General features: G+C 41.6%; 1 protein-coding gene across 1 annotated transcript; it reads right to left on the minus strand.

Moving 5' to 3' along the window:
* Positions 1–15,037: 15,037 nt before the first annotated feature.
* wdr75 (WD repeat domain 75) lies at positions 15,038–47,879 on the minus strand. The gene is made up of 21 exons (XM_080198838.1): positions 47,768–47,879; positions 42,808–42,937; positions 41,851–41,916; positions 41,668–41,767; positions 39,750–39,874; positions 38,890–38,960; positions 38,640–38,756; positions 37,406–37,494; positions 33,608–33,766; positions 33,074–33,133; positions 32,859–32,974; positions 25,965–26,140; positions 24,370–24,533; positions 20,708–20,888; positions 19,280–19,374; positions 19,081–19,176; positions 17,376–17,545; positions 17,221–17,280; positions 16,649–16,780; positions 16,476–16,567; positions 15,038–15,315 (listed from the first exon to the last, which is right to left on the minus strand). Exons 1-21 carry the CDS (start codon positions 47,860–47,862, stop codon positions 15,111–15,113), a joined length of 2,499 nt encoding a protein of 832 aa, XP_080054964.1. The 5' UTR covers positions 47,863–47,879; the 3' UTR covers positions 15,038–15,110.
* Positions 47,880–72,089: the final 24,210 nt, after the last annotated feature.

Below are 72,089 nucleotides of genomic sequence, written 5' to 3' on the forward strand. Positions count from 1 at the left end.
CGAACAGATGGAGCTAAAGAAATTAATCTGACTCACATTCACCTGGCACCTTCTGCTGTGGAAGGTGAGCTCCTCACACCAAACTACTGTCATCAGTGACTGAACATTTGATCATGCTCTTCTTTAGTTTTGCCCATCGCCACAACCTCATTGGCGATGTATTTGGATCCAGAGACACCTTCCGTGATTCAGCCCATGTGCTGCTGGAACAGATCCTGACTGACAGGTAAGCCAAAAAGTAATTTCAGGAAGCAATATCTTCCAAACAGTGATCTGAAGGTGGTGACTTCCTGAGATTCCTTAGCAAACTGGACCGACCAATATCCATGTATAGAACCCAGCTTGGAGAGCAATTTCACTTCTGTGAACCTGGGATTCAATTCCTCCAGTGTTGAAATCTTGTGTGGGCATCTCTTTATGGAGTTTTATAGACTCTCAGGTCTAGGCAGAAAATGCTCTTTCCATGTCATCCAGCTCACTTTTAGGCCTTTGTAAGAGAACGCTGCACTTTCTGGAGGTTCGATTGACGGAATTGTATCTTCTCTGAGGTGTAGTACAGCACCACCTGTAGTATTGAACCTGTCTGGGTGCAACTAGTGTAGTTCCTGAACCAACTCAGTGTGAATGTTCTTGGTCTCTCCTGCTGTCACTGGTATCTTGATGTTGAGAGCCCTACGTGCTGGTAGTCCTGTCATTGTTAGTCCGCTCATGTCAACCAGGTTAAATATTTGCGGTTTCCATGCTGAATTGCTGTAGCTGCATTGCATTATTCGTGTACCAGTGCAAGTGATTGGTGACCCATTGTAGGTGGTCAATTTAGCAAGTGTCAATTGTACCATTGATTCCTAACAGTCCAGATATGAGTTCTTCAGGATTTGGACTGGTGGGATATTTGAACTAACTCCTTTGTCAATCTTAATCTCAAAATTATGTTTGTCAAATTTTTGGGGCATATGATGTTGATAGTGGCAAAAACTTCCACTAGCCTGACTCACTCACAATGGGAAAGTCTGTTTGCCTTCTTGCTGTTCCGCTCCGATTCTGAACTCAAATCTACTGTGCTGTGAACTTCATGTATTGCCTTGTATTTGTACAGACATTTCCTTGTATTTGTACAGGTCTCTGGGGATCTGGTGTTTTCCAGTTGTGCTGTCTGCTTTTTTTCTTTTTCTCTTGCTTTATAATTTATTCCTTGCCTGCCTTCAGTACTGTATTTGGTGTGCATTATTTTTCTTTTCATATTTAAATCTGTATCTTTAGCTGTTCCAACTACCCTTTACTTTAAGTAATGTGATCCTGAGGCAGCTGGCTGCTTGCCTGGACATGCCCAGCCCAAAGGTACTCACAGTTTGTGAATTAATAAGCCCTGTTTCTTCCATTTTCAGTGCTGTTTTCCATACAATGGGAATCTCTTGAATGCCTGCTAACATTGGGTGCTGTTTCTCCTCCTGGTCTTCAAGGGGGTATTCTTTGTTGTGTCTTTTCATCTCAAAGAAAACAATCCTTGCTGTGTACCATGTAGTGATGTCCTTGTGCTATCTATATGTAACACAAATTAAGTACATGGCATCTGTTTGCACGAAGACCTCTGGTGGGGTTTATTTACAACTAAATCATTACAAAGCAACAGATCAATCTCTTGCCACATCCTGTAGTCTAGGGTACTACAGTACAGAGACTGTAGCTCCTGGTCACATGATGACATCCTGTATCTGGCTCATCTGCATGTTTAGCCTTTAGACGGACATCACTCTTAATATTACACCATCACCCACTCCCTTTGGCCTAAAGTGGACACATATATGCCTCCCAGTGTTTTAGCTGCACAATTAAATTGTCTCCCTCACTTCAGGTTCCTCTATAAACTCACTTGGTTGGCCAAGAGATTCTTATCCCTTTTAATCATAGTTTCTTCTCTTTAGCTCAGAGTACATTTCTGTTGATTGCCCCTTTTTGAAATACTTTACCAAGTTAAAAGCAACTGTGCAAGTTATAGTATTATGCACATTTCTTTTTATCTTGGTGCTCTCCCTGTTTTGTGCTAAAAGCAGAAATTAATATATTGTTAAAAATCTACTTTGAAACAACCCAGCTGGCTGGGTCCATCCTGCTCTCAACACTACCTTCTGCAACAGAATTACAAAATAGTTCTAATGCAGGGTTATCAACCTGAAAAGTCAGCTCTGTTTCTCTCTCCACAGGTACTGAGTATTTCCAGTATTTTCTGTTTTATTTCAGATTCCCAGAGTGCGCAGTATTTTCCTTTTACAAAATGACTGAGGGGATTTCATATCCATGCTCGGGCGAGGCTCATAAAATCCCACCCGAGTCCAATGGAGAATTCCGCAAAACTCGCCCGCTCGGGAATCATTTTGTTGACATTGAAGGAGAGATTATTGCGATCTCACCAGTTCACCAAATTGTCTATCTATCTCTTTCCCGTACTCAGTCTCATCATTGTTTGCATCACTGCTGCATAGAACTCAGATAGGCCTACAGTACTGCATTTCAAAAGCCAACAGGGAACAGCCCAAACCTGTCTTGCATATTGAACAAGGGTGTTCGACCTTAACAATGGAAGTGTCATAATGACCCAAAAGCCATCACGCTGTACTCAGCCAGAACAATTAAAAATACATATTGTTTGCGTATTCCACAGTTTCATTTACAGTCCTAATATTAATCATATCTTGAAAGGGGATAGTTGCACCCAAGATGACCTGACCTAACCTCATTGGGTGGTATGGCACCCACTCTGTGACCCCATTGGCTGAAAGCAAATTATTTGTGATGCAATTAGTATCTTGATTGCAAAAATACTTCTTCAAATTCCATCCCATGCTATTCCCCTCATGTAATAGGCATCCTATTCCTTTCATATCATCCCATCCCACTCCCACATCTTCTTCCTGTGTCATCCCCATCACCCATTCCTTATTACCCAGGCATTCCCACCGCCATCATCATGCTCACCTGCAATCCCGCCATCCCCATACTGTTTTCCCTTCTATGTCCTATCACCTGTGGAGCTCTTTAGTGTTGTAATGGTCATGACCAGAACTATAGCTACTAGGAACACTCCTATAGAAAATATTCAAAATCTTTTAGAGAAAATGCAACTTTTCAGATGACATCCTGCTAATGCAGGAATAAATATAGCCATGACATATTCATGGTGAATGGCCGATAACAATCACAGTTCAGGTCCTAACATAAAGAACTTCCCTTTGGGGATGATTACTGGAGTTGTTCTGCCAGCTGGAAGCCATACTCAGTCTGACTTACCTTCAAGAAAAGGAACGGGCAAAACATTGAGTGAAAATTTGATTAATTATCAGTAAATTAAAATGAACATAATAACGTATTCATCATTAATTGCCAAATCCAGCTGGATCTCAAAGCTCCCCCTCCAAAAGCACTTTTCATTCCAGGGTTATCTCGCAATGTAAGGATGACTACTAGCTTCCTTTCTCCACTACAAGCAGTCTTTTTAAAACCCTCTCCTTTGTCTCCTCCACAGTGAACTCCCACGAGTGAGAGGAGGTCATGGGAGTTCCTTCACACCAATGTTGAGACCAGGATGGGAATATGTGTGGGAATACAGGGATAGGGCTTGGGTGGGATGCTCTGTTGGAGAGGCGATGCAGACAAAATGGGCCTAATGACCTCCTTCTGCACTCTATGATTCTATAAATAGCAATCCTATTAATCTGGCATTACCTTTTACTGTACAATACATCATGAATATGTGCCCAGAGTAACCTGGTATTTTCAACTTTGCTACAGCTGCACGAATTCCAGAGTTCATCACCGGGACTTCCAACTCAGAAGGTAAAATATAATTAATGAAGGTCATCAGTTATTTACAGAAGCCACACCTGTAGATAATTATACAGGAGTTGCTGCAATTATGCAACCAGAAATAATGCTAACATTATAAAACAATAGAGAAGTAAACATATTGTGGCATGATAACATCCGTATCCCATAATGTTCCGTGGGAAATTAAAAAATACTTTCCAAGTAAAGCTGCCTTTATTATTTTTGCTATATTTAAATTAGAAATGAGATGATGTGTTAAATCACCCACTGTGTCACTTATCTAATGGGATCAAAAAATGTGGGCGAAGAAACAACCAATTTCAATATTTTCACTCATCATGGGAGATTTACTTCACATTTAATATGAGTAGAGAGAGTTATGGATAATGCTTATGGTGATGGAGATTAGTGGTTATAGTGGCAAACTAACAAGCTAATGATTTGATAGCTCACAATCAGAATATAACAAGTCCACTCATATTATGCATTGGCAATGATGGTGAAACTATCACAATTTGCCTTTCTTATTCTGTTGAAACTAACAGCAGCTTCAGGAATCCACACATGTTCAGGATAATGCAGAAATCTGGAAGTTGCCATTGGTTGCCAGCCTCCAGAGGGTGCTTCTTCTTTACTTGCTCATCGGTGTCAAAGGAGAAGCCAACATTTATTTCCCATCTCCAATTGCCCTCGAGAAGGTGGTACTAAGCTTCCTTTCTAGAATTGCTGTAGCCCATCTGGTGTAAGTAAACCCATAATTTTGTTTGGGAGGGAGTCTCAGGATTTTGACCCAGCAACAGTGCAGGAATGGCAATTTCTTTCCAAATCAGGATGGTGAGTGATTTGGAGAGGAACTCCAAATGATGTTGTTCCAGGTGTCTTCTCCCGTTGTCCTTCTAGGTAGTAGTGGTCGTGAGTTTGGAAGGTGCTTTCTCAGGAGCCCTAGCAAGTTCCTGCAATGCATATAGCAGATGGCACACACTGCTGTCACTGTGCATTGATGGTGGAAGGTGTGAATGTTTGTGGATGGGGTGTCAATCAAACAGGCTGCTTTGTCCTGGATGGTGTCTAGCTTCTTGAGTGTTGTTGGAGCTGCACCGATCCTGGCAAGTGGAGAGTATTCCAGCACACTCCTGACTTGTGCCTTGTTGATGGTGCACACACTATCAGGAAGTGAATTACTTGCTATGGGGTCCCTAGCCTCTGACCTGCTTTGGAAAAAACAGCATTTATATAGCTAATCCAGTTCAGTTTTTTTGGTCAATGGTAACCCCCAGGATGTAGAGAGTGGAGGATTTAGCAATGGTAATGCAAATAAATGCTATGAGGCAATGGTTATAGAATCATAGAGGTTTACAGCATGGAAACAGGCCCTTTGGCCCAACTTGCCCATCCCATCCTTTTTTTTTTAAAAAACCCCTAAGCTAATCCCAATTGCCCGCATTTGGCCCATATCCCTCTATACCCATCATACCCCTGTAACTGTCTAAATGCTTTTTAAAAGATAAAATTGTACCTGCCTCTACTACTACTTCTGGCAGCTTGTTCTAGATACTCACCACCCTCTGTATGAAAAAATTGCCCCTCTGGACACTTTTATACCTCTCCCCTCTCACCTTAAACCTATGCCCTCTAGTTTTAGACAGCCCTACCTTTGGGAAAGATATTGACTATCTACCTTGTCTATGCCCCCCATTATTTTATAGACCCCTATAAGGTCATCCCTCAGCCTCCTATGCTCCAGAGAAAAAAGTCCCAGTCTATTCAACCCTTCCTTATAACTCAATCCATCAAGTGTCGCTAGCATCCTAGTAAATCTTTTCTGAACTCTTTCTAGTTTAATAGTATCCTTTCTATAAAAGGGTGACCAGAATTATACACGGTATTCCAAGCATGGCCTTAACCAATGTCTTGTACAACTTCAACAAGACGTCCCAACATCTGTATTCAATGTTCTGACTGATGAAACCAAGCATGCCGAGTGCCTTCTTCACCACTCTATCCACCTGCGACTCCACTTTCAAGGAGCTGTGAACACGTACCCCTAGATCTCTTTGTTCTGTAACTCTCCCCAGCGCCCTACCATTAACTGAGTAAGTCCTGCCCTGGTTCAATCTACCAAAATGTATCACCTTGCATTTGTCTAAATTAAACACGATCTGCCATTCGTTAGTCCCCTAGCCCAACTGATCAAGTTCCCCACTGCAATTGGAGATAACTTTCTTCACTGTCCACTATGCCACCAATCTTGGTGTCATCTGCAAACTTATCAACCATGCCTCTTATATTCTCATCCAAATCATTAATATAAATGACAAATCACAGTGGGCCCAGCACTGATCCCCAAGGCACACTGCTGGTCACAGGCCTCCAGTTTGAAAAACAACTCTCTACAACCACCTTCTGGCTTCTGTCAAGAAGCCAATTTTGTATCCATTTAGATACCTCACCCTGGATCCCGTGAGTTTAACTTTATCTAACAACCTACCATGCGGTCCCTTATAAAGTCCTTGCTAAAGTCCATATAAACATCATCAGCTGCACTGCCTTCATCTATCTTCTTGGTTACTCTATCAAAAAACTCAATTAAACTTGTGAGACGTGATTTTCCACTCACAAAGTCATGCTGACTGTCCCTAATCAGTCCTTGCATCTCTAAACGCCTGGATCCTGTCTCTCAAAATACCTTCCAATAATTTACCCACCACAGATGTGAGGCTCACTGGCCTGCAGTTCCCAGGCTTTTCCCTGTAGCCCTTTTTAAACAAAGGCACAACATTTGCCACTCTCCAATCTTCAGGCACCTCACCTGTGACAATCGATGATTCAAATATATCGGCTAGGGGACCCGCAATATCCTCCCTAGCCTCCCACAACGTCCTGGGATACACTTCATTAGGTCCCAGGGATTTATCTACCTTGATGCGCTTTAAGACTTCTAGCACTTCCTTCTCTGTAATATGTACACTCCTCAAGACATCAGTATCTATTTTCCCCAAGTTCCCTAACATCCATGTTTTTCTCAACAGTAAATACTGATGAGAAATTTTCATTTAGGATCTCACCCATCTCTTGTGGATCTGCACATAGATGACCTTGTTAATCCTTAAGAGGCCCTACTCTTTCCCTTGTTAATCTTTTACCCTTTATGTATTTGTAGAAGCTTTTGGATTCCCCTTTGCCTTATCTGCCAAAACAATTTTGTATCCCCTTTTTGCCCTCCTGATTTCTCTCAACTCTACTCCTACACCCCCATACTCTTCATTAGATTCACTTGATCCCAGCTGCCTATGCATGTCGTGTGCCTCTTCTTCTTGACCAGGGCCTCAATATCCTGAGTCATTCAGGGTTCCCAACTTCTGCCAACCTTGCCCTTCACTCCAAGAGAAATCTGTTTACCCTGAACTCTGATTAACACACTTCTGAAAGCATGCCACTTAACAGTTACATGCTCTCTTGTCGAGAATGGCTATTCCCTGGCACTCGTACGGTACGAATGTTACTTGTCCAGGTCTTGCTACAATTGAACGTGGACTGAGGAATTACAAATGGAGCTGAATATTGTGTAATCGTCAGCAAACACCCCCACTTTTGACCTTATGATGGAAGGAAGGATATTGATGAAGTAGCTGATGAAGGCTGGGCCTAGAAATTCCTGCAGGATTGCCTTGGAACTGAGATGATTGGCTTCTAACAGTGACAACCATATTTCTTTGTGCTAGGTATGACTCTAACCAGCACAGAGTTTTCCCTGATTTCCATTTACTCCAGTTTTGCGAGACTGTTTTGATGCCACACTCGGTCAAATGCTGTCTTGATGTCAATGGCAGTCACTCTCACTTCGATTCAACTCTTTTGGTCCATGGCTGTAATTAGGTCAGGAGCTGAACAAGCCTGGCTGAAACTAAATTGAACATCACAGAGCAGGTTATTGCTAAGCAAGTGCCACTTGATAGCACTGTTGATGACCCCTGCCATCTTACTGATCAAAAATAAATCTACAAGGTGGTAATTGGCCATATTGGATTTGACCTGCCTTTTAAGTACAGGGCATATCTGGGCAATTTTCCACATTGCCAAGTAGATGCCAGCATTGTAGCTGTATGGAAGAGTTTGGTTGGGACATGGCAAGTTCTGTAGCACAAGTCTTCAGTGCTATTGCCAGAATGTTGTCTGGGGCCATTGCCTTGGCAGTATCCAGTGCCATCAACTGTTTCTTGATATCACATGGATCACATCGAATTGGCTATAGTCTGGCATCTATGATGCTGGGGATCTAAAGAGGTCCGTTAAGGTCCCCTGGAATGTGACCCCTGAGCAACTAATGAATTGATGAAAACTTCCACTTCAACGCCACTGCTCTTACTGTAAAAACTTTTGAAAAATAACTTGCTAAATTATGTATAATGGTGCCCTCATTGACCCCAATCTTATATTTGCAGAAAGCCAAATCTCATTATGTTTTGTATTTTGGCTTATTGCTTCACCCAATCATAATTTATTTCAATATCTCTAATCTTAAATTAGTAGTAAAGGATGCTCAGCACTCTTCACATCCAGGTTTGCTCTTTATGAGAATACTTGAATGTGATTGGTAATTTACCTTGTCTCCTGAAATCACTGGTGCTGACACCTGGACACCCCCTGCATTTGACACCAGATTTAAATCCACATCAAACAAATTGTTCAGAGCTACAGATGTCTCTTCAACAGGCCCAGCAAAAAGTTGGCTGGCCCTCATTTTTTTAAAACCCTCCAAGAGTGTAGATGCCCCCCTATTTAGTGTGTGCTACGCTGAGATTACTCTTTATTCTTTGCTAATAAATAAAGCTGAGCTCATTTAGTCCAATGTCTTTATTTCAGCAGTGCCAGCTTTGACTGAGTTGCTATGTAGTGCTTGTGCTGTAAGCTAGGATTTTCTTTTTCAAAATTGGAACTGTTCTTCAACTACACTGCATGGTTATGTATTTTTCATAACATAATGCGAGTTAACACGCATGATAGCAATAGACATATTGGTTTGTTGATGGAAGACCCCTCAAAGATGGGCTGACTAGTTCAAAGCAAACAATTTGTTACAAAATGGGTATGCAGACAGATGTGTGCGCACTTGACAGTACAAGGAATGTAAACTGAGGGCAGGGAAATAAGGAATGATCAAAGAGCTGGTTAGAATTTCTGAAGTGCGGAGACGTAACAAAGCAAAGATGTTAAGGGGAAGGGCTATAGCAGTTCCAAATAGATTTTTATTAATTGTAGTTAAGTTGAAGCAGCTGTCTTGATGGGATTTGAACCTGCATCTCCTGAGCATTAGTCAGGGCTTCTGGATTCCAACCTAGCAACACTATCATTAAACCACTGCCTAACCCCAACAAGAGAGTGGACGCATGCAGGAGTTTGACTTGGATGAGGGAAGACTTTAGAGTCAATGCAAGGTACATTGGGTGGATGAGGAAAACAGTGAAACTATAATGATATTAGGTGCACAAATGAGGACACATGCAATTGGATGGGTGCAGCTTAGGAAGGTGATTCTGATAAGAAGCACTGAAGAAATTGCTCAACGTAATAAAAAATGTGGATAAGTGGTCCGGCAAGGACTAGAAAGATTAGGTATGTGGTTCAGTCTGGAGGAGGAAACTAAATTCAGCTGAGTAACTGGAGCCTGTATAGCTACACAAATTACGTAATACCATAATAGATCATCTCAAGGTCAGAGGGTGTAACAGGGTTATGGAAAGCTGGTGTCATTTTAAATGGATCTCTTTAAACTCTTCCTCTTTTCCCCTTCCCTCAGACTTCATTCTTACCAGGACTACATTTTTGCATACACTTCTAACCACTCTTATTTGAGAGCTTTTGATATCCTGTGTACCCAACTGTCTTTTTGTCTATTTGTCATTGTAATAACTTTTAGTGTTTTAAAGCCCATTCTGACATTTGAAACAACGTATATGCCACGTTTAAGGATTTCGAAACCGAAATGCTTTGAGTAACTAAAGTCTAATTAAGGAACAGAAAATGGTCAGTTGCACTTGTGATGCTTTGTTACGCAATAAGATGAAACTATAGTGCCTTTAAAGCAGTATAGGACTAAGATGGAAGGCTTGCATTTTCTAAATAGGGTCAACTAAAGCATCAAAATCAACAGAACAGGAAAACAATAGGCAGTTTGCTTAAATCTTACTTAAGGTGTATTTCTCAAAGAGTGGCATAAAACATAGCAGCTCTGTTCACTTATGAATGAATTGCAGTGACTGGTAATCTTATTTAATCTTAATGCAGTTAAATTGACAATGGAACTCAGTAAAATGGGAGAAAACAGGCATTGATTTTCTGGCACCAGCAGTAAACTCAGCATTTAGTCTTCTTTATATTTTATATCCTCATGTAAAAGTGATGTGTATCCAACAATCATCTTTGTTAACAAGACCTAAATACCACAGATGCTAGAAAACTGACCTAAAAACAGAAAATGCTGGAAATACTCTGCAAACCTGACAGTATTTTGTGGAGGGAGAGTGCTGACTTGGGTCTGATTCAAGGCATTTTTTTAAACTTGAGACTTGACTTGAACGAAAGTGACTTGGTGACATTCCTCAGAATCCGGCATGGGTTTCTTCTCCTGCCTGATCCCATCCATTGCCAAGACCATGCGGTTGCTTTAAAAAATGAATTGCCAGATCCGCAGCAGTGATTGGCCAAACAGCTTATCAATTGACGATGGTCTAGGCATTAGATTTCCCATTGCTTTTTTCACAGGCTTCTCTGAGGTCTGTTTGCTGGCGTCAGTGGAAACAGCAGGATATGATGGACTCAACTGGAATTCTTGAGTTACAGGATTTCAGTTCAGTTCCCACCAGCATTGCTACTCTGAAGACCAAACACAAGTCTTTCATTGCCACCTACTCAAACTTTCATGGTCACTGCTGACCCAAGTTTTTCATGGTCGCATGTTTGAACAGAGGAGAGAGACGAGGGAATAGGACAAGGGCAGAGGTGAGGGGCAACACTGTCACTGGTCATCAGCAGTGAAACACTGACAATGTTACATGTGTCACAGATACTGAGTGCATTGAATGCTGAGGTCACTGGTAATTGCTTTATGTTACTTGCATTGCTTTCACAACTCTATAATAATCAAAAGTCTGATCATTTGGTTGGAAACATTCAATCACAAAGATAACTACAGTCTTAATCATTGGAATGAAGATGGTTCAAGGCCTGCAATAACGGAAATTTCGTTCACTACTTGCTAGAACTTACGAAGGCTTTTCATCATTTTTTTCATTAATTAAATACAATTTGAAGACACATCATTCTGTTCCAAATATATAGTTCTGAATGACCTCTGATATTGGGTTGGATTTTACGGTCACATATCAGCCCCACACTTATATAAAACACGAGATGACATCAGGTTGACAATCTGGCCTCATGCCACCAGTTTCCTGTAAGAGGAAGGCAAGTGAATGCCAAAATTGAAAGCCTGTCTGTCATTTTGAAGATGATCAATCAGCAGGCTATTGAGATCATTAAAGAGGCATATGACTGCAATCTTACCTTGCCCACTCAATCTTTTGGTAGCCATATGGAAAAAACATTGGCAGTGATTTACACCAGGTATGAGGAGGCAGGACCAGCATGACCTGCAAATGGAACCAGAGTTGCATGTAGCAGTAGAGTTTGCTGCTGGAAGTGCAGTGTTTGGCCATTAGTAGACTTTATTTCTTCAGCTTTTATAGGTTGACATTACAATTAAGCAGAGTGAGAGGAAAGGGGTCTGGAGGCAGGGCTATACTGGAGGGTGAGAACTCCAGCAGAATAACCAGAGACCACTGTCACCACGGAGATTGGAGGATTCTCCTCCAGAATGCACAATGAGGAAGAAAGGAGACAGAGGAGGGCAATTGTTCAGGAAAAGGTGAGTTCTGCAGTCCAGATTGGTGAGGGATTTGCAGTTGTGCAAGGGCCAGGACAAGACAGGCAATAACAGCAAGCAGTCATAGTCAAAAAACACAATCCTGCACAGAAAGTCTATGGGCAAAGGATGAATTACCTTCAGCTCTCAGAGTGCCAGTGTCTTTTAGACTGTCCCTCCACAGGGAGCAATAACCTCCTTTGCGCATTGCTGTTCTTCTCCAAGTTGCACACCAACCTGACTTGGAAATTCTTTTGCTGTCCCTTCATTGCTGCTGGAACTTACCCCATCACTTCTCGGCATTTTGGCTAAGTGCAAATGTTAGAACAAGCCCAAGATCAGGTGCAATGCATTTTGTCAACTTGGATCTTGTATGTCTCTCGTGAGGACCATGAATTGGATTCAATTTGAATTGGGCATTGGAATAAGCAAAGAAACAGATTAAGGGCTTGCCCTACTCATTCTCTGCATTGACTTTGTAACTTTAAGAAAGGAATAAAATTTTTAAAAATAGTCACTGTGTACCTACACTATATAGGCTGCAATGGTACAGCCCGACCACCAGGGTCTCAAGGGCAACAAATCCTTGCAAGTGATATCCGGATCCCATAAATTAGTTAAAATAAAGCTAAAGGAAACCTTAGATGAACGACAGCTGATTATCTGTCTGTTCCGGTGCATGCCTAGGAAAATGATGTTGATCATTCTGAGGTGCAGTAAAGGTTGATCAGTGCAATGCCAGGACTCCAAAGGTTAAATTACAAGAGATTACACTTTAGAGTTTGTATCCCTGACGTTAAAAACTAAAGAGCGATTTGATCGCAGACTTTAAGATATTCAGAGATATTAATGAAGTAGATCAAGAAAAATAATTTTTCCTGATTGTGGAATCTAGGATATGGAGAAAGGGTAAATGATTTAGAGCACAAATAGTGGCAGTTTGGATCTCAATTCCACAAAAGGCAGCTGACCCGAGGTTAATTGTTCATTTAAAATCTGAGATTGATAGACGTGAGCTAATGGGGTCCAAGGTATGTGTATGGAATTAGGTCACAGATCAGCCGAGATCTCATTGAATGATAGACGGGCTCCAGGTACAAAATGGCTCTCTCTTGTTCCTGGCTGAAGGAACTTTTTCAACAATCAGTTGACTAAACTTTCTGCAAATGCTTATCAATGATATTTCCAATTCTATGGTGACCTTATTACGTAAAATTGATTGCACTGCACTTACCTCCATTCATATGCATATTTTAATTCCGTGCATAAATAGTGGCGGTAATTTGCTCCCCATTCAATAAGATCATGACTGATCTTTCTACCTGCCACCATAACCTATAACTCTCTCACAGGCCAGAAATCTGTCCAACTCAATCTTAAATATATGTGATCATCCAGACTCCGCTTCTCCCCTAGTACAAAATTCCTTATATTAACTCCCCTTGAGGGAGCAGATTCCTCACCTTCTAAATGGGAGACCTCTTAATTTGAAACTGTGCCCCCTAGTTTTTGATCTCCCCCATGAGGGGAAACATCCAGATAAGATCTATTTTGCCAAGCCTGCTCAGGATCTTTTATACTTCAAAAGATCATCACTCATTCTTCTCACTTCTGAGAATGGACCAAACCTGCTCAACATTTTCTTATAAGACAACCGCCTTCACCTAGATCAATCTAGTGAACCTTTTCCCAACTGATTCCAAAGTATATTCCTCCACAAATAATGAGAACAAAACTGTGAACTATTCTTTTCAACAATGCCGGTAGTTGTAGCAAAAATGCCTTACTTTTAGACCCCATTCCTTTCCAAATAAAGGCCCATAATTCATAGTTGCTTGTTGTTTCTTCATGTTAACATTTGGGGAATACATAGAGAACACCCAGATTCCTCTGTACTGTAGCATTTCACATTCTCACCATTTAAATAATTTTCTGCTTTCCTATTCTGCACCAAACAGGGCAACCTCATTTCCCTGTATTACGTTAAACCCGACAAATATTTTTGTAGTTAATCAATATCCCTTTGCAGTCTGCTTCCTTCTTGCTTTCCTACCTTTGAGATGTCAGAAAGTTTTATTACAATAAACTGTTCCTTCCAAGTCACATGTTTTATGGTTTAGGTTCTGGAATGTATCAGAGTGTAATTAAAGCAGGTCCAATCGAGGCACTCAAGAGGAAAGTGGACTATTTGAAAAGGAAGAATGTGCAGGGTAAAGGGGAGGTGAGTGGCAGTAAGTGAAATAACTTTGGAGAGACAGCACAGACATCAGCTGAATGCCTTCCTTTTGTAACCAGTGAAGTCAATACAGGAGTTGTAAAGTTGAGACCCCAGCACAGATCCTTTTGGCCTCCAAATGCCAACCTGAAAATTACTCTTGGCACAATGGCTAGCAATGCTGCTTCACAAGTACCAGGGACCAGGGTTCAATTCCTGACTTGGTCACTATCTGTATGGAATTTCTACATTCTCCCATGCCTGCCTAGGTTTCCTCCCACAGTCTAAAGATTTGCGGGTTAGGTGGATTGGCCATGCTAAATTGCCCTTTAGTGTCAGGTGGACTAGTTAGGGTAAATGCATGGGTTTTATGGGGATAGAACCTGGGTGGGATTATAGTTAGTGCAGACTCGATGGGTTGAATAGCTGCCTTCTGCATTGTAGGATTCTATACATCCCAATTCTTTATGTTAGCTGATCCTCTATCCATGGTAATACATCATCAACACCATGACTGCTTTAATCTGTTATGTGACACCTTAACGAATACCTTTTGGAACTCCAAATATACAACATCTATTGGTTCCCCCTTTTCCATCTTCAGCCTCAAACTCTAATAAATTTGTCAAACAAGAGTTCCTTTTATAGAGCCATTGTATTATCATTATCCTACTACTACTTCCTTAACAATGAGTCTGATGGTTTTCCAATGACAAATGATAGGTTAAGTGGCTTATAGTTTCCTAATTCGTTTCCCTCCTTTCTTGACATTACATTTTTCAGTTTTCCCAACTGCTGGATCCTTTCCCAAATCTGGGGAATTTAGGAAGATTACAACCAATGCATTCTTCATCTCTGCAGTCACTTCTTTCAAAATCATTAATATAGGCCCAAGAACTTGAAAGCCTTTAGTCCCATTATTGTTCTTAGTACTTTTTCCTCAAGTAGTAATGATTGATTTCAGTGCTTTCCTTCTCCCTTTTGATTTTCTATTATTACTGGTTTGTCTTTTTACCATGAAGATAAGGAATAGAAACAACCTATTTATAAAAATTTTATATAGATACCATGAGTCACTGTTTGTTCAAAAAATATTTAACACTTTATCTTGTAATTTTCCAAAAGATTCCAGATGTAATTAATCTTTCCAGTCTATACTACAGTTAGCCAGCTGTAATCAATCTTCCGAAGTTTTTTCAGTTCTTTTTCTTCAGATTTGGTCAGTTTAGGTAACAGTTCCTCAGATGAATAAGCTTTCTTCGTTTCTTGATCATTTTCAGTGGGATCCATCTCCACGTCAGATTCATCTTCCTCTTTCTCACTCTCCATTTCCACTTCGTCATCATCTTCTTTTGAGCTAATGTTAAGATCGCAAAATGCATCGTAATATCAAAAATTCAGAGTCAGATAGTGGATCTTACTCCTTCAGTGAATTATGTGGGGGCAAGATTTGAGCACACTACTTCAATTTCATTTGGCTGAGTATTTCATTTTTTGCTCTGAGTAAAGATTTCATCATTGTATCTGTTTCAATTTACTTCCCACTATATCCTCTTACCTTACTTTCTTGGTGCACTTTGTGGCAATAATCTGGATTGACCTTTATTGCAAATAATACCACTGCCACTACACACACTCGTGATTTTTTTAAAAACATCAAATTCTAAGATTCTTTAACCTTTAAGATATAGGTCATAGATGAGATCAATGTCTGGAATTAGTTCAATCAGATAATTATAAGTGCTAATATAATTATTACAGTTGTTAAAACTGAGTGATCTAAAGAACTTAACTAGGCTTAAAACTGTACAAGTGGTAGTTAATTGAAATAGAGTTCTCACTTAGGAATAGTGACCTGAATTCAACATAATCCAATGCACTGTAAAATTTTACATTAATTTTTTTGGTTTGTATTCTAGGTTTCCAAAAGCTTCTATTTGTTTTATTATATTGTTATGACAACAAAAGCACCATGCCTTTTTTCATCTCATAATTATGCAAAGAATAAAAATTAATCAATTTCCCATTTTTTGACCTACTTAATCAATTATTCGTGTTATTTGTTCTTTGGCATACTTTGATTTTAGTTTTTACTTGGTATTGTCAATCAGCAGCCAAACTCAGCACATCTTATTTGCTTTATTTCCCCCTGTTCCATCTCATTTCCTTCCTTCCTTCCTGCTTTTGCTCAGACTCCAGTTCCTTTCCCTGACCCCAAAGGTTTTCAGTTAGTGCAACAGCTGGCATACAGGCTCCATTTTAGCTCACTAGGACTGCTTCGGATAAAATGTTTAATGCAGAATACAGGATTTAAAGGCCAAGAAGAAAAATCTAAATATAATGCTAGACAAGCTGGCTGAAGAACTATACATGGAGCCTGAAAAACTTAGAATTCTACGTAAATATAAAGAAAATGGATGTAATCTCAAAGGACGCATGCCTGCCCTGGTAAAATCTTAATTCCAATGCATTCAGGTGAAGTCATATATTTCAAAGCAACCAATAAATTTATCTTACCTTATGCCCACTTTGGGTATCAGCAATGAATTCATGAACATTAAACAGAGAAATGATGCATTTGGCAGAACATGAGCTGGTGTATGAAGCATCTAGAGAAAAGTAAACAGTTTTAAGAAAGCTATAATAGCGAGGACTTGGTATTCTCAATTGCTCATTATGCAGGTACTCACTTGGCTAATTGTAACAGATCCTTCAGGCAGTGCAGTTTGTTCTGTTTCTGATCCAAAATTTCTTTGTTGTTCCCTATGTTTCCCTAACAACACATGGAAAGGAGTCTTGGGAATGTTTTCATCTATGATCAGCTGGAGAAAAATTGAACGTTGTTATAAAATTGCCAGTGAACATGGATTTCCCAAAATTATCAACTGTACAAATGAGCAAATCACACATACAAGACAAAAAGCTTGCAAAACTCTTGTCACAAGATGCTGCTACATTTCTAATCAAATACAAGTTATCATCCTAAAACTCATAACCTCATGTTTGCAACTGGGTACACATTGCCCTTTTAATTAGGCCACAAAAACTCCCAGTAGTGAATAGTATATATTACCAAAAAGTGAATTCATGATTGTATTACAACTTACATAGAATTCCAGTGTAGGGCATAATCTGAATTCAAAATGCTTTCCACTTGCATAAGTTAAACAATAAACTTCTTTCATATAATGTAATATGAATACAAAGGAAAACATTATTTCCTTTGGTCACTTTATCTTTGTACTAGCCACATATACAGTACCTGCTTGCTGGATGGTGTCAATCTTTCTTCTACTGATTCTGTACCAAACGTCATTAAGTTCTGTGAGGGAAAAGAAATGCTCATCAACTTTAAATTAAACTCTTATTTAGCAGTAAACATCTAGTTTACAACTTCACTGATTACACTTGTTTTACCTGTGAAGCAGAAAGGAAGTAGAGCTGGGATCTGACTAGCCACTGGTTACTCTCAGAATTATAGTTCTCAGGAACCTCTCTGGGGACAAAGAGTGCCCATTGGACTTGATCATAACACACATTCGCCTGCATGTACAAGGGCCGTGGCTCATTTGGCTTAAAAACAAACACTGAGGCAAATGAAGAGAGAAACATGAATGAAAACACAAAGAAATTAAATTCTGCAAAGCTAAGGAACAGTTATGGAACATCAGAGGTGTTGGAAAAACTCAGCAGGTCCAGCAGCAACTGTGGAGAGAAAAACAGTTAATGTTTGAGTTGATTATGACTCTTTTTCAGAATACATATCTGACTTGAAATGTTAACTCTTTCTCCCACCTGCCCTGCTGAGTTTTTCCAACACTTGCAGTTTTTATTTCAGATTTTCAGCAGCTGCAGTATTTTGCTTTTATTCTGGAAAATGAAAAGTGACTATCTTATTGAGAAAGGGGATAAATTCCACTTTTGTGCTTGTATCTTCCATAGAATGAATGGTTGGAAAACCACTAGAAAATGGTCAGCATAGAAATAGAATTTTTACTAGGATGTATGTGATATGGTGTAGATTGCTTACAATTTCAAGTAATCCCAACAAAAGCTTTTAAATAGACAAGACATTTGAATATGAAAGCAATTTTAATTATGGATGTTATGAATAATTTTGATTTTACAAACAGTAAACTCAATCTCACAGAGTACTTTATAAGGATACTGGAATTATGAGGACTGAAGAAATTACTTCAAGTAACTCTCACCAGAATTTGCGCAGTACTATTCAAAGCAGCATTTGCTAATTCTAGTCTTACATAAAATTCAGAATAGCATGCATAGATAGCCCAGCAGTTAATAAGGTAGTGTTTAGTGATGAGACTTTTAAGATTTGTATTTGGTAGCAGAGTAACAAATGGTACTCTGAACAAATTGGAGAAAAGCGCATCATGCGCAAAACAGTGAATACGGTGAAAATGAGATTTTGTGCAAACATCTTCCAAAGTGGCATTCTAGAAAGAAAATCTTCAATTGAAAGGCAATAGCAATGCATTGTATAGAATCAGAAACTGACAGATTTATGCATTCTTCCCTCCTTTCCTCCAATCATCCCACCCACAGTATTTTGTGACCATGATTCATGTGTCAGTGACAGATCAATTCCAGAATTGAATGGCCCAGTTTCTGCCAAGGGGAATGACAATGACACAGGAGGGGAAAAATACATCAGTGTGGCCACATTTCTAGTCCATTCTCCCAGGTACGATATCGCAAATCTATGAGTTGTCTACTACTAAAGCCAGTGTGATAGTGCTTCTAATCTGACAGTTCATGAAGGAAGATGAATAATTAACCACAAGAGAAGTGACATTTGAGTAGAAAGTAAATGTAAAATTTTGTAGTACCATCCACATTTATTTCACAAAGGACAGCTCTGGGAATTGCAATATTTTTAAAGGGTTTGCACTTAAAACCACACATTGAGAGCTAGATTTTAGCTGTAAATGAAATAGAGAATGTAATTTCTGAACGTTTTTATGATAAGTAATCAATTGAAAACAATTAGATTTTAAAATTATAATCTGCCTGTATTAAAGACAATGTATGGTAATTGTTTAATTTACTTCAATGATAAAATGCAGAATATATCACAGACAAAAACAACTATCATACTTACAGTCAGTAATCCTAGAAAATTCAGTAAAAGCAGCTACGTTCTCAGACAGAGGGTCAACTTGCAATACCTTTACATTCAACTGTGTACTCCATTCCACTGCAAAAAAAAATTAATCAACTGAAGAAATGGGTAATGCCGGTAAACTGCAAGATTATAAAAATCAGATAGCATTTTGTTAAAGAAAAAAATCGTAACTCACAGGTACAACTTAAAAGGTTCCAACAGCATAAAAATTCATTTTCAGTTGTACCAAGGAGGTACTTCGAACAACTCAGTCTTCCAAAGGCAAGATCTCTGAAAGATTGAAGTGAAATGGTGAATTCCTCAGCATCATGTCAACATTTGATTAAACGTTGCACCAAATTACCCATCATTTGCCACAATTATCAGTCAGGGCAAAAACCACAATTATGAAATAGACCGTTTATAACAAAAGTGTCATTATAAATGCTTAGAAACTGAATCACCAAAGCTTTCAAGAACAGAAGGATTTACACTCAACTTAATTACTTGTGTAAAATATGAAATACAAATACTGCCACAGAGTAATTTCTACAAATATTCAACTGTGGCATGTGCATGTTCACAAGGACCAAAAATTAATTCTGACAGCAACAGATCAGGTATACATTTCTGTGCCAATGACAATCACAGTGGCAACAAAACATGGGACTTTTCCCTTCCCATGGAAGCGATTGGTATTGGTGGGTCAGGAAAATATGGGCAGGGGAGTGACTGAGAAATAGTTCCTCAACACATTTGCATCATTGGAGAACTTGAATCAGCTGCGCATTGCAGAGAGGCAGGCAGCTGATTTATATCGTCAAGGTTCCAACTGGGAGAAACTTTTGGCCTTGCTGGCATTTTGCCGAAGATGACATGGTCCTCCATGTCTGGAGACCGCCAACTTAATGGAGTCAGCTTAACCCTCAGGTCTGACAATCTATGCCCTAAAGAGGGGGCTGTATTAATGCATGGCCTCAATCGCTGGCTACGATTAACCCACTGGAAGGGCATTTTACTGCAACCTCATTCACTATTTCAATCCAGGTTATTTGTTGATTGTTTTGCAGGCCAGAGAAGATGCCTGCATAAAACATCCTTGAGTCCCAATCTCTTCCAACTCATGCTCTAAAAAGTCTTTCTGACTGGGCTGAAAGCCTGCAAGATGTCCTTGGAGATGGCCAAATATGAGGCCGTTTCCAGGAAGATTGCTCTGCTAGTTTTGCCATGAGCAATGGATTGGGACCCTCACTGTTCCCTGCCAGGCTCCTGAAGCCTGCAGCATGATTTAGCTTATTGCTTTTATTATCTGTAACTATCTAAACCAAAGGTTCCCTTCATCTCCACATCAATTTTGTTTTTGGCAAATAAAAACTCATCACACACTAAGAACCACAGGGATACAGCCATTAGTTGACATTGTCAGGGAAGCTTTTCAGAATTGGCTGAAAATTTGGTTATATAATACATTTTAACAGTGTAGATAAATGTCAGTGTTCCCAAAGGTTAAATATTATTTTCAAAATTAAAGCCAAATGGTACACTTATATCATACAGTAGACAACAGTTTTATCAATGGAAGCGATCCAGTAGTCAGAATGCAAAAATTTCTTGGAGGACTCACCGTATTTTGCCAGGTGGGTAACAGAAGGTGCACTTCAGATCCCAAATGTCTGCATCCCATAAAGTAATGATTTGTTCAAAGCTGACTGCAAGTAGAGATCCATCTTCAGAGAAACTACAATTTGTGGCCTGAAGGTGGTGATACGTTCCCACAAAATCACAGCTCCAGCTTACACTCTTTCCTGGAAATTAATTGCAAGATAGAGAACATAGCATGTGATAGGCAAAGTGCAGAAAGACTTAACTCTGTCACTCCTCTGATCGATTATTTGAACTTTTGCACCAGTAATTCAGTTCAAATTTTATTTCAAGCACTTTACTTCAAGTGGTTTCAAGAAATTCTCTCTAAAACAGAAGCATAATTTGATATCAGCATGAATATCCCTTTAGAGAAGTGAGGCTACAAGATACATACACACAAAATTTTTAACATGAAAAGTGAATTATCGCTGCTGCCCCCCCACCGAATCACAAGCAATGAATTAAATAGCAGACGGACTAGGAAACTCATTTGGTTCAGGAAATAAAGGACCAAAATAAGCATCAGGGCGTTATTTCATAGAATTCATCAATGAGGATTTGGGAGCCAATTTGCTGGAACCACATACAATATGATTTTGAATCTCCAAATGGGAAACCAAGCAACAGCACCTTCTACTGTTGAATCGCCTGCATTTATAAAATGCATATTGAATATATAAGGACCAGAAGTTCCAATATTTGGTAGCTTATATCTGGGAGGCACAGAGAAAATATGGTACGAGAATCCCCTTGAAACCGTCACACAAGGACTGCATAGGAGCTGCTTGGGACGTTTACACTCCTGACGAGCAGAACTTTGCACTGGGAACCAATTTAAATTGGAGACTTTGGGTAGTTCCATTTCTCCTAATTGAATAAGCGCTTTTAACTGCTGGACAACCATAGTACTGACCTACCCCTACACCACACCTTTCACTACTTTGCCATATCTCTCACCAATTAACACCCCCCACCACTGCTGTCTTGACTCCCCTAACCCCCCACAGTCCTGAAAAGCTCCCAACACCTGACTATACTCTCACCCAACTACTCCCAATTACCCCTACCGCTACTCAAAGTAGTTTTAAATCAGTTACCACAGTGAAAACAGAAAGGGGTTGAGGCTGCAAGCAGCAATCTGGTGCCTGAAGAGTGAAGTTCCACATCACAGTGGAAGACAGCAAGATATTTTATGGTATACCTCACTGAAGTGATAGTAGCTTGTAGGTATTGTCACCGGATTTGAGACCAAATATCTATTAGGGACTGTTGCTTAAAAGGAATATTTGAGAGTTTAACCTGGTAAGAGATCTTTATAAGATTTATAAGATTACTTTTAACAGTGTAAATCTTGTCTATTTAAATTTTCTTTCATTAACAAATGTTTTAATTTATCATTTAAAATCTCCAAAATGGCTACTGGAATTCAGGCTCCTGATTTCAGGATATGCATCTTCTCATGATAAAATACAAAAGAGTTGTGACGGCTTGTCAAGTTTCACCTGCCAAATCAAACACTACAAATCGCAACACTACATGCAAGGGAGCAGAGCTCATGTCCAGCATACTGGTGTGTGCCAATTTACCTATTTTACCCATTCCACCATCTCAGAGACTAGATAGCAACATTTAAAACAGTGAGAAGCTGGCTAACATACATGATTGAAATGAGGGTACAGAATTGCCAAGTTTACAGCTGGCATAACAAGTTCACATTCAGCATCCCACAAAAGGTATGTAGAAACCAGCTGAGATGACAAGAATTTGTTCAGAACCATGGTACTATGAAGTGATCACAGACAAAGGTGAAATAGTGAGGTGTAATAGACAACAAATCAAGTCCATTCCAGTTCATCAACTATCTACTACATGGAGGACTATATTTCAATTGTAACCAGGAACAGCATCTTAGAATGACTCCAACAGATCACTGTGAGCAGTTAAAGACATCTCCATAGAGTCATAGAGATTTACAGCATGGAAGCAGGCCCTTCGCCCCAAGTTGTCCATGACCCCTTTTCTTTTAAAGCTCCTAAGCTAATCCCAATTGCCCACATTTGGCCCATATCCCTCTATATCCATTATACCCATGTAACTATCTAAATGTTTTTTAAAGATAAAATTGTACCCGCCTTTACTACCTCCAGATAAGGTTAACATTACAAGATCTGGGCGTATCAGCACGTTACCTTTACGCTTTAGTAGCCCATAGATTCATTCGTTCTGTAATGGTACTAAACATGAACATGTATTGTAAATAGTTATACTTCTTTGGAAGGGCAGAATGTATCTTTGAAAAGAAAGGGAAATGTTGTAATATGCCTTTTAAGGAATAAGCCATCACTAGAAAGTAAGTATCCAGTTTTAGTTTTGCTTGCAAGCATAGCTCACAAGGCAGCTCTGCTGCTGATTTCTTTAAGCTTTCTGTCCAAGAGTATCTGTTCTTATGGACCTAGTCTTAATAAATGAACGCAGAATTGTTTACCCAATCCCTTGAGTGACTGATGCCTTTATATTATAAAAACATGACAACCTGCTGGGCTTCCCCGCTATCTCTGACCTCTTCCCACCAGTCTCAAAAACTGGTCCTTTAAGTGGCCAATAACTGGCCCCGTGACAGCCCTCACCCAAATGAAGCCTGTTAATTGGCCTGAATGTGTGGTGGAGGCAGATTCAATCATGGCTTCCAATAAAAAATGTCAAATAATTATCGAGAGAAAAATACTTGCAGTGCAACAGGGATATGAATAAAGAGCAGGAGTAGTCACTTGACCCCTTAAGCCCGTTCTGCCATTCAATAATATCATGGCTGATCTGACTGTAACATTAACCCCAAAATCCTGCCTACTCCCGATGACCTTTCATCACCTTGTTAATCAAGAATCTATCTAGCTCTGCCTTAAAACTATTCAAAGATTCTTCTCCCACTGCCTATTGAGAGTGTTCCACAGACACTTGACCTGGACAGGAAAAAAATCTCCTAATTTCCATCTAAAATGAGTGACCCCTTATTTTTCAACAGTGGTCCCAAGTACTAGAGTCTCCCATACAGGAAATATTCCCTTCAAATCACAGCCCTCAGGATCTTAAAAGTTTCAATCAGGTTTTCTCTTGCTCCTCTAAACTCTAGTGGATACAAACTTAACCTCTCCAAACTTCTCATATGGCAATTGGCCCATTCCTCATACTAGTCTAGCAAACTTTCTCTGAAGTGTTTACATCTTTCCTTAAATATGGAGACCATATGTGGTCTTACCAATGCCCTTTACAATTGAAGCATAATTCTATACTTTTGCAATCAATTCCTGTCTTGTTAAATGGCAACATTCTATTAGCTTTCCAAATTAATTGTTGTACCTGCATACTAGGATTTGCAGGAGCATGGGAGTAACTGAATGCTCTATGAGCCAACACAGATCCAACAAGACAAATGACTTTTTTCAGTGCTCTAACCATTTTATTAAACAAGAAAAAACTATAGGCAGGATTTTTCATGGCTTAAGGAAGAGGAAACAGACCATAACAAAATAAAAGTAGTTTCTGCATATTTTACAATTTCAATTGTTGATACAGTACATTGTTCAAAGTTCAGAAAGTAATATTAGTTGTCTCAAAGAGCTGCTTAAATGGCTAAGTACTTACTATATATATCAGAATCATCTCCAAGAACCCAGACTTTAAATTGGCAATCCAAGCCAGCTGATACCAAAGTAGCTAGCCCACTTCTGGAACTAGTCAAATTCTGGAAGCAAAGGCCTGAAATATGGCTCTCATGTGGTGCATTTATTGTGGTATTAAGGACAAAACTATCAAGAGGAAAGAAACAACATCAATTAAATGCAAATTACAAGATTAATACATCTCAATTTATTGTAATGCTTCATTCTGAAAGAAATTCTGAGATTGTTAGTGCCACAACAACTTATATTTATATAGTACCTTTGGCATAATGAAATATCCCAAGATGCTTCACATGAGCATTACAAACCAGATTATGACACCAAGCCACATAAGGAGGTATGAAGTTAAATGACCAAAAGCTCGGTCACAGAAGTACATTTTAGAAAATGTCTTAAAGGAAGAAAGTGAGGTAGAGGGATGCAGGGAGGGAATTTCAGAGCTTGGAGCCTAGGAAGATGAAGCCACAGCCACTATGGTTCAGTGATTATAATTTGGAATGTCCAAGAGGCCAGAATTAGAATTACTAGCTTTAATCTCATTAATGGTGTAACTAGAGATGACATAATACACTTGTAAAAAGCATGCATAGTTCCAGGGATTTCCCAGGAATTAAGGAAAAACTTCTGACTTTCCTCGACAGCAATTGGACTAACAAGTTTATGTCACAAGAGTAAGTAATGACAGCAGTAGCAAAAATAAAAGACTCTTTCCTTCATATTTAAGGGTTGGAGTTTGGTGCATATAAATTAAGAATCATAACATGGGGATTAAATTGGACAATAACAGTTTATTTTTTTTAAGACACGATGTGATAAATGAGATTCAAAAATGGTCTCCAAGGTGCATATGCATATTTCTGTCTGCACTATATCCAGAACTATTTGAAGGAGTCACTATGTAGTTATATCTTAGTTGTTTGTGCAACTCTACACCTTCTTGGAGATCGCCTGTACTTCTTGCCCTTGCATACTCAGTCATTCTGCCATATTAGTGTATAAAGAGCTCCCAATACTTCTTGCAGCCACAATGCACTCCCCGTTAAGAGATCCAAACTGCCTTGAAGTAGCAATATCAGGCTTTCAGCTGAAGCATGCACTCACCAAGCAGTGCAAGCAAAACTGGCATCAATTTAACATCCCATCTGCTATGCGATGAGCAGACAGGGCTAATCATGTACTATGACCCCCATGCACCTTTTCTGGGGTTAGCTTATTTAGCTCCCAACAGTCCATAATATAACCAGATTACAACTAAAGAGGATGAATAGAATTATAAAATAAGCAGTATAAGTACCTAACAACAAACCTAAAAACTAACAGTTTCAACGCATGTGAACATTTTGAAAGGCAAAAAAGCAACAAGTGATTCATATGCTTCAGTAACAGAAGGAGCGTGCTTGATATTTCCAATCAATTGCTGTTGGTAAAATATGAAAATATTTCAATTAAAAATACAAAGAGTTCCATCGTTCTTAAACCTATTTTAATGGCTATAAATATGATTCAGAAATATGTTAATGTCCTTCATTTTTGTATGTGGTGTTGGGGAAAACTCACCTCTGCTTTTCCTCATCATAGGCCCAAAGTTTCATCCGCAGCTCAAGATCAGATTTTTCCCCTTTCCTTTCTTCCACAGTTACTAACCATGTACCTTGGGAGTCAAAGGCTGCCTTGACCACCTCAGTCATGTTTAGTCCTGATTGGTTGAGATGTTCCTGTTGTACTATGTCTAGCTGTGAAACAGAAACAGCATTAAAATTTGGCTGTACTCAAGTGTTACTAAATAATCGCAGTTGCTATTTTTATATTTAGATAGAGCCTAGAAACACTGCATGTTAACACCGGCGAACTCTTGGAAATGCACCAATGTACTCAAGTACTTAATCTTCTTGGAAGCTCATGGAACAAAGATTTGATCAATACACCAATACTTAATTCTAGATTAAAACTATGTTGAAATGGTTCTTGCGATTGATTGGCAAAGTTAGAAAGACATATTTGAAAATATTTTTAGCCAATGGAATGATCTGGATCCTGGAGAAATTAATGATCAGGAAAGCGAGTTGCATGGCAATGTGTTATTTTGTTCAATATAACAGTTGCATTCTAACTGCGAATTGCATTTTCATATCAAAAACATGTCATGCATAGGTTAAAGATAGTGATTTAAAGCAGTTTAGAAAATATTATGCCAAAGCAAACTTTGAGTTTATTAATTACTTGAATCTCAAATCTAGGTTACTGCATTAAAGGTACTTTCAGGATTTATTTTTAAAAAAACATGCCATTGTTGCAAATGGATACAGTGTTTTGTATGGCTTCAGACTACCAGTATCACCTGGCATTAGTGCATGACATTTATGCTTAAGGATCATGGACCATGAGGTAACTGCTCATTTGCCAAAAAAAATGTAGAAAGGCAATCATTATATGATTAATAAGCCAAGCAATTTGCTATATCATTGGTAATTTTTGGTCCCAATATTATGGCTACAAGCCACCCCACAGGGGTTTGTCATCTATTACTTGCATGGTGCAATGAATCACATATTACTGGCATTCTTCTGTTTGCTTTTTGTTAGAATCCCTTCAGTGCAGAAAAAGGTCGTTTGGCCCATTGAGTCTGCAAAAGAGCATCCCACCCAGGCTTTTCCCTCTGCGCTATCCCTGTAACTCCACATAATGTGCACATCTTTGGAGTGTGGGAGGTAACCAGTACACCCGGAAGAAACCTACACAGATACAGGGAGAATGCACAAACTTCACACATGACAATCATCCAAGGCTGAAATCGATCCCAGATTCTTGGCACTGTGAGGCAGCAGTGCTAATAACTGTGCCATCCTTCCTGAGGATGAAGGGAAATAATTCCATGGAGGTGAAGTTTTCTCAGCATACATACTAGCACTGAAAGCCCCTATTAAGACTGTAAGAACACCAACCAGAGAAAACAGAAGAGTAGGGTAGAGACAGTGTGAACCAAGCATTAAAAAGTAACGAAATGATATGGGAAGAAAAACCATTGAAATAAAATGAGAAAGAAAAGCCAAAAAGGTTATATTTCAGGATATTTTCACAAATCTGAGGAATTAAGGTATTTTTAATTTAGTTACAAGTGGCTGAATGGCATTGTAGGAATATTAAATAATTAAACAAGTCATTGAGTATTTAAATGCCACTTTTGACACCCTGCGATGACTTTAACTGGTGATGAATGCACAAACACAGCTATTTCTTCCCACTTATAGGAGGCCTGGGTGGAGGGGTCACAAATTTGCTTGTTGCTCCGCTAGGAATTTGCGAGCAAATTCTGTTTCAATGATTCAAATCAAGCTACATTTCATCTCATGCAGACTTAGTTCACTTTTCAAAAGGTTAGAAGAAATATGCATACTAAAAACGTGCAGCAAGACCTGCGCAATATCTAGCCTGGGCTGACAAGTGGCAAGTAACATTCATGACACACAAGTGCCAGACAATGACCATTTCCAATGAGCGAGGATCTAACCAACACCCATTCAGTGGCATTACCATCGCTGAATCCCCACTTTCATCATTCTTGGGGTTACCACTGACCAGGGCTAGCCATATCCCTCGGTGAATAACTCACTTCCTGGCTCCTGAAAGCCTGTCTGCCATCTATAGCGCACAAGTCAGGAGTGTGATGGAATACTATTGACTTGTCTAGATGAGTGAAGCTCCAACAACAGGATAGCCAGGGAGAGGGTTGGCCCACTCAAGGGCAAGGGAGGGAGTCTTTGTGTGGAGCCAGAGGAAATGGGCAAGGTATTAAATGAGTACTTTGCGTCAGTATTCACTGAAAAGGAGGACTTGGTGGATGGGATAGGATGTGTAGATAGTTTGAGTCATGTTGATATCAAAAAGGTGGTGGTATTGGGATTCTTGAGAAATATCAAGTAGGCAAGTCTCCAGGGCCTAATAGGATATACCCCAGAATATTGACAGAGATAAGAGAGGAAATTGTTGGGGCCTTGAGAGAAATCTTTGTACCCTCACTGACTACAGGGGAGGTCCCAGAGGACTGGAGAATAGCCAATGTTGTTCCTTTGTTTAAGGGTAGCAAGAATAATCCACGTAATTACAGGTTGGTGAGCCTTACATCAGTGGTAAGGAAATTATTGGAGAGGATTCTTTGAGACAGGATTTATTCCCACTTGGAAATAAGCAGATGCATTAGTGAGAGGCAACATGGTTTTGTGAAAGGGAGGTCATGTCTCACGAACTTGATCGAGTTTTTCAAGGAAGTAACAAAGATGATTGATGAGGGTAGGACAGTAGATGTTATCTACATGGACTTCAATAAGGCCTTTGACAAGGCAGACTGGTGCGGAAGGTGAAGTCGCGTGGGATCAGAGATGAGCTGGCAAGGTGGAGACAAAACTGGCTCGGGTCAAAGAAGACAGGGGGTAGCAGTGGAAGGGTGCGTTTCTGAATGGAGTGCTATGACAAGTGGCGTTTCTCAGGATCAGTGCTGGGACCTTTGCTGTTTGTAATATACATAAATGATTTGAAGGAATATGTAATTGGGTTGATTACTAAGTTTGTAGATGACATAAAAGGTTGATGGATTTGCGGATAACGATGAGGACCAGAGGATACAGCATGATATAGATCAGTTGGATACTTGGGCGGACAGATGGCAGATGGCATATGGCATTTAATCCAGACAAATGTGAGGTAATACATTTTGGAAGGTCTAATAGATAGGAAATATACAGGAAATGGCAGAACCCTTAGAAGTATTGATAGAACATAAAACATAAGAAATAGGAGCAGGAGTAGGCCATCTAACCCTTCGAGCCTGCCCCGCCATTCAATAAGATCATGGCTGATCTGTCGTGGCTCAGTTCCACATTCCTGCCCTCTCCCCATAACCCTTAATCCCCTCTCTTATCAAAAACCCATCAACCCGCGTCTTAAAAATATTTAGTGAGGCAGCCTCCACCACCTCAACGGGCAAAGAATTCCAGAGATTCACCACCCTTTGAGTGAAGAAGTTCCTCCTCAACTCCGTTCTAAACCGCCCCCCCCCCCCCCCTTTATCTTGAGGCTGTGCCCCCTAGTCCTACTGTCCTTTCTGAGTGGGAAGAGTCTCTCCACTTCTATCCTATCCATCCCATTCATCATCTTATATGTCTCAATGAGATCTCCCCTCATTCTTCTAAACTCTAACCAGTACAAGCCTAGTTTATTCAGCCTCTCCTCATAGCTCAACCCCCTCAACTCCGGTATCAGCCTAGTAAACCTCCTCTGCACTCCCTCCAAGGCCAAAATATCCTTGCGTAAGTACAGCGACCAAAACTGCACACAGTACTCCAGCTGCGGCCTCACCAATGCCCTATACAGCCGCAGCAAGACCTCCCTACTTATATATTCAATCCCCCTCGCTATGAAGGCCAGCATCCCATTCGCCTTCCTGACCACCTGCTGCACCTGCAGGCTGGGTTTTTGCGACTCATGCACAAGGACCCGGAGGTCCCTCTGCACCGTCGCCTGCTGCAGTTTTTCGCCACGTAAGTAATAGTCCTTCCTACCATTAGGCAGAGAGATCTGGGTGTACAGGTACACAGGTCAATGAAAGTGGCAATGCAGATGGAGAAGGTAGTCAAGAAGGCATACAGCATGCTTGTTTTCATCAGCCAGGGTACTGAGTTTAAAGACTGGCAAGTCACGTTGACGCTTTATAGATGCTTAGTGAGGCCACACTTGGAATATAGTGTTCAATTCTGATCGCCACACTACCAGAAGGATGAGGAGGCTTTGGAGAGGGTACAGAAAAGATTTACCGGGATACTGCCTGCAATGGAGGGCATTAGTTACGAGGAGAGGTTGGAGAAACGGTTTGTTCTCACTGGAGCGAGGGAGGTTGAGGGGAGACCTGATAGAAGTCTACAAGATTGAGGGGCATGGACAGAATGGATAGTCAAAAGTTTTTTTTTACCAGGGTGGAAGAGTCAATTACTAGGAGGCATAGGTTTAAGGTGCGAGGGGCAAATTTTAGAAGAGACGTACGAGGCAGATTTTTTTACACAGAGAGTGGTGGGTGCCTGGAACTAGTTGCTAGGGGAGGTAGTGGAAGCGGGTAATGACTTTTAAGGGGCGTCTTGACAAATACATGAATGAGATGAGAATAGAGGGGCATGGTCTCCGGAAGGGGAGACGATTTTAGTTAAGTCAGGCAGCATGGTCAGTGCAGGCTTGGCGGGTCGAAATGCCTGTTCCTGTGCTACAATTTTCTTTGTTCTTTGTAACACTCAAGAAACTTGACACCATCCAGGACAAAGCAGCCTGCTTAACTGCTACCCCTTCCACAAACATTCAATCTCTCCACCATCAATACAGTGGCAGCCGTGTGTACCATCTTCAAGGCTCCTTGGACAGCACCTTCCAAACTCACGGCCATCTGAAAGAACAAGACCAGCAGCTACCTGGGAACACCACCACCTAGAGGATCTGCTCCAAGTCTTGAGACTCCCATTTTAACAGCACTGAGGGTGAAGCTGCACATTAGGGGCTGGAATGGTTCAAGAAAGCAATTAGGGATGCAATAAATACCCATAAAGCATGCCACAGTACTAGCACCAGTGACCCAGGTTTGATCTAGCCTTGGATGACTGCCTGTGTGGAACTTGCACGGGTTTCCTCAAAGTGCTCTGGTTTCCTCCCACAGTTCAAAGATGTACAGCTTAAGTGGACTGACCAACTAAAATTGCCCCTTAGCGTCCCAACATATTAAGTTAGGGGATTAATGGGGTAAATGTGCGGTGTTATGGAATGAGAGTAGAGGCTGGTCCTATATAAGATGCTCAGTCGGAGGATCAGTGCATACTTGATGAGCCAAATGGCCTCTTCTGCACTGTAGGGATTAAGTTTATTTATTAGTGTCACAAGTACACTTACATTAACAATGCAATGAAATTACTGTGAAATTCTCCTAGTCGCCACATTCTGGCACCTGTTTGGGTACATGACGGAGAATTTAGCATGGCCAATGCACCAAACTAGCAGGTCTTTTGGACTATGAAATGAATTTTCAAAAAAGTCCAGATTAAATAACAGTTTGATAGTTACACCAATCTCACCCAAATGCATCATTAGAGACTGGGCAGTGTGTGTTAATGCCTGGAAGATAAAACCTCTCAAACTGTTGGCAAACATAAATCTTGCCACAACCACAGAAGTTATCTATGGCAGTCCTCAATTCTGAACAGAAGTGGGGCAGAAATAAAAACAAAAATTAAACAGTAAAAAAACGAAAAGAGTAAATGGCATGCTTGGAAACTAGAGAAGGCTGTGGTGTAGCAATCAACTTAAAATACATGCCGAAATCTTGTTGAGTAGCTCCCCTCCAACACCCACGACGCTATTTAAGATAAAGTAACAGAGTGAACAGAGTTTATTTCAGCTTGAAAACCTTTTTGTTAGGGTTTTGCACCAACTGCTTTTATACTGCAGTTAATGTCAATCTTTCTCAAACGTTCTCAGGAAATTTCTGATGGACATTTGCAAAAAATACTTGCTAGATGCAATTTACTTGTTCAAAGAATATCTACTGTTCAAAGCATTTGAAAGAAAGATGGCAAAATACCTTTATATCAATTTTTGAAAAAACCCATGCAAAGGCAGAAGACAATCTAAATACTATACATCAAACCTCACCACAATGCTTTATCAAAATTCTAGTGACAAAAAGCATTGCACAAGTAATCGCTTGAGTTTGTAATCCCTTGGTCAAAAATGAATGAGCACCACTCAGATAGGATATATTCCTAGTTTATTCAAGGGCAATCCGAAGCTAAGTAGTCAAGTAAATCTTAAATTACTGTGCATAACCTAACTAAAGGTGAGCGTTACATACAAGCAGTATTCAAACCTTTAAACATAAAACTAATGGAAAAACAAATTTTCATTTGACTTAAAATGCAATTTTATTTTAGGCTAACATATACTGCCCTATATCTACAATCCCTACGTTCTCCTTTTGCCTGTGTGGATTTTGTCTGGATGCTCCAGATGCCTCTCGCAGTCCAAAGATGCGTGGGTTGGGTTGATTGGCCATGCTAATTTTCCCCTCAGTGTCAGGGGGTTTAGCAGGGTAAATATCAAAGGTTACTGGGACAGGACCTGGGTGGAACTGTTGTTCGTGCAGACTCGATGGGTCGAATGGCCTCTTTCTGCATGTATGGATGCTATTCTGTGCCAACAGAATACATCATCCAGTCTTTGTTTCCAAACACTGACTTTTATAGGTCAATTTGACACAATCATTGTTTCACTTGAAAATGAAGATTTGAATCACCATTTTATGCTGCTTAAAAAGACCAAAAGTGCACTACACTAAAGAACCATTTTGAAATAGAATTAACAAGTAGCGTGTCCTTTATCAAAAAATAAAAATTACACAAATTACAAATAATTACACACACTTACATTGTATAATTGCTTGTCACTCTGGAGCGAATAAAACTGCAAGTGTCCTGGTTTCCCATTTAGAACCAGCGCTTTGCTTTTTGGATCAAACATTAAACCAGTTATAACCTTTTGACCTGAAAAAGGACCAAAAAGCACAACAGAAAAGCAATAATTTAGTGCCAATGAAACAATACAAACGTCACATTCAAACAAAATCCCAGCCAGATACATACCTTGAACTAAACCCTGAATTATGCCAGAAACAATCAGATTGCTTCGGATGATTGTTATTTCTGAAAGAGAAACCAAAACGTAACATTAAAGAGGCAAAACAAGGTGCCCAGAGGGCTGGAAAATACAAGTGTTAAGTTTGGTTTGGAACACATGCACAAAATGTGGTTAATAATACTCGTGAGCATGAACAGAAATAGCCACTTTCACCAGTGTTTTGACAATCACTGACTTGAATCAAAAAAGGGGGAAATTGGACATTTAATATTCCTGGGTTCATGACATTCAGGAAAGATGGAGAAGAAGGAGTGGCAGGTAAAACTAACTTGTAAAATGTAATGTTAGTCAGATGGGCCAACCTCTGTACAGAACTCTATCAAATGCTGATTCTATCATTTCAAAGAATGGTAAAATGAAGAGGGTGGGAGCTTTAAAAATGTATTGTCCAATGTTATAAGTAATACAAAGGTGAAATATAAACTCTCAAAATTTACTTCTAAAACACAATGGCACACAAGGAAGAGTCCAACCCTTACTGTTATCACTGTGAGATGTACAACACAAGGCACCATTGGGTGAGGTTGCAATATGTTCAATTGCTGCCCCAAGACGAGGCAGAAAGCTTTTCTTGGTTTCGGATCCATATCGCCACTGAACCAGTACACCTTCTATTCCACCAGACAGCAAATTAGTGCCTGTTAAATAAAAAGCCACAGAAAACCTAATCAGCCAAGGACATTCTACATTCAGCAGCTTTTCACAAACAGTTGTCATTGTAAAATTATAATGCAACAATTTGCCTCACCCTAAAACATACCTCTGCAAACTAGAAAAAAAATCCAAATACCAGGTCAACCCAACTGCACAGTTTTGTCAAAAAAATCTAATTCAAGGCAAGCAAGCCAATAAAAACACCAGTATCTCAACAGAACTTGACGGCCTGTTAAGGAGCACTAACTTTGTAGAATTTTTCCCACTCCAACATGATGAGTTTGCTTCATTGCTTCAAATAAAGCAGAGTTCATTTCAGTTTATAAATGCATCATTAGCGATTAGAGAGTTGGAACTAAATTGGCAGGGAATGAGCACCAGCAGAACGAGGCAACGAAGGGGAATAAGTAGTTTAAAGAAATGTGATTGTTGGATAATATTAAAAAAGGAAGTAGCGCCATTTCAGATAGGAGAAGAGCAAGAATGGCAAGTTTAGAATGCAATAACATACATACAAAGTTTGGCAAATAAGGTAGGGTTACAAGTGGAAATAGCTTAGTGGGATTATAATTTAATGGCAATAATAGAAACATTACTTAAAAAGGTTGAGGACAGAAGGATGCTTAATATTCATGGGTACAAAGTATTCAGTAAAGATAGGGAAGGGGAAAAGGAATTGGGGCAAAAACATTGATTAGCAAAACCTTTGTAGTGTTAGAAAAGGGGGGCATGCATAAAATCTATTTGGTTAGGATTGATAGACAAATAGGTAAACAAACTATTGGGAGGTAGTCAATATGACTCTAAACTTTAAATCAAGAGATAGGGAGCCACAATGAAAGATGAGCAAGAGAGAGAAGAGCAAATTTGTGGGGAAAACCACAGATGTGAAAACACTATAGAACGGTGATACATTTATTACCCAAATATCAATTGGGATAATGTCAAGAGTAAAAGGAGAATCCCATGCGCTACGCACAATGCTTGCCAAGTGATTAACAGGCCAAATACAGTACATGTAGTACTGAAAAGGAAAACAAGACTGACAAAGAGATAAGAACAGAATGATAGTTAATCTAAATCAAAAAATCCACTGGCATGTAAATAATGGGCACAGAGGTGGGTTAGGTCCTATTAGGGATAAAGAAAGTGATATATACTTAGAGGCACAGGGCAATGTTAAGAAAGAATTTGGTGACTATTGGTATTGGTGTCAGTGGAGATGGTACAGGTAACGGATCACGTGAAAAGTGAGAGGCTGGAGATATTGGAAAGGCTGGCTATGCTCTGAGGGGATGAGTCATATCATCCCATGACTTGTATGAGAGCAACTCACCAAAGGATCCTTTGACAGCACCTTTCAAACTCACGACCTATACTATTGAGAAGAACAAGAGCAGCAGATACGTGGGAATGCTGCTGTCTGCAAGTGTCCCTCCAAGCAACATACTTTCCTGATGTGGAACTACATGACCGTTCCTTCATTGTCACTGGGTCAAAATCCTGGAACTTCCTAAAAGTTCCTACAACACAGGGACTACAGAAGTTCACAAAGGTAGCATGCCACCATCTTTTCAAGAGCAATTAGAGATGGGAAATTAATGTTGTCCAAGCCAGAAATACCCTCATCCCATGAACAAATATAAAAAAGGTTGCAATGGGAGAGGGCTGCTATAACCTTCTAGAGTTATGGGTAAGTGCCAAATGTGACATCTTTGCTTAAGGGAGGAAGTAAGGACTGTCCAATTTAACATCAGCTGGAGATAAGCTTTATAAACAATAAATCAGGGAAAAAAAAATCAACAGGTATTTCAAGAACTTTAAGTTTATAAAGGAGAAACAACACATTTGTAAGAGGCAGGTTGGATTTGACTAATCCGGTTGAATGTTTTGATGAACAACAGAGAAGGTTAACAAAGGGAATGCAACGCATGTCTGTCAATATAGATTTTAAGAAAGCATTTGACAAAGTACCATGTAAAACACTGATGAACAAAATGAAGGTTAATGGAATAGAAGGATCAGCGCCAGTGGTAAATGTTTGTTTTTTGAACTGAAAAATGACATGCATCAGTGTTCCCCATGGTCAGTACTGGGATCACTGCTTTTTTGATATAGCAATAAATTACATCAGCATTGGAATACAGAGTAAAAATTTCTAAATTTTCCCATGATACAGACAGTGCACTGGTAACAATAAACAGAACAGAAAGGATAGCAGAACAGACAGAGAAGTGGCAAACATACTTAATTGCACAGTTCTATAGATGTAAGCAGAAACAGAGGGGCTTAGCGATCTGCGTACATAGATCTCCAAAGGTGGCAGGACATGTTGAAAGAGGAATCAGCAAAGCATCTGGGATCCTGGGTTTCATTATTAGAGGTAAGACTGCAATAGCAGGGAAGTTGCACTGAACCTTTATAAAGTTCTGGTCAGGCGACAACAAAAGCATCATGTCCAGTTCTAGTCACCAAACTTTTGGAAGGATTTGAAGGAGAATGGTTCCAGGGTTGAGGGAATTTTAGCATGTTCTCCTGGAGCAAAGGAGGTTATTGGAAATTTGATAGAGTTGCATATGATTATAACAGGTTCAGGTAAGGTAGACAAAAACTGCTTCCACCAGCAGCATTAGCTAGGCCTCATCTAGAATACAGATTCCAGTTTTCAGCACCCTACCTAAGTAAGGATGAGGAGACATTGGAGAGACTACAGAGGAGATTCACAAGAATGATTCCAGGGATAAACAAATGTAGCTATGAGGATAGAATGGTATACAGGTTTTCCTGGGAAAAAAGGCAGCTGACAGGAGAACTTGATGGAGCTTTTTAAAGTTCCTGAAGTTTACGGACAGGGTGAATATTGAGAAACTGTTCTCTTTCAAGAGAATATCAGGAGCTAGGGGGCACAGATTCAAAATAATGGGCAAAAGGAGAAGTGATGCCAGGAAAATTTTGAGTCTGAAACTAACTTCCAGAGAGGGTGGTGAAAGTAGAACTGCTATCTGAAATGAAAGAATGTGCAAGGTTACAAGGATAAGGCATGGGAGTGGGACTAAGTAGGATGTTCTTTCAGAGAAAGAGTGTTGACTTGATGGACCAAACAGACTCCTGCACTGCAAAGATGCTTCACTTAGCTGTTGGCATAAACACTAGTGAGACAGATTTGAAGTTTTGGGGAAAAGATGCAAGGAAGATGTGAGCAAGAACACTTTATTTCACGCAGTGATGGAAGCAGAGACAAGCAATGGGTTCAAGGGGAAACTGGGTAGGCATTGGAGGGAAATAAACTCATTGGGCGATGGGGATAGAGTAGGAGAATGGAACTGCCCGGATTACTCTAACAAGAGCCAGCGTGTACTTAATAGGCCAAATGGTCTCCTTCAGCAGTGCAATGACTATGAAAGGCTTCTGTTTGAAGGGGTAAGTTATTAATAAGTACTAACTCCATGTCCTGTCAATTTACTTTATAATAGAGTTAAAAAAGTTTTAAAAATTGTGAACTACAATAATGTAAAAAGAAAAAAAGCCATCTGTTTCATTTCACATAAAGTCTGATTAGAATTTAGAAATAAGAACTAGATTAGATAAGAAAGATTAGAAATAAGACTATGTATTTTTCCTACCTTCTGCTGAAAAGGCTAGGTCACTGACTGCATCGTAGTGCCAGTGTTCTGTTCTGTAGACGTACTCCCGTTTGTGACTAAAGTTCCTCCTATGAATTTAAAAATAGTCTCAGATGAGATTTAGAAACTCATCTTTTCAAAAGATGGAATCTATTTTTCACCTCAGTTAAGTGAAAACTTTCATTACATTTCAAAAAATGAATAATTTATTATTAATAAATGTATCACAAAATAGCAACATTTTTATGGATAACTATGCCAAGTGTTTCCTATCAGCTCCTACTTTAATTCAGTTTTCTACATGAAGCTTCGCTGATCACCAATATTGACTTTATGGTAGCATATACTAAACAGACAATAACATCTCAGTTGAGATCTCCAGCTGTACTGAATTATCTGATCTCAGTTCAGACTGCATACTTAAGAAAAACACACTTGTATCATCTTTCCACTTATTTGTCATATTAAACAGTATTTAAGATGCTGATTCTGGAAACGTAATTTCCTAGATTTGGACAGTGACATTTTAGTACTTGTAAATCTTAGCTTCAAAGCAATCTTTATTCTCATTGCAAATAATAGAACATGTCATTGTTATATAAACATTTGCCACTTCTATTGTTGACTGTATTTTATACAGTCAAGCAGAATTTTGTACAAAGGAGTTTTCTCAGCAATTTATGATTGTAGCCTGCGTTCTAGTAGTTACAAAATAATGAGACAGTGTGAAATAATTGCATCAATAATATGGAATGGGGAAATAATTAAAAATAATTCCAACAGGCATTCTATAAACTTAGCCTGAAGTTTTTATTTAAGGTGCTGTCCGAATTAAAGTAGGCCATGAGCAGGAAGAAGAAGAAAAAGATATTTTCAAGTATTTCAATTCCAATATAATTTAACACTAATAGAAGGACTAAAGCCTTGGTTTGCAGATTGTACCTAACTAGGGTAAACCTTAAGTCCTTATAAAATTAGGTATAAGTCACATGAAAAAACCAAGATCACAGAGCACATGCCCATTTTACATTCACTTGTATTATATCTGCTTTTGATGATGCATGTGGCAGTTAAGTAAGAAAGAATTCCTGTGTGCCAAGTATGTCATAAGTAGGTTTTTGGATTTTAGTGAACATAAGAGAAAGACTTTCCCCCATGGTGGAACCCAAATAAAATTATTTACAAGTGGCTTATCAAAGACAAACTCCAAAAGTAAGATGAAAGAATATCATACCAGAGCCTGATTCTGCCATCTTCGTGGCCTGTTGCTATGCAGTCTTCCTTTGGATGACAGGCCACACAGGTGAATATATTAAAAGTTCCTTTCCCAGATTTCATGCCCAAGTGAAAACTTAAAATATAAAATAAAGCAGGATTATTTTGCTGTTTCCCTGCTTGCAAACAGATTGTTTTGTGGGCTAGTCTAATACGATGACAAAAGTATACAGCAAAAAAAAACAAATAATATTCCAACTAAGGGTTACCTGTATTGCTTTTTCTTTTTGAAGAAAAACACACGGAGTTCAAGAGTTTTGATTGACGCAACATATGTACACTGTTAATCAAAAATAAAAATATAATAGAAAATGTAACTTATCAAATATATACCCAAATTATCTTTGTTTTGAAACATGTCAGTCATAAGAGCCATTTCCTACAACAACTTTCACAGAATGTTTCCCAACCACTTCACCAGTAACTGTCAGACTATATAAGAAACAGGAGCAGGAGTAGGCCATCTAGCCCTTCGAGCCTGCCCCGCCATTCAATAAAATCATGGCTGATCTGTTGTGGCTCAGTTCCACTTTCCCGCCCTCTCCCCATAACCCTTAATCCCCTCTCTTATCAAAAACCCATCAACCCGCGTCTTAAAAATATTTAGCGAGGCAGCCTCCACCACTTCAACGGGCAGAGAATTCCAGAGATTCACCACCCTTTGAGTGAAGAAGTTCCTCCTCAACTCCGTTCTAAACCGCCTCCCCTTTATCTTGAGGCTGTGCCCCCTAGTCCTACTGTCTTAGTATATCTTAGCTACAAAGTGATCACTCTTCCGAGATTTTTTTCACTCTAATAATACATATCATATATTATTAAACAACTTGATTAAATAATTTTATTATAATTTATACTCGCACTGCTTTTCCACTTTCAATAAAAAATATATAGGAAAGCATTTAACAATTAGAATACAGCCATTAATGTGAAGACTCATTACAACCTGTAATCAATGTGACTTGTCATAAATTGTTTCATATCATTTTGTTTGATAAATTTGAGAAAGAGCACTTTTATATATGTATTTAAATTACTTTTATTTTAAAACTGGATAATCCAAGAGTCATACCTCTCTGCCAAAAGCAATTGATTTTGGTGACTGATGTACATCATCCAAAATGACAGTGAAGTCTTTTGCTTCAACTTCTTGAGTGGTTGATTTGGGCAGATTGATGGATATCAATTGAAACTTCTCTGGAGAGCAACACAGATTGCAAAGCAGGAGCAAGTCAGGAACCATCCAAATTTACATGTCATGATTTGCATTTGAAAACATTCCACTGATCAATTAAATGAAAAAGACAATTTGCCATCAAAATTGAAAATCTATTTAACTTGATCAAAAAACAATTACTATTGTTGAAATTGGCTACCAAATTAATAATTACAGTCAATTAGTAATACAGAACTTGAATATTGCCGAGAGATGTTGAAGATTTTGTCTTGGACTCATCAAGACAAACATAAGAACTTCAACTGATCACAACAAATTAAACTACAGGAGAAACTGGGTGCTGGTTGGTTGGCAAATTGATTCTGAATGGTCAACTAGCAGATTGAGGAAAGGAAGCACATTAACACTGCTTCATCTCGATGAGTGAATTTGAGCGCAGGATGGAGGGTATTAAGGTGGGCAAGCAAATCCTTGTAAGTGGTAGCAGATTCAAAGGTCAAAAGTACCTATATAGTGAAATATGCGCAGGATAGGGTTTAGGGTTCTTTCCATCAAAAACATGTTTCTCAAGAAAAGCAATGAAAATGTTGGCGAGTGCCAGACCTCAAGGGGATCATATGGCTACACCATTTATTTGGGTCAAACCTAGTGATGTTAAAATTGAACTGATTGTTAAAACTGAATTGATAAAATAGGTTGCAAAGAGACATCACTTTTGTGGATCATGCAAGCTCATAAATGGGCCAAAGACTGTAATTTTTGATTCTAAGAAGTGCCTGGGCTATCTCAAAGTTCCCTGGAAAGGCAAAGCATCTTAAAAATTTAACTAAGTTATACAAGCCATTTCCAACTGCGACTGCACAGTGGCAGGGTAAGTGGTGTATTCCACTAACAGATTGCTGCCAATCAAAAAAAGACATTCTGCCTGCCACACAAATGTGCAAAGTTGTAGATGAATTTCAGTGCTGAGGCGATGTCAGGTATAGAGGCCATATACCCCAATGACTGGCTGACCAAATCAAATAATATGTTCCTCAGCTGCCTGTAATAGGCAGAATACAGATCATACTCAACCAACACATGCTTATAAAACTCCAAAAACATCTACTGTTAGATGCAATTCTGTGATTAAGTGGCACTTCTGAACGACCCTGACTGCGCTAACAGGACCACCAACAAGATTATCAGCTGATCTGGTAATTTTGCTCAGTCCGGGAGATGGGAATGGGAACTTGGTAGAAGATGGTGTGGGGGATTGTGTGCGCGTGGGGTGTCCTGACAGGGGCACAGAGTGGGTGTTTAAAGTTGTCACTTTGGAGTTAGGCGTGCTTTTTTCCTTTTACCTCTTTCAGAGTAAAATCTAACTCTATCAGAATAAAGCTGGCAGAACCAGCTGAAATTAGTGATTTAAATCATTTCTGACTGATGGTTCCCAGCCCAGTACAAGTGCCCAAGGGAAGTTAGCACTTCTGGGCAATTGCCAGAACTTCCTAGAGGGATTCCCCAGTGCATCACTGGGGAATCAGGAAGTTATAATAATTTGCACACTGTGATGCTCAAAATTAAAATTTCTGTACATTCCAAACTCCTATAAGGTAACAGTACAAAATAGCTAGGAATTTAACTACTGTATTGTGATCACAATATTTTACAGAACAGAGCAATGAATATTAAAGCATGCAGGTGATTATATTACTGTGATAAATCAACTTCTCAGAGTCCTGTATCACTTTTTCCCCAAGTTTAGTTGCACATACAACCAATGTTGGCAAAGGATAACTTTTCTTAAATCAGATATCAAAGCTTTTATTACCTGAAACTTCTTTATTATCTCCTGGAATAATAGCAAAGATGGACTTTTCATCAGCAGCAGACGTGTACAGAGCAAGCAGTTTAAAATCCACAACAAAAGTCTAGAGAAAATAAATAAGTTATCACACACTAAAAAAAATTATTACTTTTTAAAACATATGCTTCAAAGTACAGCATCACTTACTTTTATTAATATCCCATCTGTGAAGTCCCACAGTTTAATAGTCCCATCCAAAGAAGTAGAATACAGCTGTGAACAAATAACTGGATTATCAGTGGCAATTTTAAAACACTTTTCACTGTAGTTAAAAGGTAAACTGTGTAGGTTTATGCTTTATTAAATTATGAAACTGTGAGCTTGAACCAAATAATGGTTATTTTTTAGACTCTCAACCATACTAGGAGATAAGGCACATTGTTCTACGAAAGGAGGACTACAGAACCGACAGTTGTGCTGGTTTGATATTTTTCAGGGTTTGATTGTTTTATGAAAGACGGGATCACTTTTCCCTTTTTTCTGAAGAAAATTAAATATCAGTGCTTTCTATTGGTTAAAAGCCTATAGTGCACAGGAGGCGAGGTCATGATCATACTTCAAGGAAAACTCTTTACGGGGGGCCTACAATTTAAAAGCAATCCCCTTTCGATCTTTACAAATCATTTACAAAAAGATCAAATCAGCTGAAGGTAATCCATGCCCAATAAACCTATTCGATTAGATCACAATCCCGGTCAACTGGTAAGTAACAAGGCACATCTTTTTAAATTTATCCTGCTTTCTTATTAAATTGAGCCCACAGATATCATGGAATTTTAAATACTGTCAAGATGTTCATCTGGGTTTTTTTTGATATGTGTATTTTTTAACCATGGAAAATAAAATTTCTATATCATCTCAAACATAGTTTTCTTTCTTTGCCTGGGAATGTGTCCAAGTCTTAGGAGTGGTTATGGAACTCTGGCTAAATTAGGGTAGCGAGTTGGAATGTATTTAATTTGCAGGCAGTCACATCATCATGGCCAATATATAAAATAAGTGTACAGGGTTGTCTTCCACAGCTGAAGCAACTTAACAAAGTTTGCTCACTTTATGCGATTTGTTTTGTATTGTACACAAACATTGTAAAAAAAACTTTCTTACCTGCAAATGATTTTTGGGATTAAGTTGAATGCCTGTGATAAGATTCTTATGACCTTTCAGGACATGCACACATTCCTCTGTGGCTGTACTGTACACTTTTACAAGATCTCCCGAAGCACAGAACAAATATCTGTAAAACATTAAGTGTCTGAGTACTATTCTTTAAAGGGGAAAAAAACAAATCTTAAAAAGCAAGTTCCACTCTTTCTAATGACTAACAAGTTACTTCTGAAGGCATTTGATGAATTCTGTACCTTCCATATTTTTGATACTGAATGTATCCCAGTTAATATTAGGCTAATTTATATCCTCTACTGTTACTACCCTTTTTTATATATTTCTCAACGAATTGCCTATATTTCCTCTTAACTCCCTCTGCTTGCTTCAGGGCCTTTGGCACACTCAGTAATGCAATTGCTCCTTTTTATTCTTCAGTTCAACCTATACGGCCTGATTTGATGATAGCTCTATTGTATCATTGCTCCTCACATCTGTAATCGTTTCTTTAATCAATATTACAACCATTTTTATAAAAAAATCCCTCTTTCTATCCCATCTGAATACTGTTATCAGGAATGTTGAGTTGCAGTTCCTGCCTTTTAAGCAGCGTTTCAATGACAGTCATATTACACTTTCAAGAATCTGCATCCTCAGCTCATCAGCCTCATGCACAAGAATCCTTGCATCAAAGAATATACCACTAATGAATGAAAAGCTCTTTTATGGGCTATTTTCTGGCCTTTGTTTCCTCAACCTTCCATACCATTTTCCTTCCTTCTGTTTCCATATTCTTCTCTTCAATCTGAATTCATGCTCAGGTTCCTATCTCCTACCAAGCTCTCCTCAGCAATCGCAGCAAGTTCTCCCACCCACCATGACGCTGGTCCGAGCCCCACTGAGATACAACCTCCCTTGCATAGGTACCACATCCCCAAAACCAGTCCCACTGCCCTAGGAATCTAAAGCCCTCCCCTCTAGCATCACCTTGGGTCACATAGTTAACTGTACCATTCTCCTGCTTCACTATGCTACTCAGGCACATAGCAGCATGAATAATCTTTGGGGATCTATTTTTATTTCTTCTTAGCTTCCTCAAATCTACCTGCAGTACCTCATCTCTCTTTTTTTTTGGGTGGGCCGAACCAAGCAAACAAACTTAAATTATGTTCGGACAAAGAAAAAAGGGGCAGCTCCCCAAAAGGAGGGGGAACGGCCCGAACAGAAACAAAAAGTACAAAGGAAACTTAAGACACGTCAAATCAAAATGTGATTATCAGGGTGTATAAGGCACCTCAGCCCCTGCGGTGCCCAACGGGCACGGAAGGCCTCGACTGTGCCCGCAGACACCGCGTGCTCCCTCTCCAGGGACACCCGGCCGTGAACGTAGCCATGGTAGAGGGGCAGGCAGTCGGGACTGACGGCCCTGTCGATCGCCCGTTGCCTGGACCTATTGATGGCGCGTTTCGCCAGGCCCAGGTTCACGAGGAGGTCGGCATCCTGACCCTCCCCTCTCTGCACCGGGTGTCCGTAGATCAGGAGCGTGGGACTGAAATGCAAACAGAACATCAATGAAAGGTTCTTCAGAAAATCAAAAAGGGAGTGCAATCTATAACACAAAACGTAGACGTGGTCCATGGACTCCTCAAGGCCACAAAAAGAGCAGTCTCGGGAGCCCGCGAACCAGTGAATCCTACGGTTGTGCGGCACTGCTGCATGCAGCACCCTCCACCCCAGGTCCCCGAGGTAATTGGGGGAGATCCCTCCGTAGAGGGACCTCCATCGCCCGGCGGCAACAAGGCCCGCCAAGGTGTGTCCGGGCGACGGGTGAGGACGTGGTAGTGGAAGCTGTGCAGCAGCAGCCTGTACAGAAATGCCTCCGTGCGCTGGAAAAAGGCACAGAGGACATTTCCGCGAGGCGGCTCACGCTGTGGGGCACCTGACCCAGGGAGGGGGGGGGTCTAGGCTTCGGGTCAATGTGAAATTCCATCTGAACAGGGGAACTCTCGGACGGGATCCCACCGCATGCCCGAGCCGCCTCGAGCTCGCGTGCGCTTTCGGGGCCGAGCACGACCATCCTAAGGTCTTGGATGGCTTTGGCCGCTTGCTGGACGCCCACCCCTTCGTGCTCAGCCAGCACGCGAGGGTTCATCCAGCCCGCTCTGCCACCATCCAGCACGTCCCCGATCTTGGTCACCCCGGCGTCCACAGCCTCCCTCTCCGTCAGCCACCTGAAGTTATATGGCTGGAGGTGCGGATTCCTGAGCAACGGCTCTCACATGAGAGCCGCTACTCCTGATGGGGGAGAACTGCGTCGCGAGGCGACCGCGTTCCAGACGGTGAGGAGGTCCTGGTAAAAGACGGGCAACTCCCGCAACGAGGTCGGAACGCGCCCCAGGTTGATGTGCAGGAGCTGCACGTCGTAATTGAGGCCGCGCCACTGGCGGAAGAAATATGTCGCCAGGGCGCACCATCGTGGAGAAGGCTCGACATAAAGGTATCTCTGCAGGGTCTGGAGGCGGAAGGTCGCTATCTGCGTGCGGAGGCACACCAGACCTTGGCCGCCCTCCTCAATCGGGAGATGCAGAACCTCGGCAGAGACCCAGTGCGGTCGGTTATTCCAGAAGAAACGCATGAGGGTTCTCTGGATATTGGCGACAAAGCCAGGGGGAGGGGGTCAAAGCGATCAGCCAGTACCACAACATGGAGGCGTCATCTTTCTATGTCACTGGTACCAATATGCACAATGACTGCTGACTGCTCTCTCAGAATGTTGTGTTAACCCCAACACCAGGGTGGTGATATACAATCATCCTAGAGTTAGGCTGATAATGGCTACAGAAGTGTCTGTCTAATTCTCCAAGGGCCCCAAGGTATTGTTGGTGTCTCCTTGGCTGAACCATCTTGAGCTGCTTCAAAAGTGACCTTTCCTCCAACTTAAGCTTAGAAATGAGGATGTTCAATGATGATTGCATAATGTTCAGTGCCACTTGCAACTCCTCAGATACTGAAGCAGTCTGAGCCTGCATGCAGCAAGACCCAGATAACATTCAGGCTTGGGCTATTAAATGGCAATAACATTCATGGCACACAAGTGTCAGGAAATGATCCTCTCCAACAAGAGAAAATCTAATCATCTTCTTTGGACAGACAATAGCATTACCAACAATGAATCCCACGCCATCAACATCCTGGGGGTTACTGCTAACCAGAAACCTAACTGAGCCAGCCAAAAAATACAGTGGCTACAAGAATAGTTCAGAGGCTGGGAATTCTGCAGCAGGTAACTATCACCTGACTTCCCAAACCCTGCCCACTTTCTACAATTTTCTACTGTGGTGCCAGGGGAGGCTTGGTTGCTGCTGGTGACTTTAACCTGGTGTTGTGAGACTTCTTTCTGTGTCCACCTTCTACAATGCAAAAGTTAGAAATATGATAGAATACCCTTCAGTTGTCTGGAAAGTGCAGTTCCAATAATACTCAAGAAAAAGCAGCCCACTTGATCAGTACCCCACTGACCACCTTGAAACATTAATTTCCTCCACCATCAGTGCTCAGTGGCAGTGTGCATCACCTACAAGACGCAGTGCACCAAAGCTCCAAAACTCTTTCATCACTATTTTCCAAACCTGCAATCTTTACTATAGGACAAGGGTAGCAGATGCATGGAACACCTCCACCTGCAATTTCCCCTCCAGGTCTCACAGCACCCTGACGTGGAACTGTATAGCCATTACTTCACTACGTCTAGGTCAAAATCTTGGAACTCCTGCACTTGCATCAGTGCAGCCACCTTCTCAAAGGGAACAATTACAAAAATATTGAATCACCTATCACTATTCCTTTCCCTGGATAGCTATGCCATTTATAGACCTCAGGCCTTTCCTCTGGTTACACTGATTATTCAGAATCAAATGCTGAGTGGAGAGTAAGACGCAGGAGATCCTACACTAACTGCTAGATACTTGACTCTCTCTGCACACTATTAAGCTGCAGTATCCCCATCCCTCAAACAATAACACCATCCATGTAACTCTCAGTTTTGTGCACCAGTGACTCCAGCTACTGCTCAAGCTCCTGAAATCCGAGTGAAATCTTTTCCGACGGTTCCGAATTTTCCAAATTCTTGCACATTGTGAGAAAATTTAGTTTGATAATACTTCAGGGAAGAGCCTAAGGTTACTTTACTGCATTAATGCCACTATATCAATAGGTAAACTGTTATCAATCACAGGTACATTCAGTGCAGACCATTGCAAGTTTTTGACACAGCACAATTTACGCTGGAAGACTGCAGCAATGGTGATGTTGAGGACCGTGAAACTCTCACTAGTATGAGGATTTGATTTTCATCTGAAAACATTTCAATATAGTAAATTAGAAAGATGCAATTATTAAAACACCAATTCATAATTTAATCACAAACTAATCGTGTTAGAAAATGGTGTTGGCAAATATTTACAGAAAAATAATGGGAATTGGCAATCACAATAAACAGGAGACTTCATTTGATCAGTTGTAAGTTACTTCGATTGATCAGACAGAAGTGAAACAAAGACAGTAACAAATGCGATAGTTTTGTAATTTTGGATAGATGGTAATAAACTGCAAGGCTCTACTAATATCACTAAAACATATAAACAACAGGCTGCATTATAAAATCAGGGCAGTCGCTTGTATCACATGGAGCTTCCCAACTCGGTACAAAGATAAATATGTCTAATTGTCAGTGGTTATCACAACACCAGGACTCGGAGACAGAGGGCCCTCGACCCTTCCTGCCCTTACTAACTGCAGTTGTTACTCAGAGTCCCACCCCACAGCCCGGCAATCAGAATGAAACACAGAGCCGGGTGTAGGCAGACACCGCGTGGCTGCAAACAGCTTCCCCCGCCGGGATTCCCACTCGCAGCCTCAGCTCGGGCTGAGGTACCGGCACCGAACGGCTCAGGGCAGAACTCACTTGCTGTCGCTGGAGAAGACGGGCCGCCGGTAGTTGATTTTGCTGCCGCCGCGGCGAAGCACGCGCACATCAGGCTCCTCAACCACTTCCACCATCTTCCCGACCTCCGACTCCTGACGTCAGCTACGCGTCCGCGTGACCTGCAGAGGGCGGGACCTAGAGACACCAATAGGGGCGGAGCATGGAGACTGCGAGAGGGGCGGGGCCTGGAGGCACTCGAGGGGCGGGGCTTGGTGACACAGAGGGGCGGGGCATGCAGACGGAGAGAGGGCGGGGCTTGGAGACAGACAGAGGGGCGGGGCCTGACGCACCCGGAGGGGCGGGGTCTGGCGACACTCGGAGGGGCGGGGTCAGGAGACCGCAAGAGGGGTGGAGCTTGGAGACAGCCAGAGGGGCGGGGCTTGGAGACAACCAGAGAGGGGGCATGGAGACAAAGAGGGGCGGGGCATGGAGACAGCGAGGGGGCGGTGCCTGGAGACAGCGACAGGGGCGGGACTTGGAGACAGCGAGGGGGCGGTGCCTGGAGACAGCGACAGGGGCGGGACTTGGAGACAGCGAGGGGGCGGTGCCTGGAGACAGCGACAGGGGCGGGACTTGGAGACAGCGAGGGGGCGGTGCCTGGAGACAGCGACAGGGGCGGGACTTGGAGACAGCGAGGGGGCGGTGCCTGGAGACAGCGACAGGGGCGGGACTTGGAGACAGTGAGGGGGCGGGGCCTGGAGACAGCGAGAAGGGCGGTGCCTTTTTTTCTACTTGGGCAGTATTGTATGCATTCTGCCGCTCTTTCAATAACATGGAATTTAATTATGCTCAAAATTCTATTATGTGGTACTTTGTCAAAAGCTCATAAATAGAATATAAAGTCCTTAATTATCCTTTGAAAAGTTATATGATTTATGTTCTTTTCCGGACCACTGGCCACCTCAAAGAGTTTTACAGCCGAACAATTTCAAAGTCACTGTTATAGAAAGCAACCGAGGTGCACACAGCAGACTTAACAAACAGCAATGACAGGTGGGATTCTCCCCAAAAAATTCTAAAAATTCCCATGAAAACTAGAGTAAATATCACTGGTTTTTATTCAGCGGGATTTTCAAAATGAATCTCCCACATTCTGTGCACTGCAGAGGGCACTAGCTTGAACCACATTAAAATTTTGTGGGCAGGGTCTACTCCTGCTGGAGAGGCTGGTGGCAGCATAATGTTGTGCGGACCACTGCAAATCCGCCAATCTGTCAGCGTGGAGATTAGTGCATGCGGAGTAGCCCCACACTGCCGGCCTCCTGATGGCAGGCCAGCCCCACAACCCCTGCACTTCCAGCTGTGCGACCCACCCCTCCCCCCCTCCCCTCACCGTGTCCCATTCGTTGGCTGCCTGGCCATATTCTGGGCCAGCCTCGATCCACCCTCCTGCCCCCGGCAGTCCCGATCTCCTGACCACCTCTGGTCCTGACCCCCCCTCCTTCAAGTACCAACCCCCCGTGGTAGACTGACCCCCCCTTCCCCTCCAGCCTTGATTGTTGGCCTCCCTCCCTCTCTCATTGATCCCAGTGCAGAGTGGCAGCAACCTCACTGATCTTTCCTCCCAGGCATCCTTCCCCCGTTAGGCCAATCCTCCCTCTGGCCCTACCCTCTTGGCGCTGCCCAATGCCCAGTGGGCAGTGTCAATGGGCCAGGCTGGCAGTGTGAAGCTGGCAATGCCAAAAGCGTCATCCTCACCTTGCCCCGACACTCTGGGGGCCTCGATGGCTCCCCTTCATTCCTGTGGGATCGGGCTGCCAGTTCTCCTCTAGTAGGGAGTTATTGTAAACCCTACTGGAATGAAACACTCCTGGTGGTGTGATGGGGGGGGGGGGGGGGGGGGATGATGTGAACGGGCCTGGAGCCTTCAGTCCCAGGCCTGCCAATGAGCATCTCCATAAATTACATACTTTCATGCCAATTTCTGGCACAGAGCTGATGGTGCTAGAAATCCAATGGCCACAGACTCGTGGAGGCTCTGGCATCCAATGGGAGGCCGATTAACAGCCTCCACTTGAGTCTTCTGGCCTGCTGCACTGCAGGGTGGGAGAATCGCCCTCCAATATGTTTTGTGATGTTGATTGAGGGATGTATATTAGCCAGGAACCAGGATGTCTATAGAATAAAGTCCCTACAGCGCAGAAGGAGGCCATTCAGCCCAGCAAGTCTACACAGACTCTCCAACAGGGCTTCCCGCTCAGGCTATATATGATAACCCCATGTATTTACTCCGCTAAGCTCCCTAACCTACATATCATGGGAAATTAAGGGGCACTTTAGCATGGCCATTCCACCTAACCTCACATCTTTGGACCGTGGGAGGAAACCGGAGCACCTGGAAGAAACCCACGCAGACATGGGGCGAATGAGCAAACTCCACACAGTCACCTAAGGCTGGAATCAAACCCAGGTTCCTAGCGAAGTGAGGCAGCAGTGCTAACCACTGTGCCTGTCTCCTGGTCTTCCTCAAACTAACATGCTTGGGTCTTTAACATTTACCTAGGCAGATAGATGGGTTCTCAGTTTAATATCTCATCCAGCTTGATTTTAGTACTTAAGTCCTAGTGTGGAATCTGAACTATGTGATACAGAAACAAGAGTGCTTCTAACTGAATCATGGCTGACACTCAGAGGAGTAAGTGTTTGTGCAGCCTATGAAAGTACCTATACACAGCATCATCAGTGCCACCCTCATCAACTCTCTCTAATACTTCATCAAAGGACATGATCCACTTCGTCAAACATGAATTGCTCTTTAACAGATTTGTGTTGACTTTCATTCACTAGCCCATTTAAGAATCAATGACATTGCTGTGGTTTTGGAGTCGCATGCAGGCCAGATCAGGTAAGGACGGCAGATTTCTTTTTCCTAAAGGACATTAGTGAACCAGATGAGTTTTTACGACAGTTGACAATGGTTCCATGGCCATCCTTAGACTTTTAATTCCAGATTATTTTTTGTTATTGAATTCATGGTGGGATTTGAACCTTGGTCGCCAGAGAATTAGCTTGGATCAACAGATTACAACCCCCTCAAGTTTTTAATTAGTTTTACACCAAACAAAATTGTCCTTTCATTTGATCCAAATCAAAACAACAGTTAAAGGTGGGCAGCAGGGGGCTGTTTAATAAAATGGAGTTAGGAAAGCACGGATCAGTTGGCCTTGTGCCCAATGATTGATTTTCTGAATATTTTTAACTATGTTGTCGGAGAGATGGAATTTACTCAATTTGAGACCTTTGTTCAAGCTTCCAGGGACAGTACTTCAGGTGGATAGAGTGGTGAGAAAGGCTTTCAGAATCCTTGGTTTCATCAATCAGAACATTGAATACAGGAGTTGGGACATCTTGCTGAGGTTGTACAAGACATTGGTGAGGCCACACTTGGAATACTGTGTACAGTTCTGGTCACCCTATTATAGAAAGAATATTATTAAACTAGAAAGAGTGCAGAAAAGATTTACTAGGCTGCTACAGGGACTTGCTGATTTGAGTTTGAAGGAGAGGCTAGATAGATTGGGACTTTTTCCCTAGAGCGCAGGAAGCTTTGGGGTGATCTTATAGAGATCTATAAAATAATGAGGGGCTTAGATGAGGTAGATAGCCAACATCTTTTTCGAATGGTAGGGGAGTCTAAAACTAGAGGGCATAGATTTAAGCTGAGAAGGAAGAGATACAGAAGTGTCCAGGGGGCAATTCTTTCACACAGAAGATGGTGAGTGTTTGGAACAAGCTGCCAGATGCAGCAGTAGAGGTGGGTACAATATTGTCTTTTAAAGCATTTAGACAGTTACCTGGATAAGATGGGTTTAGAGCAATATGGGCCAATCATGAGCGATTGGGACTCGCTTAGTGTTTAAAAAAAAGGACGGCATGGACAAGTTGGGCCGAAGAACCTGTTTCCGTACTGTAAATGTCTATGACTCAATGACAGTGTTATAATCGCTGTATGAGACTGATAACTTTTCAAAAAAGTGATTCAAACTTCCAGTTACTGAAAGATGATTTAATGTTACAAAGCTTTAACTGTAACACATGGTTCAAAGAACAATTGATTGAATGCTTTTCGTTTTGTTGGAAAAACTTATAGTTTAAACTCTCCTTTTACAGTTATCGTATAGCATATTCCCCATGGAATTTGTCCTTTTAGCAAACAGTTCACAGCAGCATTCACCTTCCGATGTGTTATTGTGTTGGTTTTTCAAGAGTTCCTTAAATCCACCACCATCAATAAAGCTTATTCCAATGATTTTTCTTTCCCCTCTCTGAGATCCTTTGGAAGGAAGCCTGTAACCTGATCTCAAAAAATATTTTCTTCTGTCCTCTTCCTTATCTTCTTCATGGCAACGTGAAACACATTAACCTTGCTAATTAGCTATCTTTGAGCCTAACTCCCTTTCATCTTAGAAGTAAATGACAGTTTACTTCACAACTTTTATAACCCAATACCTTCAACACTTTTCCGGGACTTTGGGAGACTTATAGTCCACCCATTATCAACTCATACACTGCTGCCATTGCCTCCAAGAATAATTACCTTGCAACTTTTTTCAAGTAAAACAATTGAAGTCTTCTTTTGATTTCTAACAACCAAAGCACCCACGTATACTCTCAGGCAGGCTGTAGAACAGACCAGATGACCCCTTTAACGTATATAATTTTAAATATACAGTCCCAAAAAATAATAAATTTATAAATTTCACAATTTTGACAACATATCAAGTCCTCTTGGTCAATGTACAACTAATCAGAGTGTCACAATCACCTTGTTAAGAGAATTGCCAGTAAAACCTGCAACATTGATTATGGTATGAATAGAAACAGCGGCAACATTGAGCCTGGAGTTCCTTGTAATCCAACAACTCTGAAGTAGAGGCTTACAATAAAATGGTTTGAATCTAAAGAGCAGTGTGAAGTGATTCTTCTACCACAACCATTTGTTGTGAGTAACAATGCTATCACCACTGTCCTCACTGACTTTATTTGGCTCCCAGTCCCTTAACATCTCATTAAAATGCTCATTCCTGTGGTTAAATTACATTGAGTTCCAATCCCCCCATTCCCAAGTCCTTCCTCATCTGCTGACCTGCTCCTTCCACCAGTCCTGTAAATGGCTGGCAAAGGTATCAGTGGTGCAAAAGAAGCCAGAGTAGAAAAACGAAGAGTACTTTACGTTTTGTAAAGCTGGAGAATGTTGCAGAGATAGGGAGCAGTAAGAAGTCTCACAACACCAGAATAATGTCCAACAGGTTTATTTATAATCACGAGTTTTTGGAGTGCTGCTCCTTTATCAGGTGAGTGAAAGCTTATGATCCCAAATAAACCTGTTGAACTTTAACCTGGTGTTGTGAGACTTTTTACTATGCCCACCCCAGTCCAATGCCGACATCTCCACATCAGAGATAGGGAGGAATGAGGCCAGGAAAGGATTTTAGAAGAATCACAATTTGTAATTTGAGATGTTGGGGAACAATTTATTTATGTAGTTGTTTATTCATTTATTTATTGAATGCAAATCTCTGAAGCCAATCAAAAGCCTCCTCATTTTCTGTGTTTAAGGTGATTAGTCTGGGACTAGCTCTATCGAGGGGACACCCTTTGGTAAAGTGCAGCATTGCTTGTGTCTTTCCACAAGCACAGAAGGGCACAGTGGTAGGGGTTTGCTGCATGGGGACCCTGGCCTATCCTGAATCTATTTATGGGCCAGTTCAAGCCTGCCATTTGACGGGTGGAGTTTGTCACAAGTAACATAAGTGAGTTTGTGGAATCACAGAATCCCTACAATGCAGAAAGAAGCCATTCAGCCCATCAAGCCTGCCCTGACAACAATCCCACCCATGCCCTTTCCCTGACATCCTATGTATTTATCCTACTAATCTCCCCAACACTAAGGGCCAATTTAGTATAGCCAATCCACCTAATCCGCACATCTTTGGAGTATAACAGGGTGAATGAGAAGGATGTGCTGTAGGAGAGGATAGACGTTCTCATCTAAGGGTCTGCAGTAAGTTTACAGGAGTCCTCCAAAACTAACTGGGGAATTTGTGGAATGTGGGGCTTAATATAATCTGCTTATGTCTCTCCCTCAGTCTAATAGAATCAAAGAAAGTTCAACGCACAGAAAGAGGCCATGGGGGCCAATGTGTCTGTGCTGGCTGAAAAATGAGCCGCCCAGCCTAATCCCACTCTCCAGCATTTGTTTCTTAGCTTTGAACTTTACCACACTTCAGCTACATATCCTGACACATTTTAAATAAGTTGAGGGTTTCTGCCCTTACTACTCTTTCAGGCAGTGGGTTTCAGACCCTCACAATTCTTGGGTGAAATGTTTTTCGTCATCTCCCATTTATTCTTTATACCAATCACTTTAAATCTATGTCCTCTAGTCATTGGTCTCTCTGATAAAGTAAATAGGCTCTTCCCATCCACTCTCACTACTCACATTTTTGTACGCATAAATTAAAACTCCCCTCAGCCTTCTCTGTCGAAGGAGAGCAATCCCAGCCTATCAAATCCAATTTCATAGCTGCAATTTTTCCAGTCCTGGCAACATCCTGGTAATATCCTCTGTGTCTTGTCAAATGCAATTACATCCTTTCTGTGATGATGTGACCAGAAATGCACACGGTATTTAAGTTGTGGTTGAACTAATGATTTATATAGTTCCAGCATGACCTCCTCACTCTTGCATCCTGTGCGTTGGCTGGATGTAAGGATTCCATATGGCTTCTTAACCACTTTATTGACCTATCCTGCTCCCTTCAGGAATCAGTGGATATTCATTCCAAGGTTTTTCACTTCCTCTACATCTCTCAGTATCCATTCCCATTTATTGGGTGTTCCTTTGCATTGCTTGGCTCCCCCAAATGCATCACCTCACACTTGTCTATGTTGGATTCCACTTGCCACTTGACCAGTCCATTGCTATCTTCCTGAAGCATCCAGCTATCCTCCCCACTATCAACCACATGACCAACTTATGGTCATGCAAACTAATCAGCAGTTTGATTCAGCCATTGACCACGGAGTCCTGCTGCTTACCAGATGATGGAAAGAGACTCACAATTGCAACATGTGACAACAAGTGTCCCCTCAGCCTGTATCTGAAATCCATTCCCTCTCATGTCTCGGTCAGTTGCTCATTCACTCTGCTGCATACCAATCTGATGCCCATACCCCTGTCCTAAGCCTCGATCAACAAGATTCACATCAAATTAATGAAATGAAAGTAATAAATATATGTTTAATTGTTAGTTAATTTCTATATAGAAAAAAATACCTTGCAAGGAATTTTTAATAACAGCGTGCTGGAGTTCCAACTCTTGCTGTAGGAAGGAACACAGTTAGGCAACAGTCTCTCTTGAGAAGTGTATCCTTGTTGCAAATGATTCTTTTGAAAATTGGTAGTAGGTGACTCTGGACCTTGTACCAAGTTTAGGATGGCCATGAGCTGCTATCCTCTGTTGACTGGCAACAGCTACAAAGGCAGCTGTATGAAATCCACTCCCTCTTCTGTTCCTCTTCTTTCAACTATGATGAAGTACGAAAGATAAAATTATTCCCATCTCCTGCAGAAGCATGTACTCTCTTGAGTTTCCTGCAGTAGGCTGAGTTGTTGCAGCTGCAAACAACCGTACAGTAATACTTGTGAAAAATGAGTAAAAAGTGGGACATAGAATAGAATCATAGGAACCCTACAGTGCGGAAGGATACCATTTGGCCCATCAAGACTGCACTGACAACAGTCCCACCAAGGCCCTATCCCCACAACCCCACGTATTTATCCTGCTAATCTCCCTGACATTAAGGGACAATTTAGCATGGCCAATTCACCAAACCCACATATCTTCGGAGCATGGAGGGAAAGTTGGAGCACCTGGAGGAAACCCACACAGACACAGGGAGAACATACAAACTCCATGCAGTCAGTCACCAGAGGTCGGATTTGAACCCAGGTCCCTGGTGCTGTGAGGCAGCAGTGTTAACCACTGAGTCACCATGAATTCATGTGCTGTCTTTCCCGACCAAAGGGCATCACAAATCGATTTTAAAACAGTAAGCGCAGTCACACTTACACCACAGGATACACAACAGCCAATTTGTGCACAGAAAGCTCCTGTAAGTAGCAATGACAGGATGATATTGATGTTACTTAATGGTATATATTGACCAGGATGCTGGGTAGAAATCTTTTGCTTTCTTTTGAAAACATACTGAGGGATCTTTTATGTCCTCCTGAGGGTTTGGAGCAGGAGGTAGATCATAAGTAGTGGCTTAAACAAAGTGCCAGGAATGGGGAGGTGCAGAGATTTGGTGAGGGGGATGCAGAACTTCAGCCCAGGCATGTCTACCAGTGGCGGAGTGATTAACAAATGGGATGTCCAAGATGCCAGAAGTGGTGGAAGGCAGGTCCCTCGGAGGGCAGTGGCGCTGAATAGGGCTGCAGAGGCAGGGAGGAATCGGGCTATAGAAGAGTTTGAAAACAAAGTGAAAGCTTTAAAATTGAGATGATTTTACACTGGGAGGCAATATATGTCAGTGAACACATGGGTAATGGGTGAATGAAACTCCTTGTAATTGAGGACATGGGTAACAGGAGATACTCAAGTTATGGAGGGTGGAAGATGGGAGGGCAGCCAGGACTGTTTTGAAAATGTTCTAATGGTTTCAGCAGCACATGAGCTGTGAATGGGGCAGAAGTTGCTGTCGGTTTCTGAGGAGTCGTGACAATGGACTGATTTTGTCATCATTGCTATCTAGGCTTATATATATTTTACGGAAACTCACAGTTGAAGGGCAAGTACAAGAATAAGTATTTACGTTATTTGGGCTTTGCATTAGCTGCAGGATGATATGAGGTCACTGTAAAATGTGCTGAGGACCAGCGGGCACATTACAATTATAGTGCTGAACCGTTTTAATGTTACGAAAAAGTGGACACTTTCCTGACATTAACAATGATTGCTGACAGGAAGAGTATTTGTTGCAGCCAGGGCAGAACTCTGGCCTTGTTTACAGTGGTTTGGGCCTTCAGCGACTGGTTTCAGTGACATATTTTGGATTGGAGGATTGGAGATCCTTGGAGATCCAAGATTGGAGGAAAGGCAAATTGTGCGGAGGGTGTGGAGAGTCTACAGAAGGATCTAGATAGGCTGGGCGAATGGGCCAGGAAATGGCAAATGGAATTTAATGTTGGCAAGTGTGAGGTGGGCCACTTTTGTAGGAATAATGGTAGGAAGGATTATCACTTACGTGGTGAAAAACTGCAGCAGGCGACGGTGCAGAGGGACCTTGGGGTCCTTGTGCATGAGTCGCAAAAACCCAGCTTGCAGGTGCAGCAGGTGGTCAGGAAGGCAAATGGGATGCTGGCCTCCATAGCGAGGGGGATTGAATATAAAAGTAGGGAGGTCTTGCTGCAGCTGTATAGGGCATTGGTGAGGCCGCAGCTGGAGTACTGTGTGCAGTTTTGGGCGCCGTACTTACGCAAGGATATTTTGGCCTTGGAGGGAGTGCAGAGGAGGTTTACTAGGCTGATGCCGGAGTTGAGGGGGTTGAGCTATGAGGAGAGGCTGAATAAACTAGGCTTGTACTCGTTAGAGTTTAGAAGAATGAGGGGAGATCTCATTGAGACGTATAAGATGATGAATGGGATGGATAGGATAGAGGTGGAGAGACTCTTCCCGCTCAGAAAGGATAATAGGACTAGGGGGCACAGCTTCAAGATAGGGGGGGGCAGTTTAGAACGGAGTTGAGGAGGAACTTCTTCACTCAAAGGGTGGTGAATCTCTGGAATTCTCTGCCCGTTGAAGTGGTGGAGGCTGTCTCGCTAAATATTTTTAAGACGCGGGTTGATGGGTTTTTGATAAGCGAGGGGATTAAGGGTTATGGGGAGAGGGCGGGAATGTGGAACTGAGCCACGACAGATCAGCCATGATCTTATTGAATGGCGGGGCAGGCTCGAAGGGCTAGATGGCCTACTCCTGCTCCTATTTCTTATGTTCTTATATTTTGAGTACAGCTTCGCATTACTTGTTATATTTACATTGGAACTCAAACTGCACATCCTTTACTTCCCATTCACAGCTGCATACTGTGGGGAAAAAAACCCTGTTTTTAATTATATGAAATCATGAGTTCTGTGTCCAAATGTTGTTAATCAATTAACATTTCATACTTGATCTGTAGCTGCTATCTGTGGCAATGATCATGCAAACATATGCAAACACCAACTTGCTTCTCAAAATCAACTATTCCATTGCCAATATACACAACTCATTGGAAATGAAAACCTGATATCCAAAGTTGCACACACAGAGAAATAACTACATATATTCTACTAATATTGTTCCTCATTGACTCACCTTATGTTTTAAATGTATGAAGTTTGACTGGAATTGAACTGGCAATGCCATTACCTGATTACAATGTCCAGTGAACCACGTGCACCGCTTAAAGTCAGCATAAAGGCTTACCTTATTCATGCATTGGGCAAGTTAGAAGGCAAATTTACTTTTGGCTCCACTTTGAAGACACTTAAGAAATATATTTCCACATTTTAAATGAATGTTTGAAGCCACATGAGGTTCTTACATTAGTTTTGCCTTCTTGAGGGGTGGAAGAAGAATTAAGGGAAAAAGCTAAGTTGAACTAAGCCCCCTGAAATGACCTGGCAAGCCATTCAGTTGTAATAAAATGCTACAGAAAAGACAAGGAGGAATGTAACTGGATGGGCCACCCTGTATTGAGCTAAGCACTGGATGTGACAATGGCACACTTGGCCCCATCGACCTGCACAGTCCTTTTTATTAACATTTGAGATCCTCTGCTGAAATTGGGATGTTATTCAAGCGTGACAAACCCCAAAGGAAAAAGGGATGAAAAAATCTCCTCTTTAAATTGGAGATTGGGAGCCACAGTTCCCAGCAGGCCTTGGAGATTCTGCACAGGTGCCAGTAATGGGATGGTTACCTGCGCATTGTTATATCTTATTTATGATTTTCTGGGGAATGGTTGCACAGTTGGCATATTTTCCCATTTCTAGGCTAATAAGTAGCCCTGCCCACACGTGCAGTGCGTTTTCTTTATTTATTCTTGTTAGGAAGCCAGCCCTGCATCTGTGCCAAAAATAAGAAAAGAGCGACAATAAAACAGTGTAAAAAGAAGGGAAGTGACCTTGTAGAGGACTATCATTCCAAAGAGAGTACCCAAAGGAGCAGGACACAGGAAAGGCACAAAAAGCAGGTATCAAACAAAGAAGGAAGTCCCAAGACAAGAAGTGAGCCAGAAAGAGGTCCCGAGAAAGCAGTTCAAAGTTAAGGAACAAAGACAAGAATCTAAACAGTTCCTGTTACATGAAGTAAAAGGAAAAGAATAAGGAAACAGGTTGCAGGTGAAAGATCCAGAGCTGCAGAGAGCAGACTTAAAGCAAAATGAGTTTGAGAGAAGCTGAAGGCTGGTGATTCCTTACCACAGGCCTTTAGGGCAGTGATGTTCTGCTTAGCACAGCCAAATATCTCAGAGTGTACATGGAAGGTCAAGCTTGACTATATGTTGAGATCCAATGGAATGGAACATTGGGAGGAGAGAGTAAAATCCTGGAATTGGATCCTTGTGGAAGATGTCTGCATGGGAGGGCCTGGATTTTCTGTCCTCACATACTCCCTCCCTCCTGTCTCCCATATGCCTTCCAAGGGTGGAGGTGGGTGTAATTGGCTGACATTTTGTATAGTTCATACTTTTTGCCACCAGGGAAGTCACCACAGGGGTTGACCTTGTTGTGACCGTAAAATTCTGCCAGCAGCATTGGAATGAAAAATTCAGCCCGAAGATTTGTTTGGGTGAATTCTTCAAGTGTTGGGATTGGAAACCTTCATGAAAAAAAATAGAGCCCGGAACTTCCTGGCTGTTCATGGCGGCAATACCTTCTGGTCCCGATGATGGTGCACCGTCACCGTGGGTTTCCCAGTGGCATGGAGTAGAGTCAATGGGAAATCCCATTGACAGTCTTGGACCAGGAGATCCCACCATCAGTCAATAATGTGCTCCCTCTCCTCATGAGAAAGACGTTGCTGCAAGGCCAGAAAATCTCCGCTGGAGTTTCCATGAGACTGTTTGGCTCATGGTGTAACGAACCTCTTCCTGGGCAGGGGTGGGTGGGGGTTGATGAGAAATCGATAGAATCTGATTTGATGGCATCTGTTCCTTGATTTCAGAGTGTGGGGTATCTGAACACATTCCCTGTCAGTTTACGCATACTTACCATGAATATAAGTGTATAAGATAGATTTTGTAATTTGAGTTAATTTTACAAATTTTTATATATTTGCAATAATATAGAAGGGGTGAAGGAATAATATGATTTATCTCATTTCCTGCTGTTTGAATTGGAATCTTTCCAAATTTTATTTTCCCAGCATAACATAATTCATTTTTCTTGTTCGCTAAATGGTTTATTCTTCTGTTAAAAGTTCGCCAGCAGACTCCTGTGAATCTATTCAGCAACTGCCCACCAACCTTTCTGAAAAAAAATAAAATTTAGGATCAATCAAGCCAGATTCCACTCTGGGATCTGACATGTCCAGTGGTAACCACAGCTGGAATCATAACACACACAGTAACCTGACATAATCACACAGAATTGTACCTTACATTCAATGTCCCAGACATCACCATCACCATCCCTTAGTATTCTCCACCCTGTTGGCAGGACAGGCCTAGCAGAGGTGGTGGGAAAGTGGTATATTGTTGGGAGTGCTCATGGCATCAAGTTAACATAGGCAAGGAAACATTCTAACGATTACCACCTACTGCACTCCCATTGTACCTAATGACTAAGCACTCCTCCATGTTGGACACCATTTTAAGGACGCATTGAGGGTGACAAGGGCACAAGATGTACTTTGTACAGGCAACTTTCCAACACCAAGAGGTGGCTTGGTAGCAACAGCACCAGGACATATCTGCCAAACTAGGCCTATTGCAGGTAGTGAGGGAATCAACAAGGGGAAAAGTTCTACTAGACTTGATCCTCACCAATCTACCTATTGCTCATGCATCTGTCCATTACAGTATAGGTAGGAGTGATCACTGCATAATACTTGTGAAAATAAAGTTCCTTCTTTACACTGATCATATTTTCCATTGCGTTGTTTGGCACTACCACCATGCTAAATGGGATGGATTCAGAACAGCTGCTTAAAACTGGGCATCCATGAGGCACTGTGGGCCATCACCAGAATTTTTTGCAACCAAAATCTATAGCCTTTTGGCCCAGCATATACCTCATTGTACATTACCATCAAGCTGGGAATCAACCCTGGGTCAGGAGCTGCATCAGGCGTATCTAAAAATGAGGTGTCAACCTGATGAAGCTACAATACAGAATTACTTGCACAAGGATATAGATAGGCTGAAACATTGGGCGGAGAAATGGCAGATGGAATTTAATCCAGATAAATGCGAAGTGATACATTTTGGTAGAACTATACAATAAATGGCAGAACCATCAAAAGTATAAACACGCAGAGGGTTCTGGGTGTGCAAGTCCACAGATCCTTGAAGGTGGCAGCACAGGTGGAGAAGGTGGTGAAGAAGGCATCTGGCATGCTTGCTTTTATAGGAAGGGGTATAGAGTATAAAAATTGGCATCTGATGTTGCAGTTGTACAGAACGTTGGTTAGGCCACATTTGGAGTACTGTGTCCAGTTCCGGTTGCTGCACTACCAAAAGGATGTGGAGGCTTTGGAGAGAGTACAGAGAAGGTTTACCAGGATGTTGCTTGGTATGGAGGGTCTTAGCTATGAGGAGAGATTGGGTAAACTGGGGTTGTTCTCCCTGGAAAGACGGAGAATGAGGGGAGACCTAATAGAGGTGTATAAAATTATGAAGGGTACAGATAGGGTGAACAGTGGGAAGCTTTTTCCCAGGTCGGAGGTGACGATCATGAGGGGTCACAGGCTCAAGGTGAGGGGGGTGAGGTTTAACTCAGATATCAGAGGGATGTATTTTTCACAGAGGGTGGTGGGGGCCTGGAATGCACTGCCAAGCAGGGTGGTGGAGGTGGACACGCTGGGATTGTTTCAAACTTATCTGGGTAGTCACATGAGCAGCCTGGGAATGGAGAGAGAAACAAAAGAATGGTCTAGTTGGACCAAAGAGTGGCGCAGGCTTGGAGGGCCGAAGGGACTGTTTCCTCTGCTGTATTGTTCTTTGTTCTTTGTATCAAACAGTGGAAACAGCAGGCAACAGAAAGTGTTAAGCGATCCCACAACCATTGATCACATCTAAGCTCTGCAATCTTGCCATATCTGGTCAGGAATGGTGATGGAAAATCAAACAACTAAGTGGGGGAGCAGAAATATCCGCAAATATCCTCATCTTGAGTGATAGGGCAGCCCAGTACACCAGTGCATAGGACAGGGTGCCCTCTTCAACCAGAAGCGCCTGGTGGCCTCACTTGGCCTTCTCCTGTGATCCCCAGTATCACAGATACTAATCTTCAGCTAATTCAATTTGCTCCACAGGATGTCAAAAATCTTCTGGAGGCACTGGATACTGCAAAGATTATGAACCTTGACAACATCCCAGCAATAGTTCTGACGTCTTCTCCAGAACTAGCCTCAGCCCTAGCCAGGCTATTTCAGTAAACACAAAACATCGGCATCTACTTAGCAATGTAGAAAATTCTCCAAGCATGTCCTGTCCACAAAAAAAAGACAAATCTAACTCAGTCAATTACTGCCCCATCAGCCTGCTTTCAATCAGCAAAGTAACGGAAAGTGTCATCATCAGTGCTATCAGCCACTCAACACTAGTTTTAAGTTTAATAATAAATTTATTTATTAGTGCTACATTAACACTGCAATAAAGTTATTGTGAAAATCCCCTAGTCGCCACTGTTCAGGTACACTGAGGGAGAATGGCCAACACACCTAACCAGCACATCTTTCGGACTGTGGGAGGAAAGCGAAGCAGCCAGAGGAAACCCACGCAGACATGGGGAGAGCATGCAGACTCCATACAGACAGTGATCCAAGCCAGGAATCAAACCCGGGTCCCTGGCAGCAGTCCTTATCGCTGTGCCACTGTACCACACTGGGTCAGCCAACTTGATGCAATGTTATGAAACAAAGATAGAAAATTCTCAGAGATGCTGTAACTTCCAAGCTCCCCAGTAAAGGGTTTGCACAGCAAGTGCCCAGAAGTGCTGACTTCCTCGAGACAATTGCCCATCCGAGAAAGCAATTTAACTTGCGAACTGCGGAGAGTTCTGGCTGTGTTACATAAATAGTTACCCAGAAAAAGTTAGAAAGATTTAAAAAAAGCTCTTCTAAATTCTGCCTAGCTATTTTAAGTACCCAGACTGAGTCCTGCATAGGACTCCAACCACACCCCAAACCCCAAGGAGGCTTGTTAGACAGCAGCAACCTCTGGGTTGCTAGGTAGGGAGTGTTTACTGGAGGTTGTAGGTGGGAGGAATCCAGGGCAGCAAAGCTCCAGACTTTCCTCATGTGACTCCTGCCCCTTCTGATTCTGTGAAGGAATGTTTTTGAATGTGATCTGTCTCCTTTCCTACCAGACATCACTGAGATGTCTTTAATTAATGAGGCTCCCACATGAGTCAGGTAGGTGGCTTCATCACCTAAAAGCCCAACAGAAAGAAAGAAGAAATGAGGTCTGTGCTCAGCCGCTTTGACTTCAAGCCTGCTTCTGGCTTATTGTTGGAGGTGGGTTGCAACGTAGCTGTCATGCACTTGAAGGAGTGCTAGAGGGCAGTAGCAGCACAGAAACCATTGTGAGTGAAGCTTATTGAACCAGAAAAAAAGAGCACGCTGGAAAACATTTGGTTAAGTGGGTGGATTCAGCTATATGGCTTCCAAAATGCCTCCATTTCTAGAAATATGCCAGCCTAACATCAATCCTGTCCAGTAGCCAAACTAATGACCAACTGCAGGAAAAGATTTGAAATCTAAATCTGTAAATTTAATATAATTATGACTATTTTTTTCCTTATTTTGGGTTCCCGTTAATATAGATGCTGGTCTTTAATAAAAGGAAATCAATACATTTGGGACCTTTGGTTGTAAACTAGAAGCATTTGAAAATCGAATACAATATTTGAAGAGAGCATTCCCTCCCTTTTTACAGTAGCATAATGACATGATTAGATACTGTATTTCTTTTCCACCACAATTAAATGAGATTGTTATGAAGGGTTTTTAAAAAAAGTATAATTTTTTGTAAGGGAATATAAACATTTCAATACCGTTCAACAATATTCTTCAATTGCAAACAGTGCCGCAAAAGGTAGCCATTGTTCAGAATGAATTGTATTTACAAAAAAAAAGCTATTCCCTCTTCTTTTCCCAGAGGTACAACATAACACATTGTGACACCCAAATTGTAACCTGTTCAACAAAATCCTCTCCAAAGGAATTAACAGCCATAATACAGAAACTGTACAAATAAGTATAAATTGTTACATCATTTGACAAACATTTTCCTTATTTGGATTGCAGCCTTTCTTATTGCAGATGTGTTGCCACTTTGATACAGAACAGCTGTGGTTGATCCAACAATCTCATATAAGCCAATACTTGATTTTTACTGAGAAAATGGAGTGAAATATGCCAAGTTCTAGATGAATTCCTGTGGGTCGTCCCCATTGAGTTCAAATGGTTTGAATGGCAGCGCGACAGTAATGATTTGTTTTTTATCTTCCAAAGCAAAGTCAGAGTTCAATAAGCTGTTGAGAATTTTTTCACGAAAAGATGATGTTGGACTCTCCGTGTAGTCTGCAAGTCAAAGCAAGCTGTTTGTTGATCCTGGGATAGACTATGTTTTATCCCTTTTAGTCACACCATGCTTGAGATGGGAAGAAAGTTCAACTAAATAATTTGATACATCACCGTGGCAAGTGTTAATTAAATCTTCTGTGCCCTCCCTCTTTCTCCAGCTGACACCTCAAACCTGAAACTTCTAATCAAAGAAATAATTCATTTCATCATTGGAGCATTTGCAGTTGAAAATAAAACCACAAAAATCAAATAACTCAGCTGCTTCTTCAGAAAAATGATCTTCAAACTTCTGAGTACAATTAATTACAAGTAATTAAGTGGATTACAGTCTTATTTCAATTCACAACCATATATTAATTCCAGATAGGTGACTGCAGAGGAAGATCATATTAAATCGGTCTTGTTACTGATGGAAATAGTCTGAGCCATAGAATGAGAATCACTCCTGTATTACTATAATCTGAGGTAACTAAGTATTTAATACAATGTAACATAGAGTTAAGTGTGCAATGTAACGCTAGTTAACTCCATGATGTTGTTCAGGAAAATAAATATTGTAGATTAGAAAGTTATTGCCATGGAACTGTCTTGAGATGCTTCCCAGAGATGTAGTGTGCTTCTGGTTACCTTCTACATAGCCTAATAATATTTCTGGAGGAGAAGGTATCCCGCAGGGGCATCTCTGCATAAAATGGTAGCCTCTGATCATTGTTTTCCTGATATTGGTGTGGCCCAACCAATTGTTATGACATCAGGGATCCCAAATTTGGACAGTGCATTTACAAGTCATCTCTTCTTGCAAAAAACAGGCAGGATTTTGAGCCCACGCTCTCCATCCACAAGATTGCCAGTGGAGCCTTCAGAACAGCAAATCTCGCTGGTGAGATTGCAATTTCCACCACCCCTTGCTGCCGACGTAATCAGGTTCATGTACATAACGGGTGACCATAATTTTAATATATTTCAATAAATTTATGTAATCATATATCCCTTTGCCAGATTATTCATCCTCAGTAGATCTTCGTACTGCACCGACATTACATAATTTCGGCAAGGTTTACAGCAGGTTCACCCAGATGTGAACTTGTCAATGGGGTCACAATGGTGAGTATAACCCCCTGAGGAGAGGGACATGGCCAGGCAGTGTCCTGGCGTACGTTGGCACTGCTGAGTTGGCATTGCCAGGTTATTTATTTGTGGTGGTGGGGGGGGGGAAACGCGGATATACGTCCGATAAGAATGCCAGGATGATCAAGGGGAAGAGGGCCAAAGGCAATAATCAGGTGGGAGGGAGGTGAATGGGGGTCTATGTCGGCGATGGTCGGTAGCAGGGGAGTACGCCGGGTGCAAGGCCACAAATTCCTCTGTGGCGAAAGGGGGGAAGGATTAATTTATTTTACGGTGATTTTACAAAGGGTGCCTTGATCTCAGTGGTGCCAACTCCCAGCTCTAAGAGTCCTCTGCTTCACCAGAGTGACAGTGCAAAGCCCACCTAGATTGTTTTTTGGCAGTTAAAAGGACAAGGACTGGAGAGAAAACTGGCCAGAGAAGCTGGAGAGTTTCGTAGCCGCTTCTCACCAGAATGGACTGTCTGTCAAATTCTGGTAAGATTCTGCTGAATAAATCTGAAGCTGCAGGGTGAACCCGGACTTGTGTAAGAGGCAGCCAGTTGTAGGTATTATAACTTTTGAAATTGAAACATATCTGGAAGTACTTTGAAGTGTTTGATAGGTTTCTGGTTTTCCAGAGAGTGTTGAGTTTTAAACTTTTGACAGCCTTATGTGATGTATGGAAGTTGATACCAATCTTTTACTTAATGCAAAATTGCAACATTACAAATGTCTGCCTCTTCCCTTACCAACGGCAAGTATACAAGGATGCTGTTTATATTTTTGAGTAAGCTAAAACCAAATAAACAAATTAACTAATGACCAGGCTTGGAAAGGGAAAGTCTCTTTTTATATATGCTCAAGGTAATTAATCAATAAGTGCCCTCCACTTGCATATCCATAACATTAATAAGGTAATTAACGTTAACAGAATCCTCTTCTTTAAATAAAAACCATAAAATACACAGACAATATTCCAAAATGCATTGAGAAATAAGAGGGAAATTCTTCTTTGTGAAAATTGTTCTTTGTGAAAAGGTGACTCAAAGGGGACAATTGTTATTCTAAGTGCTGAGCAGACTTGAAACTGGGACAGTTTCAGATCTGACTTTTAGACCCCCCATAAGCAACCTACCTGTAAAATTTTGAGTGCATCAGATTCATGCTGCAGAAGCTGGTGGGGGGTGGGCTTAACACGCCTGAAAGGCTGCAGAGGGAGATAGTGCGCACGTGCAGGCTTCTGATGCTGCACATGAGCATTAACAGCAGCAGGGGTCTGACTCGCTAAATATTTTTAAGAAGCGGGTTGATGGGTTTTTGATAAGAGAGGGGATTAAGGGTTATGGGGAGAGGGCGGGAAAGTGGAACTGAGCCACGACAGATCAGCCATGATCTTATTGAATGGCGGGGCAGGCTCGAAGGGCCAGATGGCCTACTCCTGCTCCTATTTCTTGTTCTTATAAAAGAGAGGGCTGCCAGGCTCCTGCTACTTCAGGCTGCCTGAAACAGCCCCACCCTCCTGCAACTGCGGAGGCCCATGGCCCGAGATACAGACCCCACTCGCCACCCCTCCACCCAGTCCGATAGCGGATCCCCATCCCCCACCGATCGCAGACCTGCCGTTCTCCCCCAACTGATCGCAGACCCACTGCCCTCCCCCCACTGATCATTGCAGAATGGCAGCGGGCCCCCTCTCCGTCCCCCACCCTACTGATGGCTGCGGAGTGGCAATCTTCATGCTTCCCTCCCCGCCCGCACTTTCCCTCATTAGTCCCTCCCCTTTTGGTCCCACCCCCACTGGCCCCTCCCTGCCTGGCCCCTCCCCCATTAGCCCCATCCTTAGCACTGCCAAGTGGGCATTGCCCAAGTGCCAGGGTGGCACTGCCCAAGGGGGAACCCCTCCCTTGCCCTCAGCTTCTCTGGGGGGCCTCAATGGCCTCCGGATCCACCGGTGAGGCCAAGTCGACTGCTCCCCATTCGAGGGGAGCATGTCTATTCCTCACCAGCGAGAACCTTTCCAGCAAGATCATAAAGGGAGAGGCCAAGCTTGGATGATTGAGTGCGAGGCTCAATAAGTAGATGCAAGTGACAATTTTAATAAATTTAAATATATTCTAACCTCTCGCCCAAAACAAGTGCAACACGATGGTAAAATCACCCCAAAGTGTTTTCATTCCACTATCCTTAAGTCCAAGGCTATTTCTTCATACATTTGTGTGAATAGGAAACAGAAAATGGGACATGGCAACATTCTCTGATACTTTTTACATATGTCTTACTTTTTATTAATTTCTTCAGTGAGCCTTGTAACTCATTGCCAACTACACTTGCAATTTTTGGAATACTTATAACTTGTGATGAGAATGGTGAGCAAATTGTCTGTTTAACTTTAAGACCACTTGCCTCTTATCCTCATATTCTTATCTCCTGATGCCATTAACACTTCATTAACATTTGGATTAGAAATGTCAGGTTTTGTGAAGATAATGTGATCATGCTCTGATTGGGTAATCTGCAGATCCACTGAATTTCCAAAAACAGTTGCTTTATCATCTTCCATGTCGAGGCTAATTTGTGCCTTTTTGCATGCAAGGCGAACTCAACAGCAAGGATATCTTACCCAAGATTAAATTGATGCTAATAAAGTGGCTTAATCCAGCCCATTTTGCATGGAATCACTATTCCTTTTAGTGACAATATATTGCCATCACTGAACCTGCAGGGGCACACTGACACAACACTTAGCACTGCTGCTTCAAAGCGCTAGGGACTTGGGTTCGATTCCCGGCTTGGGTCACTGTCTGTGTGGAGTTTACACATTCTCCTTAAGTCTGTGTGGGTTTCCTCCGTGTGCGCTGATATTCTCCCACAGTCCAAAGATGTGCAGCCATGGCAAATTGTCCCTTAGTGTCAGAGGGACTAGCAAGGTAGATATGTTGGGCTACAGGTATAGGGGCTAGGTGGGATTGTGATTGGTGTAGACTTGATGGGCTGAATAGCCTCCTCCTGCACTGTAGGGATTCTATGATAAGTAGACCTTTTGTGCTCCTGAGTCTTACTTTGATCCTTACCACTGGATAATCTAAATAATATCTTAACCAATCTATTCCACACAAATCATCAGTTGATCAATGTAGAGACAGAGCAAATGCAACACCAATGAAGATGGACAGAGCACTGTGGATTAGCAGTCTGTTGCCTTAACCACCCTTGGCCACCTTGTCATCCAATCCATTCCACATGCAGTTGCAGTGCCACCACTGTCTAACATGGCACAATTAAATGAGTCCATAACTTATACACTCATTGTCAGACTAAAACTTCATGTGCTTAGTACAATACTCTCAGACTGATCATTAACATCGCCCTCAACTTCCAAATTCTCTGCATCATACACCATTTTAAAAACCTAGCAGTTCTGCCTTGTGCAAGTTCATCGTATAATAATACACTGAATCACATCTGAAATAGCTGTTAACTGATCCTAGACATTGTTGGGAATCATTTTTCTATTGTTGCTACTTCAATCCTAAATTCTATTGTGATATCCAAGTCCTCATCCTCATTCTTTCTATCCATAATTGTCGTGTTGTTCTGACATCCAATTCCTGCATCTGAATCGGGGGAGGCGATGGCCTAGTGGTATTATTGCTAGACTATTAATCCAGAAACTCAGCTAATGTTCTTGGGACTCGGGTTCAAATCCCACTACGGCAGATGGTGGAATTTGAAATCAATATATAAAAATACCCGAAATTAAGAATCTACTGATGACCATAAAACTGTTGTTGATTGTTGGAAAAACCTGTGTGGTTCACTAATGGCATTTAGGGAAGGAAATCTGCCGTCCTTACCTGGTCTGGCCTACTTGTGACTCCACAGCCACAAAAAATGTGCTTGCGTCTTAACTACCCTTTGCCAACTAGGGATTGGCAAGAAATGCTGGCCAGCCAATGACACCCATGTCCCATGAATGAATTAAAAATAATTTCAAAATGTGACAATCATTGAGTCCTCCATACTTTGTGGCATTCTTGACTTGTGCCTTGAGGATGGTTACTTTTGTTCTGCAGCACCAATACCAAGGCCATACCATGTTTTCTATTTGTTAAGTATATAATCTGGGGTCACAGTTCCATTTCATTTTTTCAGTGGTTGTAAGGTTTGGATTTGGAAAATATCAGTGGGTAATCAGACCCTAACAATTTTCACTTGCCTTCGAGATATTTCTCACAATAGTAGCTCAGATTACAATCCTCCATCTTAAAAAGGCATTTTTAATTTCCAATCTTCATCTTTAGGAAACTGATACCTGCTACCATGTTAAACTTTTGACACAGTAAGAAATCTCACAACACCAGGTTAAAGTCCAACAGGTCTATTTGGTAGCAAAAACCACTGGCTTTCCAGTCTCTGATCAGCCAGATAGTGAAGGAGGAAACCATTTCAATCATTTACTTCATCATTGATTTACAAAGTGCAACAAGGACTCCAAATATCTGTTTTCTCCCTAATCAATATTCAATGACCCTGAAGTTGCCTTCAAGGTTCTTAATCAATTAATGTCCCCCTCCCTCAACTTTGTATCTTAACCTTAGTAATGCAATTAACATATCATTAACATGGGGCGGGGGGAGGTGCAGTGTGAGGCTGAGTGTTTGTCAACCTGTCCAACAAATACTTCCCCTGCCACTTGACCTTCTGGGGGGGGCCCTGATTACCCCCCCTTCATTCCAGTGGGGTCAGGTCGCCAGTTGCCCGAAAGTGGGAAGCTAAAGTAATCTCTGCTGGAGTGAACCACTCTGTTGGTGGGGAGGTGCTAGCGGGCCCGCGACAAATTAGATTCAGATTGTATTAATTGATTGTTTTAATTGATTTCCGGTGTGGAAAAGACGCTGCTGGAAATCCGCTGTGGGAGACACTAGCAGGGTGTGAATGCATGCGCGAACCCCACAAATCAGCCGATGCAACAACCTCCCAGCCCATTGTGTTCATTTCTGGGAGATGGGAGAATCGCAGCCCTTGTGACAAGTACAATTCTCTCCGACTATTATTATGTGTTTCCTGGTGATGAGGGGTGCATTGAATGGAAAACCCTGTTGACAATGGCGGAACCAGTAGGTCCCGCCACCGTTTAATGGCAGGCCACCTCCACCATTGCGAAACTCGTAGCAGGTTTTGTAGAAAATTCTACCTGCGTACCTGCATCTGCAGCATGACAAGGGGATGGAGTAGGGGCTGTAGAGGGGGCAACTGCATCTTGCTCTCCGCTAAATTGGAACCAGATTCCTTCTTGTTCCTTGACAGTGATAGGAAGCTGACTGACAGACCAGCCACTGCACTCAAAAATCAGTATATCTATCACAGAATGGCTACAGCACAGAATAAGGCCATTCAGTCTGCCATCTCTGTGCTGGCTTTCTGCAAGAGCAAATCTACTTGTCCCACTCCTTTTCCTTTTCTCCCATAGTGCAGCAATTTACTTCTTATTTGATGCTTTTCGAGTTCACTTTCTGAAAGCTACAATTGTATCTGCCTCTACCACATTCACAGAAAGTGCATTCCAGACCTGAACCATCTGTTGTATAAAAAAGTTTCTCTCATGCCACCATTGCTCCTTTTGCCAGTTGACCTAAATCCCTATCCTCTGGTTCTTAACTTTTCTATCAATGGGAACATCCCCTCGTGGTCTTGAATACTTACGCCAAATCTCCTCTCAATAAACACCTCTCTAATGAGAAAAACCCAAACGTAAATTCATAACTAGTGTCTCATCTCTGGAGCCAGTCACCTAAACCTTTTCTGCAACCTCTCTAAAACTTTAACATTCTACATAAAAGGTGGTGTGCAGAATTGGACAGTGGTCTTTAGTTGAAACTGAACTAGTGTTTCAAAAACATTCATCATAACCTGCTTGCTTTTGTCCCGGAAACTTTCAATGGTTTGTGCACATATCCCCCCCCCAGGTCCTTGCTGTTCCCCCAACCTGTTTAGAATTATATCCTTTAGATTACATTGTTTGTCTTCATTCCTCCTTTCAAAACCTATCAATGTACATTTCTCTGCACGTAACCTGACCATACTACCAACCTATGTCCTCTTGAAGTCTATCACTATCTTTCTTTCTGTTCACATTTTCTGTCATTTGCAAATTTTGAAACTGTGTCCTGTGCACCCAAGTCTAGGTCAGTAATATAGATCAGGGGTTCCCAAGCTGGGATCTGCAGACTCCTGCAGGGCCACAAAAGCTCTCCAGGTTTCCATGAAACTGCCAACTGACTAGCAAAAGCTGGGTCCAACACACAAAATTTAAAAATAATTAGAGAAGTCAAATAGGCCAATCAGCATCCAGTGAAGTATTGCTCTGATTAGGCCATTTGATTTCTTTGCTCTCGC

Source organism: Carcharhinus amblyrhynchos, chromosome 11 (genome assembly GCF_965287045.1).
Source record: "Carcharhinus amblyrhynchos chromosome 11, sCarAmb.v2.hapA, whole genome shotgun sequence".
NCBI classification, from domain to species: domain Eukaryota; kingdom Metazoa; phylum Chordata; class Chondrichthyes; order Carcharhiniformes; family Carcharhinidae; genus Carcharhinus; species Carcharhinus amblyrhynchos.

Bases quoted from the DNA above. Each gene is read 5' to 3' on its own strand.
- wdr75 (XM_080198838.1), bottom strand. From the start codon at position 47,862: ATGGTGGAAGTGGTTGAGGAGCCTGATGTGCGCGTGCTTCGCCGCGGC. The intron at 39,875-41,667 runs GTAATAAAAGCT...GTTGCTCTCCAG, and splicing joins AGATAATAAAGAAGTTTCAG to AGAAGTTTCAATTGATATCC. The intron at 37,495-38,639 runs GTATGATATTCT...TTAAATTCATAG, and splicing joins GATGGCAGAATCAGGCTCTG to GAGGAACTTTAGTCACAAAC.